The sequence below is a fragment of the Nycticebus coucang genome, chromosome 5 (assembly GCF_027406575.1).
Source record: "Nycticebus coucang isolate mNycCou1 chromosome 5, mNycCou1.pri, whole genome shotgun sequence".
NCBI lineage: Eukaryota > Metazoa > Chordata > Mammalia > Primates > Lorisidae > Nycticebus > Nycticebus coucang.
The window spans coordinates 92,126,750-92,198,838 of NC_069784.1; positions in this window are offsets into that span (position 1 = coordinate 92,126,750).

The window sequence follows — 72,089 nt, forward strand, 5'->3', positions numbered from 1 at the left end:
GGGTACAATGTGCGGGTTTCATATACAATCTGAAATATTCTCATCAAGCTGTTCAACATAGCCTTCATGGCATTTTCTTAGTTATTGTATGTAGGCATTTGTATTCTGCACTTAGGAAGTTTTTTTTTCTTTTTTGACCAATATTTAGATGCAGTATACATATTATATTTTGAGCTAGCTTTCTATTTTAGGCATCTTATTAAAATATAATTATATAATATTTGAAACATTTATATACATAAATAACCTCTTAAATGATACAATATAATTTAAAATAACATATTTTTTATCTTGTGATTATATTTCTTTTGCAGAAAATTTAAGACTAGTGTTATTTTAGACATTCTTTCAAATTGTTTTTTTTACTTTTTGTTTTTCTTTTCTTTTTTGAGACAAAGTTTTCTCTATTGCCCAGGCTAGAATGCTATGTCTTTAGTCTAGTTCATAGAAATCTAAAACTCCTGGGCTCAAGCAATCCTCCTGCCTTAGCCTCCTGTGTAGCTGGGACTATAGGCGCTATCACGCCCACCTAATTTTTCTATTTTTAATACTGATGGGGTTTTGTTTTTCTCAGGCTGCTCTGGAACTTCTGATCTTGAACAATCCTGATCCTCCCTCCTTGGCTTTCCAGAATGCTAGGATTTTAGGTGTGAGCCACTGCACCTGGCCTGAATTGTTTATATAGAACACAAATTAAATTTATTTTATTTGGAGTTATAAGTAAATAAAATAGTAAGCAAAATGGTTTTTACTAGTTAGCAAGAAAGAAGACCCCAGCACATGTCTTTTGAATGATATTTAGTAAAAGACTATTTCTTCGAAATTGCCTATTGCTTTTAGCAGTTTTCAGATGCTTTAGTTTTTTTTTTTTTTAATGCACCAGAATCATTCTATTTTTTTATTTTTTATTTTATTTTATTTTTATTTTTGCAGTTTTTTTGGCCCAGATGCTTCAGTTTTAAGATTCTATTACTATCTAAAATTTTAAGAGAAGAAAAATATCCAAAGATTATTTTTCATATGACATTTGAAGGAACAATACTAAGAACTTCAAACTTGGTACTGTGTCTTTACCACCTAAGGTTGGAATATGTCGTGATAAAATGGAGAAACTTAAATTTAAACAATACAAATAATTTAAAGAAATGTGGCAATGAATCCAAATGCAATGTTTAGTTTTATTGCATATTCATTCTTTTATTAAACAACTATTACAAATATCCTTACACCATACCAAATGCTGAAACTAAACTAATTAACAAGGAGTGGATGTTGTGGCTCATGCGTATGATCCCAACTTTTGGGGAGGCTGAGGAAGGAGGATCAGCCTGGAATTTTAGACCAGCATGGGTAAGATAGTGAGACCCTATCTCTACAAAAAATAAAAATGTTAGCCAGGAGTGGTGGTGTGTACCTGTAGTTCCAGCTACTCTGAAGGCCGAAGCAGGAAGATTGCTTGAGCCCAGAGTTTCAAGGCTGCAGTGAGCTATGATGATGCCTCTACACTCTAACCCACACCATAGAGCAAGATCATATCTCAAGAAAATAAATAAGTACATAAATAAATAAATAAAGTCAACAAGATAGATGTACTTTCTGTTCACACATCCCAAAAGAAGGCATAGGGACATGTGATTTGAAATTTCTAACAGTGAGAGGAAAAGAGGGGGTCATTTACACCAGATCCAAGTACTACTGAGAGAAGTCTGACAGGAATGGACTCTATGGATGCGTTGAAGGAGTATACCGGACAAAAAGTAGAATGAAAACACGTTAGGTTGGCGTGGTGCAGTAGCACACGCCCATAATCCTAGCACTCTGGACAGCCGAGGCAAGTCAATTGCTTAAGCTCACAAGTTTGAGATCAGCTTGAACAAAAGCAAGACCCTGTCTCTACTAAAAGTAGAAAAACTGAGGCCAGAGATCACTTGAGCCCAAGAGTTGGAGGTTGCTGTGAGCTATGCCACAGCCCTCTACCCACCCACTCTACAACGCTGTATCAAAAAAAAAAAAAATAGACTTTAGGAAGAGAACTTCAGTGTGAAAAACCACCTACAAAGTACTTCAAGTGTGAAAAGCCACCTACAAACCACCTCCAGAGGAATGCTAGGATATACAGAACAACTGGGAAACTGAGTACAAGGTGATGAGTGCTTATTGTTGTTGAAGTGGAGTTCAGACAGAGGCCAGATCATAGGATGCCTGGATACTGCACAAAGGGTGTCGAGTTCATCAAAAGAGCAATAAAGGACTAATACAGGGTTTGAAAAGAAGTGACATGATAAGATTTAAGTGTTACAACAATGACACAGGATTCGTTATGGAGGATAGATTGGAATGGGGCTAGGTTAGATAAAGAAGGATTATATTGATTCAATAATACAGTATAGAATAAGATAGTAACTTGGAATTATGGCATTAAAAATAGAGATAAGAGGGTCAGTTGAATGATGGGGAAGGTAAATAAGAAGAATTCAAGATGGTAGTTGGGTTTTTTGCCTGATGTCCTCCATTGATACTGGTCTATTTTACATAAAATTGTCAAAGGAAAAGTGATCAGAATTTTACATAAATTTTCATCAGTATATTTACAGCATCATATCTGATTGAAATATCTATTTAATTTCACCAAAACATTTGTCTCACCAAATGTTACTAATTTTCATTTTAATTGATGGATAGTTTTAATTGCGTTCAATTTGTAACTCATTTTATTTTTGCCTTTTAAGTTTCTCATGGATTATTACTCTCTTAATATATTTACATGACAGTGGGAATAGATAGGAATTCTCTTCTTTAAAAATATTTTGTGAAGTTAGTTAGACAAACATGACCATATGCCACATTCAAATATATTAGGGATTTAAAGAATGTGTTAACTAGAAATAGCTGATTTATTCAAAAGAGATTAATTGAAAGAGTTGATTGACTAAGCATTAAACATGGAAAAGGAACAGGAAAGCCACTACTCACTGTAAGCCATAGAGACGGAACTAAAACTGGAAAAGGGACAGCTCAACAGTGACTGTGGCTGTAAGGGTACAGACACTACCAGATCCTCAGCCAAGCAGGTGCCATGGGGACTCTGGGAGGTGGAGTTGGGTGAAAATAAATACCCTGACTTCTCTTTTTCTCTTCCCTCTGCTTTTTGCTGCCTCCCATTGGCTAAACCCAATGGATAACCATATGGCAAGAGGGCTCAGGTGATGCAGTTTATATAAATAAGTTTACTAGACCTCAGAGGTCACAGGAAATATAAATGAATGAGGCATCATAGGATGAAAATCAGCCTGCTGCAAAGAAGTATCTACAGAACACCAACCGCATACCCATTTTGTTTTTCAGTGTATTGAAATGGTTTGGGGCAGTACTACAACTAGACTTTAAAGAATTCATCGTTAAGTTGGAGAATAACCACACATACATTTAATTAAAATAAAGCTTACAGAATGTGGTTATCAGCATGCAACCTGATTTTCCTTGGGCACTGCACATCTATACACTTAGACAGAAATTATTTTATGCATAGCATAAAATACATTATATACTCTGCACCAGTCATCCCAGAAGAGCAGAAGTATGCTCAATACAATTTTATTACAACTGGTTACTATCTTTTCTCCTCACACTTAAAGTTGTCATCATTAGGATGGAGCTTATTTGCAATGCAATGTGCAAAAAGAATATCACCTCTGTCTGTCTGAGTCCTGCCCTCTATTCAAAGTACTTAATTTCTCTGGCTCATCCATCTAGATGCTTTGTCAAGTGCAAATTCTTAAGTTCCACCAGGGAAGAAGGGGGGTGAAGAATAAATGTTTTATTCTCTGCCAAGTTTTAAATCAATGCTCACAAATGGATATTTTTCAATTAATAATGTCCCATTTCTCACAAAATCATTGAGTAAAAACTACCTAGCCCTACACATGTTCCCGGTTGATAGAAGGTATACATTCTAAGTTAATGTGTATGATCTTCAGTGAACTGCTCATGATGGCAAGACAGCTTTATTAAATAAACACATGATCATCATACAGAGGAAATATTTAGAAAAAAATTATTTAAGATACCCTGTTAGAGATGTCTCCTATTTTCACTCCTTTTAAGAAGTTAAGGGCAGTGCCTGTGGCTCAAAGGAGTAGGGCACCGGCCCCATATGCCAGAGGTGGCGGGTTCAAACCCAGCAGCCCCAGCCAAAAACTGCCCCCCCAAAAAAAAGTTAAGATTTCACATACAGATTTGTAGTTAAGAAATTTGACATGTGAAATATAACAATATAAAATACAGGCTGATTTGTGTGAAAACTGAATTCCCTAGCTGAGAATTTGCAGTGAATTTTCAATCCAGCCTTATGACAACAATGAATATATTACATGTAAACATCTTTTTATAGTAAGTAGAATACTATACCAGGTACTTTGTCACTTAATCTTCAGACCAGGTACTTTGTCACTTAATCTTCAGAACTCTAAGGAACATATTGCTTATATTTTAAAGATGGATATAATTGATAATGACGTAAAGTGAAATCACATGGACTTGAAATTCCAAGGTTATTTTTTTTCACCTACCCCAACCCCTCTAATACTGTCCTAATATCAAGAATAAATTGATTGGCTCGGCTCCTGTGCTCCGTGGTTAGGGCGCTGGCCACATACACTGGGGCTGGCATGTTTGAACCTGGCCCAGGCCTGCTAAACAACAATGACGACTACAACAAAAAAATAGCCAGGTGTTCTGGTGGGCGCCTGTAGTCCCAGCTACTTGGGAGGCAGAGGCAAGAGAATCACTTAAGCCCAAGAGTTTGAGGTTTCTGTGAGCTATGACGCTACAGCAATCTACCCATGGTGACATAAGGAGACTCTGTCTAAAAAAAAAAAAAAAAAAAAAAAGAAAAGAATAAAGTGAGTATAAAATTGATACAGTTGAAAACAAGGAACTGAGATAAAAGTAATTTCAAAATGTGCTTCACCTATGGTTAGACTTGATAGGTCTCTACCGTATGTGAAAGCATGGTATTGATATTAGCAAATAATCTCTTTTCAAATCAAAGATCTGCCACTTAGTAAGCTGTACACACTGAATGAACCCCTTAACCTCTAGTACCCAGGTATTCTCGTCTCAGTTACAGAGATGATACTTCCCGCCTGTTAGAGTCATTTTGACGATAAAATAATATATAAAAAATGTCTAAAACAAAATCTGCTCAATATATATTAAATTTCCTTGGCATCCTTTTTGTTCGTAACTATCTATAACATAGTTTCCTATTATAATTATCAAATTAAGCTAATAAGGGACAAGGTAGCTAAAAACACTGATTCTGGTACTATGTGTTTTTTAATACATTTAGACCGATTTTCACATTGCCAGGACATGGGACAAGCACTTTCAAGACTGGTGAGGTTCAAACTACACTTCCAGTTGTCAGAAACATTGATAAATGGTAACACCTGAACTGTAGGATTTTTGAAAGTCTGCAGGACAGAAATTGATCCCCAAAATAGCTGATTTAACACTTACCACTCCCTCAAACTCCTTGAAGGAAGAGTGTAAAGTGGTACTGTGATATTAATGCTTCAGTGCTAATAACGCATAAATTGATTTTATTACCATGGACTAAAATCTCAATCAGTCTTTTTATAATATAACAAGAGGAGACAGAGATTCTGATCACTATCTAAAAGCATTACACTGCATGCAAGGGGATCATGAGGAAGAAAATTTACATTACCTTTTTCTTTTGCTTCTATTCGTTAATTTTCCCAATATTTGCATTGAGATCAATATCCACAGAGCTAGTAATGTAATTAGAAGAATCATTAACTATTAGGAGAATTAGCTTGGGTTGCAAGAAAAGAACACCAGACTAATGAATGATCTGACTTGTCACCAGATATCCATAATGCCTCTGAATTCTTTTTTTTTTTTTTTTTTTTTTGTAGAGACAGAGTCTCACTTTATCACCCTCGGTAGAGTGCCATGGCATCACACAGCTCACAGCAACCTCCAACTCCTGGGCTTAAGCAATTCTCTTGCCTCAGCCTCCCGAGTAGCTGGGACTACAGGCGCTCGCCACAATGCCCAGCTATTTTTTGGTTTGCAGTTCAGCCGGGGCCGGGTTTGAACCCGCCACCCTCGGTATATGGGGCCAGTGCCCTACTGACTGAGCCACAGGCGCCTCCCTCTGAATTTAACACAAAATTTAAAATATAAATATGAAAGAATTAAGGCACATATACATATACAATAGAACCTCCATGGTTGACCACCTTCCTCCATTGAGCACTTCCTTAAGTTGACCTAATTTTCAGACATGCACCAGATGAACAGTACAGTAGGACTTGGTTTCTTGCGTTGACCACCTGTGCATGTTGACCAGGGTGGTCAATGTACAGTGATTCTATTGTATTCTATTTTTCACTTGACCTTTTTTCAGCCCCTTACTATGTGTATAGTAACTGAGCATTAGTTACCACTTTTTTACATCTGAATTATCCCTGCTTGGAAACAAAATATAGAAGAAGATTTTGAGTTTGGTTTAATTGGGTATGTGTTTTATTTTCAGGTTAAAGTCTAGCAGTTTGTATGTGATTGACTCTTAAGTAATCAAATTCAAACACCATCTATTGGGTCCAATGAGTAATGCACTAGTCTAGTCACCATGGAGGACACCTTTTTTTTTTTTGATAAGAGGCAGAGAAAAAGCAAGAGTCAGAGGGAAAGCAAGAAGGGGAGGCGGGGAGAGAGAGAAAGAGAGAGAGAGAAACAACACACTAAAAAGGAAGGAGAAATGCTTTGGGCTACGCATGGCCAGCTCCCCTTTCACCAGCTTGTCTGTGAAAAGATCAATGAGGAAGTCTTCTTGGAGGAGGTTAACATACAGTTGTAGGAGGCAAGGACCACTAATCCCACTTTTCTCAGATGGGTCCAGCATAATTACTATCAGCACTCACTTCACTTATTAAACTGTCTTTGCTTATACCCCAAATAGGAAAGTTTTAAAATTTGTTCCTGCTTGAGAGGTAAAAACTGAAAGAAATGAGTGGATCAGAACACTCAAGACCAAAGTGGAACGAAGGTGGCATGTTTATTTTTACACTTGGGTGCAAGTGGGCTAAGACCTAAAGGATGTTGGGGGTGGGGTGGGTAAAGGGAGAAGGCCGGTCTGACATATCTGGTGGAGGGGGAGCTGGTTTCTATCAAGGACTGTTCTATTATTAGTCTGGTGTTCTATCAAGGTTTCTATCAAATTGCTCTCATCCAGATGTCAAAGATACTACCTCATTATAGGAACTCTCCTGGCAGGTTCTTAGACTCTGAGTGTCAGCATATTTCTCTTAGGTGGGTCTGTAATTGGGCTGGTCTGCAATTAGGCCTGGGGAAGGATGTGCCAGGATGAGCCTGCAGCATGTCTCCCTTGTCTGAGCTATGTCCACCTGTAACAGAGTCTCACAGAATGGCTCTTCAAGGTGGAGTTAGTTTGGGCAATCTGACACTGCGGTAGGTTGTGTTTAAACTGTGTTTTTTGAACAAAGAAGTTTTCCTTTCTTAGTTTGGAGCCAATGTTGTTGAGATTTTTATGTTAGCTAAAAGACTGTAAAGGAAATCATGGGAAGTATTAGTACTTACATTGCATTTTGCTGCATATATGAATTTTTAAATATTTTCATCCTTCTCAATCAAGATAAACAGAAAAAAATCAGTTTCCAATTTGTGGAGTTTAGAATGTTAAATAAGGACTCTTTGTAAAGCAATGATCACATTTTTGGAGTCAAATTATAGTTCAAAGGAACACTCCAAAAATGTAATGTATTCTAGCTCAAACACTTTCTATAAAATTAGAAAGGCACCCTAGTGTAAAAATTAAATATCTGGCTAAGATTCAAAAGACGTAGGTGGCTGTGTATGACCTTGGGCCATAATTTTTCTTCTTCAAGTTTAAGTTTCCTCATCTTTGAAATGACAGGGTTAAAATAGATAATCACTAAGGTCTCTCCCAGCTTTAATAGATGATTATTTGAAATTCAAATAGGTTAATATAAATTATACTCTTGGTAGTGAAACTTTCCTAAAGTGATTGCTTAAAGTAATGAGAAAAAAAGGGTAAAAGTCTTCAAAGGAAAGTACAGAAGAAATTGTCTGAAGAATGTAACAATAGAGATTCTAACCAGTAGATGACAATGGAGGCTTTCCTTTACAGCACACAGTTAATATCAATTAATATATACTTTTTACTTTACCCTTAAACATATAATGAGCTTGTTGAAACACAGCTTCTAAATCCCACTCTCAGGTATTCTAAAGCAAAAATCATGCTGTAGAGCAGGGTTTCAATTTTCTTTTTTTAAATTAAGTCATGGGTCCAAAATATTCTACTTCCTTATGTTGTATTCCCCAAGAAAAAGTATCTTAGTCAAGGATGTACAAAATGTTGATTTATTAAGAGGAAACTGATGAGAGGTGTAGCAGAGGGAAAGTAGAGCGGGGAAGGGGAACTCCATGTACAGAAGTAACTTGGAATGGTGTCCTAGATTCAGCGCGACGCACAGGGCAGTTCTGGAGAACCCCTGAGGGTTCCAGCAAAGGAGCTGAGCTTGCGCCCCTGACACCAGCCGGTCCCTAGTGGTTGGGGGTGAGTAAGAATGGAAGGGGATCGAAATTTCCATGCATGTCTAGCTCGTCCAACTGGCAAAGCAATTCTAGTGCCCGAGAGTGATTCTAGTCTAGAAGGTTTTTTTTTTTTTGTTTTTTTTTTCAGGTGAGAGAATTTAACAAGAAAAGAAGCAAAGCCAGAGGAAGAGGACAGGATAGTGTCAGTGGACGGAATGTGAAGCTTTCTGGGTGGGATGCCAAGAGTGTTCACGGCATAGGCCCACCTCTCAAACTCTTTTTGTGATCAAATTTTAAATGCTGTAACTTCTTTTGAGTTTGATAATACACAGTAGTATACCACAGGTCTTAAGTAGTAATAAGGTAAAAAACAACAATAAAAAAATTCTGTTCACCTTTGGCTCCAATCCACTATTTCTTAAATCAATTCAACTAGTTTATCTCATTCCTGCTGTCTGGAAAAAACCCACTGGATATTTGCCTCAAGGACTTTGAAGTAAATAAAAACATTTTATTAAAACATAGATTTTTATTTAAAATGGTGTCTAGTAGAGCCCGGTGATGTAGATCCCGCCCCTGAACTGCTTATCCAAGCAAGTGAGTAAGCGCACAAGCCACAAGCATGTGCCGGTCAACGCAGCGATGAACAGCAGAGATTTTTTTTCTAACTAAAAAGCCCGAGGGAATGGAATTGAAAAATAAAATTGAGGGCAGCACCTGTGGCTCAAAGGAGTAGGGCGCTGGTCCCATATGCTGGAGGTGGCTGGTTCAAACCCAGCCCCGGCCAAAAAGTGCAAAAAAAAAAAAGAAAATTGATAGGTTACACGGCCTAATGCCTGCAATTAGGTAGGAGATACACTGTGCCTCTGTTTCCTAAATTCAAGATCTATATCAATAGAAAAAGCAATGGACTGTGTGTCTCCTGGGAGTGTGCCACTTACTGAGGCCAAGCGTTGACCTTAACTCCTTCCCATTCCATCCTTCAGTGTAAACTTGTTTTTTATACTTAATAAAAATCTGCAACATCAAGGAAAAGAACCATGGACAGAGAGGAGGAAACGATGGTAACTAGTTACCCGCCCGGAGGGTAATAACAACTGACCCTACCACTTAGCTGCCTCTGGGGGTGTGTGTCCAGCCATAGGAGCTGCACCTGCGCCTTTTCATAGACTTCACGCAACCATCCTGAGAAGTCAGTGATTAGAAAACTGATTCAATGAAGTTAAGAAACTCGTTAAAACCTAAAAAACGAGGAGACTCAAAACTAGATCTTTCTGAATTCTCATCAGACCATGCTAATTTTAGTTAGGGCAGTCACGAGGAGCTTTTCCTCCCTTCTGGAAACAATGAAACGAGTTGAAAGAACTGACTTAAATAAAAATATTTTTAATAAAGAAAGTTTCTTTTACAATCTAGAGTGGCCCACAGGCCACATGAGGCGGTGTGATTGTATTTGTTCCCGTTTTGTTTTTTTACTTCAAAATAAGATATGTGCAGTGTGCATAGGAATTTGTTCATAGTTTTTTTTAAACTATAGTCCGGCCCTCCAACGGTCTGAGGGACAGTGAACTGACCTCCTGTTTAAAAAGTTTGAGGACCCCTGATCTACAGCCTCAATTCTTTTTTTAGTTAGCCGTCTCAATTGACTAGCCACTGGAATGAACAGATAACAAGATGAAGGATGTTCTTATCCATCCTCTTGGCAAACACAGATTCTAGATAGAGCCCTTACCTTCCTAGAGAGGTCACACAAACGCCCAAGGTCTAAGATTTAACGCCATGGAGCAGTGGTGAGAGAACACCTTCTGGAAGATTCAGAAATTCTTAAAAATGATTGCCTCTAAGAATTAGAAGGAAATTGTGGAACCCTGTTTGACATCTTTAATAGGAAATGAGAAAGAATAATTTCTACGAAACATAAACAAAAATCATGTAGAAAGTATACTTAAAGATATAAAGCCCACAGAATGTTGTCAAAAGAGAGATAACATAGAAATGTTTGCAGAGAAACTGTAAGTGTTACAGCAGAATTGACACTGACAAATTGTATCAATGTTGTAGAAGAAAATATCTGAGTTACTCTGCCCAACAGTCACTCTTCCAGAATATACAAGAAAAAAAAAGAGATTAAAACAATGACAGGGAATAAGACATGTGAGGAGCAGACAGCAAAGATTTAATCTACAGGGGGTCAATGTCCCTGAAGATAATACCAAAATAACCATAGAAAGAGTAATATAAAATTGATTTATTCATGATCCTTTATAGAACTAAGGGTACAGGTGAAAGTAATATGCAAGAAAAAAAATGAAAACAGACCTACATCTAAAAAATACTTGAAACATTTTCAATTTTAATGATCAAGTCAAGCAGTCCATATACATCCATGTAGAAAATTCTGCTTATCCCAAGAACACAAATCATTTACAACAAATACCAAAATTAGATAGAGAAAGATTTATAATCTTGACACAGAAAACTTTCATAATTCAATGCATTCCATATAAGGAAAAGATGGGTTTTAAATATGAAGTCAATAATAAACATTTCACTTATACTAAGGTTAAGACAAAATGCCTTTGCATACTTTTTCAAAAAAATTATTTGGAATCATATTCCAGTTGGCTATGAAAATTCCCTTGCATTATAACAATTCAAGACTTTGGAAGATTAAACAGCTGAGTAGACTTTTCACACAAAAAACACATGAACTCAAATCATGGGATTTGAGGAAATCTCCGTCTTACAAAGCGTCATTTATTTGAATTGGACATTTGATTAGAGATTGAGTCATTGCTTCTTCCATTCACAAATGCACCTTAAAAAAAGAAACACAATGAATTATTATCACTTATGATTTTCCACCATTCATACATACAAATAAATGTGGTTAAAATTATTTTTAATTATAAAATATTATTGAGCATGCACATACAACTATTTCTAAGGTGTTGAAAAGAAGTACAGTATAGGTTAAGGTGGTTGTCTCTGAATGTTGGGATCAGGTGACATTTTCACATTTTCATTCTTTCTAATTATTTTTAAATCTCTGTACTAATCAACTTTAATTTAAATTGCTAAATAAAATCTCACATTGAAAAGAAAAAATGAGCTACAAAAATCTCAAATTCCAAAAATTAAAGGTAAAAATAAAATCGTTGTAGATTATAAATACTCCCATAAATAATTCTGGTGAAGCTGGTTTCCTTTCCCCAGTTTTTGTCCAGTGTAATAGACGTGCTTTTGCAGCTCTGTGGCAGACAAGAATCTGAAGATGCCTCCACAAGATTCCTAGGAAAAGGACTTATCTACAACTCAGTCCTTACCCAGCAAATACAAACAATGAGCATTTATATTTATCTGAAATAAAAAAAAAATAAAGATCACATAGGTGTAGGTATTGCAAGAAAGAACTTGAAGATGTAAACAAGTTTATTAATCACGTGACTTTAAGATGGGGGATTTGTATGGATTATCTGGGTGGGCCCAGCACATTCACTTGAGTTATTTATTTATATTTTATTGTTTGGGTACAATAATTATGGTACAAAGAATTAGATTACATTGATTGCATTTGTTAGATAAAGTCTCTCTTATACTTGTGTCCTGCCCCCAAGAAGTGTGCCATACACTGTGAGTTCTTTGAGGACAAAAGAGAATGGCAGAAGAAGAAAGCAAATGGATTGATCCAAAGCAGGGAAAAGCAGAAGTAGGATTAGGGATTTCTCCACATCTCTGTAGCCTTTAAGATGGAGGGAATCACAGACAAGGAATATGGGTAAGCTCTACAAGATGAGAACAACCCCTGGCCCACATCCAGAAGGAAAATAGGGACCTTAGTCCTCCAGCTGCACAAAGTTAATATGCACAGAACAACTCACTTGCTTCTGGGAGCAGAGTATCTCCAGAGCATCCAGATAAATGTACTCAGACTTTTGGCTTAAACAAGGCTGCTGGAAGACTCTGTAGGAGCTCATAGTCACAGGCTTTATTCAGTCCTTCTCCTAAATCTAACATCTATACTACCTTTTATGAACCTTGTTAAAGAATTTAAAGATAACACAAGGCAAAAGACTCATTTAAATAGGGTGTTTGCACCTTGATCTAAAATTGTGACTTTTACTGGAAAAATCAGATATATCATAGGCTTTAACATTTTGGATGAACAAATCTCATATTGTCTCTTTAGAACTAGTACATATGCATTCTGATGGGCCTATTTCAGGGGCCAACGTTGATTATTATAGCTATTCTACTAGGAACTGGGAACCCGGATTGCATGGCCTTTAGTTTTTGGAAATCTCTAATTCTCTCGAAAGTGACATTTTACTTGTGTGATAATCAGTGTTATAGTAAAAATGAAGATTTTTATTGAAAACAAAAGTTATTAATATATTAATATTTATTTCTAGTGACAAATGTCTTTGTTTTCCAAAATTCATATCTAAGTTGCTTAAAAAATTGTATTGCCAGTATACGTAGAATGTTATTTAACCATACAGAAATTCATGTATTGTGAAATAGATGATTGACTAGAAAAAGTTGAAGATGCAATAAATAAATTGGTCCCATAAGGAAATGCTTATTTTCTTGGATTCAGTCATTACATCCCTTTAATATGTTAAAATCAACTGATCATAAAAATAGAGGAACTAAATTCAGACTACTGTAATTCAGACACCATTTGGTGTCTGTTGAGCTTATCTTACAATATTGGAGTTAAATAAAATTATCATTTGTTTCACAAGTTTTCACAAGTTACCACAAAATTATCACTTGTTTCAAAAGATTTTCACAAGTTCACAAGTTCTCATCTGTGTATGTAAATTTTCAGTGTTTTAAGATTAACCAGACGGAACCTATTCCAAGCTCCTACTTTAAAGTGTATATTTCCAGGTAATAATTTGATTCTGAATGCAACCATCAGGTTTCTCATCTGGAGGACAACACCACAGACATATTTTTAATCAGTTCTATAACTTACTTGAAAACTCTAAGCAAGAGTGATTACAACAACTCCTCAGTTGTCTCTTCTGTTGTCACTGGCTGGGGAAGGGGATTGAGACTCTAAAGAGAATCCAGATACCAAGAAACAACCTCACATTGAGAAAGGCCCATGTTATTCTTTTATTATTATTATTTTTCCTAACACTAAAAGAATATTTGTTTATTTATTTTATTTCAGGTTAATGTAGGAGTACAAAGAATTAGGATACTTGGGTTTGTTAGGTATAGTCCCTGTTGTGTCGTTGTGTCCCATCTCCAAGAGGTGTGCCACACACCATCACATTGTGACCATTAAGTGGGAGCACACCAATCCCTTCCTTTCTTCCCTCTCTCCTCCCTCCTTTCCTTTCCCTCCATCTTGAATTGTATTGAGTTTTGCTCTGGTGTGGGTATGTATTAGACCACTACTAGCTTCATATTAGTATTGAGTACATCAGATACTTTACTAAGAAGAATGCATTTCAACTCCATCCAGCTTAATACAGAAGGTATAAAGTCTCCATGTTTTTTTTTTTTATGGCAGATGGTATTCCATGGTGTACACACACCACAGTTCGTTAATCCACTCCTAGGTTGATGGGCATTAAGTTGTTTCCTCATCTTGACAATTGTAAATTGAACTGCAATAAACAATTCAGTGCAAATGTCCTTATGATCAAATGACTTTTTTTCTTCTGGGTAGATGCCTAGTAATGAGATTGTGGAATGAAATGGGAGGTCTAATTTGAGTTCTTTGAGAATTCTCCATATTTTTTTCCAAAGAGGCTGTATTAGTTTGCAGTCCCAAGAGCAGTATAAATGTGTTCCCCTCTCTCCACATCTACACCAGCATCTGAGACTTTGTGATGTAGGCCATTCTTACTGGGTTTAGGTGATATCTCAGGGTGGTTTTGATTTGCATTTCTCTGATGATCAGGTACAATGACCATTTTTCAAATGTTTGTTAGCCATTTGTCTATCTTCCTCAGAGAAGGTTGTATTCATATCTCTTGCCCAGTGACAGATGAGATTGTTTACTCTTTTTTCATTGATTAATTTAATTTCTCTGTAGATTCTAGTTATCAACCCTTTGTCAAATTAATCAGATGCAAATATTTTTTCCCATTCTGAAGGTTGTCCATTCTCTTTGATTATTGAATACTTAGATGTGCAGAAGCTTTTCAGTTTATTACACGTTATCCTTTTACTCATCTTAGCTTTCCCCTGTGCCTCACAAGACATGATTCTGGTATTGAGTCAGATTTGAGGTCTGAGTGGCAGAAGTTGATTTTAACATTACTACATATCAAAAACAGTACATGTGTGACACTGCCTTGAGTCAAGCAGCAATAGGCGTGAGGCATATTTGATTCAAATTTCAACCAGGTTTGAGAGGGAATGAATAAATACTTGTCAAGAATGGGCAGTGCAGCATCTCTCCCATGGAAGAAAGAACTGGAGACTAACATTTTCAAACTCACACAGGGAAAGTGAGCAGATTTGCAGTTGTAAGGTGTGGTCCTGGGTGGAAGATAATTGAAACCATGAGACTTGTGTTCATCAGACCCTTTTGCTTCCATGTCTCATTTCCTGTTTGACCATGAATGATTTGGGGTGACCCAAATGCTATGCTATGGTTGTCAGAACCCTGCTCACTAAAAAATAAAAATAAATACTTTTTTACCCCCAAAATGAGCAATGACATTTTTTAAAGGATTTTATTCTAAGGATAAAATTTGAAAGAAAACACCATACAGAGGATGAGAAACCTTCCAATATTAAAAATTTATGTGGATCCTGCATATGGCAGTATTTGGTGAAAATAGAGAAGATAAGGAAAAGATGATGTTAGACATTTTTATTTGGTACTGAGACAATGATTTACTTAACAAAACTTCTTAGTCTTCTGATTTACATCCTTTATAAGAAAGTCAACACTTTCAGAAACTATTAAAATGGGTAATAGTTTTCTCATCATTCATTGGATCTGTTTTGAAAATCTTGTGACAGCTATTTTGTTGTTGTTCTTTCCTGACAATCATGCTTCTCGGAGCTACCTAAATTCTAAAATTTGAAACTCAGTGATAAATTTGCCATTCTGTTATGGAGCTAACATTAAATGAGGAGCAAACTTAAGTATTTGTTGCACTTTGGATCACCAGAAACAATTAGGGAATGTTTTCATGGTTACCAATGTTCTATTCAGAAATAGAACATTCTTTTCATTGTTACCAATGTTATATTCAGAAATAGAACATTCTTTTTCTAAAGTACATGCAACCTAGTTCTTTGTAATTATGCAGAGAGCTTCTCCACTTAAGGTTATTTGGTTTATCCCAATATTAATCTTTTCTTCCACAGAGGACTGAAATACACCTAATTATGGGCGGCGCCTGTGGCTCAGTGAGTAGGTTGCCGGCCCCATATGCCGAGGGTGGCAGGTTCAAACCCAGCCCCGGCCAAACTGCAACAAAAAAAAATAGCCGGGCGTTGTGGCGGGCGCCTGTAGTCCCAGCTGCTCGGGAGGCTGAGGCAAGAGAATCGCGTAAGCCCAAGAGTTAGAGGTTGCTGTGAGCCATGTGACTCCACGGCACTCTACCAAGGGTGGTACAGTGAGACTCTGTCTCTACAAAAAAAAAAAAAAAAAAAAAGAAATACACCTAATTATACTCTTCCCATTTAGGTCTTGCTCAGGATATATAAATTCAGGGTGGAATTCATTAATGAGTTTCTGTCCAGTTATTTAGTTTTCTTCTTTCCTTGTAGGAAGCTAGCATTACTGTTCCATTCAAATTAAGGTGAATGAGTACGTAACTCTCATTACTGTATCATATCTAGCAATATATTAATCAACAATAGAACAGACAAAAATGGCTCTCTCCAAAATTAGTATCTCTGAAGTATAGAAAGTGCATTACAACTATTTCCAGGTAATGACAGGTAAGAAATTTAACTGGTTTCATAAACTGTTTTTTATTCCTTGTCCAATGATCACCTAATATAACTTATTTATTCTTTTATTTCAGATTAATGAAAGGATACACACAATTAGGTTATAATGTTTGCCTTTGTAAGGTAAAATCCAAGTTGTAGTTGTGAACTTCACCCAGGCAATGTGCTATTTTATTTTATTTTACCTGTACATTGTACCCTTTTGGTGGGAGCATAACAAACCCCGCTCCCCTACTTCCTTCTTGAATTTAATCGAACTTTTCCTCTCATGTGTGCGTGTGTTTAAGTCTATAAATTTCAATTTAGTAATATTGAGTACATGGAATCCTCAATTTCCATTCTCATGATACTTTTCTTAGGAAAGTGTTCTCTTAATCCATCCAAGTTGTAACAAAAGGTACAAAATCTCCATCTTTTCATGGCTGAGTAGCATTCCATGGCATACATAGACCACAGTTTATTAATCCATTCATGTGTTGAAGGGCACTTGTGTTGTTTCTACATCTTTGCAATCATAAATTAGGTTGCCACAAACATTCAAGTGCAAATGACCTTATAATAATAAGGTGTGTTCTTATTAATAATTAATAATGACTTGTGTTCTTTTGGGTAGATCCTAGTAATGGGATTGATTGCAGGATCAAATGGAAGATCTATATTTTACTCGTTTTAAACTAATATGTATGGAGGCCTATAATTATAGGTTACATTTTTTAGTTTAATTTTTTAATTTGGTGATCATAGTAGATGCTCATGCAATTGTAAAAAATAATACAGGGAGATCTATGGTCTATGTATCCTTTACCCAGTTTCCCCCTCTGGTAAGATCTTTCATAACTATTGTGCAACACCAGAATTGTTGATACAGTCAGACACGGAACATCTTCATCACCACCAGGATTCCTCATGTTCCCTTTCTATGCTCACACTTGCTTCCCAACCATTTCTAATTCCTTCTTTACTCCTAGCAAGCACTAATCTGTACTCCATTCTGTAATTTTGTCATATCAAGAACATTGTCCATATAAAATCATATAAAAATATAACCTTTTGGAAATGACTTTTTTTCATTCAGTATAACTTTTTAGCATTTCATCAAAGTCATGTGTATTAATACTTCATTCTTTTTTTTTTTTTTTTGCTGAGTAGTAGTCTATGGCATGAGTGTACCATAATTTGCTTAAATATTCACCCATTAATGGACATCAGAGTTGTTATAAATAATTTGAAGTTATTACAAATAAAGTTTTAAAGACATGTAGGTACAGTCTTTTTTGTGAACATAAGCCTTTTTTTTTTTTTTTTGAGACAAATCCTTACTTTGTTGCCCTTGGTAGAGTTCTGTGGCATCATAGCTCACAGCAACCTCAAACTCTTGGGCTTTAGCAATTCTCTTGCCATAGAGGGACTACAGGTGCCCACTACAATGCCTGGCTATTTTTCAGTTGCAGTTGTCATTGTTGTTTTAGCAGGCCTAAGCTGGGCTTCAACCTGCCAGCCTCAGTGTATGTGGCTGGTGCCCTACTCACTGAGCTATGGGCACTGAGTCAGCCTTCATTTCTTTAGTGTAAATGTCCAATGTCCAGAAGTGTAGTTGCTGGGCTTCATAATTTATATTTAGATTTTAAGAAAAATTTTAACATGTTTATTAAAGTGTCTGTATCATTTTATAGACTCACCAGAATTGTATAAATAATTTGATTTATCTGAACCCTTATCAACATTTCTATTGCCACTATTTTGTTTTTATTTTGGCCATTCTGATAGGTAATGGTGTGTTATTGAAGTTTTAATTTGTGTTTCCCTAAAGACTAATGATCTTAAATATTTTTTCATGTGCCTATTTTCAACCTGTATATCTTTTTGGTTAAATATATCTTCATGTATTATGCTCATGATCCAATTAGATCATTTTCCTTTTTATTGTTGAGTTTTGGGAGGACAGTCTTGAGTTTTAAAAATTAAGTCTATGAATTATTGAGCCACTCTTAGTTTCTGTCTGGAATAAAATCACGTATGTGAGGTTAAAAAAAAATCAAAAATGTTAAAACTTACAAAAATTATAAAAAAGAATAACTCCGGTCAGAGTGGCACATATGGTTTTTTTCTTTCTTTGCAGTTATTTATTTATTTATTTTGCAGTTTTTGTCCAGGGCTGGTTTTGAACCTGCCACCTCTGGCATATGGGGCTTGCACCCTACCACTTCGAGCCACAGGCACTGCCCAGAGTGGCAATATAGGAAGAGTACATAGCAATGACCAAATGCTATAAATAACTAAGTGGATGTGCATGAGACAAAAAATGTCAACTCAGTTATGAAGTAGCTGGGGATATTTTGTCAAAAGCTTTCCTACAGGTCATAAAAAGAATATATATAATTTTTAGAAAATTTAAAAACACATAAAGAAGAATGGAAAAAATTTACCAACATCTCTATCACACAAAAATAGCCACCACTAATATTGCTTTGCTTTATTTATTCCAGATTTTACTTTTTTAATATAGTATATTATGTACACATAAATTATTATGTATACTACATACGATGTTGCATGTGGGTACAGGCGAAACTTACTAAAGGCAGAATACAAATGTCTTCATACAATAACTAAGAAAATGCCATGAAGGCTACGTTGAACAGTTTGATGAGAATATTTCAGATTGTGTATGAAACCAGCGCATTGTACCCCTTGATTGCACTAATGTACACAGCTATGATTTAACAATAAAAAAAATAGTTCCATAACTTAAATTGTGACATTTTCATGCCTTTAAATATTTTGTTTAAATTAATGACTTTTTTAGCCACTCAGCTATTTTTAAAACTACTTTGAACATTTGGAATTTTAATGAAAAAAGTATCTCACCTTTCACATTTAGATTTCTAATCTATACAAAGTCTTTTATTTTTGCATGGGGTAAAGCATCAAACTTTACTTTTTTATCATATGATTATCCAATTGACCATCCTTCTCTCGATGCAAGTTCTTAAATCAGGTGAGCATAGAAGTGTTGGTCTATTTCTAGACTGTATAATTCCATTGATCTCTGTCTACCTTTGAGCCAATATTACAATGCCCCATTACCATCGTGGTACCATCAGTCCTCCTATTTGGTGACTTAAATTCTCCAACTTTGTCTTCTTGAAGGTTGGCTTATTTGTAAATTTTAGAATCAACTATTAAATTTCTACCGAAAATAGATTTTGACTTGAACTTTATCTGTAGATCAATTTGGAAAGATTGACATATTTAAAACGTCAAGTTTTCAAATGACTAATATGGTATATCTATTTACTAAGACATTCATTAACTGTTCTCAATAGTATTTTGTGGTTCTCAATATAGAGATGCTGCCCAATTTTTATTGTATTTTTTCCCCTAGATATTTGATACATTTTAATGCTGTTACAAATAATTTATTTTGGAAATTTTATTTTCTATTGGTTTTTTAAAGGCATCTAGAGATTTAATTTTCCTATTATTTTTAGTGACTTTGCTAACATTTTTAAATTAGCACTATTATTTAAAGACTTTTTCTTCAGGCATTCAACTTACACAATTATGTAATCTATACATAGTTTTTTTCTTTCCTGTTCTTATGTCTTTTTTTTTTTTAAGGACTACCAATAATATAAAGATGAAATAAAATTGATACCGGGCAATACTGTCTTATTCTCAGTCTTGGGGAAAAGTGTTCGTCTTTCATAATCATGTATAATATTTTCTGGGTTTTTTTTGTTATTGTTAGAGGCTCTTTTTCATACTAAAGAGGTTTTTGTTTTTAACATTACTAGTTTGCTAAAGGTTTGTAATAAAAAATGTTATAAAATTTTACCAAATTAATTTTTTGCATCTATTAAGATGATCATCAGATTTTTCTTCCTTTTGCAATCAATTGATATAATATATACCTTGATTTTCCAATATTGACACAATCTGGAAGTGTAATGAACACTGTTTTTGAAATACAATAATTTCTACATACCAGAGGAACTAATTCTAATAGTTACATTATAATTTATTGTATCCATGTTCATGGGAGAAGTAGTTTTCCTTGCTTGTAATGTTTTTGTCGAGTTTTGGTATCAACGTTATCTTGGCTGCATAAAAAAAAAAAAAAAATGTGAAGCAGCCCTTCCTTTCCTGTTATTTAAAAAATGTGCAGGATGTATAGAATCAGTGGTATTTCCTTTGAATTGATTGCAGCAATTTTTCTTTGTGGATAAAATGTTAATATAGTTAGCTTATAACAGATACAGGAGTATGCAGGTTTGTTTATTCTTGTATCAGTTTTTACGTTGTGTTTCTTAAGACTTTGTCCAATTCACTAAATTGCTAAATGAATGGTTTTGATATCTGAAAAGGTGTTTCACTTTTCAAGCCTGATATTACTGGTATTCCATTCTCTCTTTTTCTGTCTCTTTTCTTCTTATTCAGTCTTGAGCCTGTCTTTGTTTTCTTTACTGCACATTTGTTTCTTATATTATTTTTTGCTGAACTTACATTAATATTTATTATTTTAGTCTATATGCTTTATGGAGCTGGTATAGTTTCTTTTGAAGCAACGTTGGATATTGATTATTTTTAATTTTTCTGATTAAATATATCCTTAAATCAAAACATTTCCTGCCAGGCATTTTGATAGGTTACTTATGTTATCCTTAAGTTTAAAAAAAACATAGTTTCTACGCTGATTTCTTCACTTTCAGTAGATTTCCTAAAAGTATACTATTAGTCTTTCAGCAGTTTGGACTTTTAAATTAATTTTTAATTAATGTTCGGATAAATTCCATTGTAATTAGAGAATAGATTCAAATATTTCAATTTTTCCAATTTGTTGAGTTTGGATCCTGATGTAGCATAGAGTCAATTTTGTTAAGTTTTGTGAATCTCTAAAAAGAATGTGACTTTTCATTATTGGGTTAGTATTTTAATTATATTTTATAAGTTGTTTTCAGATAATGAAATGTTCATTTTGAAACAGGATTCCAAAGGGCAATATTTCATGAAAAAGAAGCTATCTACTCTCTGTAGTTCTGAGAAATTGAATGTTAAAATGATAGTATTTATCCACAACAATGCTATTGTAAAATATGACATGTCATTGACTTCATTTCTTAGAGTAAATTCCTCTCTCTACATCCTAAAGTTTTCTGTGTAGAAATTTAATCCAAACCTTTACATCACTTGCTACGCCACTATTAGATTTGAGAAGATGGGGTTATAATTTGGGCTCCTTTTTGAAAATGTTAATTTAATTTTGAAAAAAGAGAGAGGAAAGAAAGTTAAGAAATTAAAAGGAGAAATTTATCTTCCCTTTCATTGTCACTACTGATAGTGTACAAATCTAGATGATGGAGTACATAATTAAAAACAGGTATGTACATATTTACACTTTTTATGCAATTGAACAGGAAAGTGCAAATAACTATGCTAGCACCTCCTAGCCTTGATTACTGGCTATGTCTAAAAAGTGCATTGGTAGTGATTTACGAGCTTGCCATTGTGTTCTGCTAAATGTTGTGCAGACAGGCAGCTCAGGAGCCTGGGGTGAGCACTTTAACATGACAATTCTGAATGTGTCAAGACTGCTTATGCCATTGTTTTCTGGCCTTCCTCCTCTCTCCCCTAACTTATTTTTCTTCCTGCCCTCCCTGTCCTCTCATATCTGACACTTTCCCTTCTTTGTGTTACTCAGTGAAACGGAGCATGTTTATGTTTCCCTGTGGAAGCTCCCCCCACCTCTCCAGAATCAACTATATTCTATTCCTACATTATATGAATTCCATTATTTTTCCACTGTGTTAACTTCAAATGCCTTAAGCTGAGTTTTTGTACCAGGGGACCTAAAGAGTTGCGTTTGTGAAAGTGAACTTATCATCAAAGCTATGTATCTATAATTTAACAGATTGCTTATTCATTCAGGTATCTATAAGATTTCCCAGGGAATTTCACAAGTTATGCCATTTTAATGAAACCCATCACATCTAATGTTCAATGAAGAATAAACCAGATTTTATTTGGAGTAATCAGTGATGACAAACACTGGCAGGATGAGACGATGAAATGGATACAAATTCAATGAAATTTTTAAACACATTGCCTTCCAACTTCCTTCATTGTCATCTCTTTGGATTCTTTCTCTTTATTATATGCACCCGAGTTTTAACAATGCTTCTTGTTCCTGTAACTAATGACATTTTAAATTTATTTTGATATAGGGTCCATATTAGACCTTATTATTGAATTTAGATATGACAAATAATGGTTAACTAAAACCTTGATGTAAGTCATAAAGTTAAGCTCTAAATATTTTTCTTTAAAAAAAGTCAAAGGAGAACTAGGAGAGATCAGAATATTGTGGAAATGGCTGATACTTTTTTCTAGGGAGCATCTTCTTTCCACATTATTTGGGAACTAGATTCCAAATACTGTACCGTAGGGAGCTTCACAGATCACCGTGATTCATAGTCCAAAGATGTACTTTTGTGGATATCTTTATTCAGTATAATGACTTTTTTCAAACGCCAATGATTAAATCAAGACTTAGCCATGCTATCTGCTGTTTTCTTCAGTGTTAAAGATTGAGTGCTATCTTACTCAGGTAAGGAATATTATCCAGTTTTCCCCCTTAAACGTGAGTATGTTTATTACTTTAAAAGTATATAAAAAATTCAAACCATGATCAGACTAGAATTTGAAGGCAGTTTGGCTCCATTTGTGTAGTGCTTTATTAACTCCAGGTCTAGTACTACCTTTAAAACTTGTTGTAGTAATGCTGATCACTGCTTTTCTACCCATTATCAATATGGTAGTAGCCAAAGTATTTACAATTCTTTACAGGCAAGGCTTCTAGTTCCTTCCCTTTTTCTTGTCCCACTCTTTTCTTTGTCTACTTCCCTTTCTTATTTTTACTTCTTTCATTTCGGTTAGATCAATTAGATTGTTTATCAGAGTTGACACTAAGTCACTTCTTGTGATTAGGTGGCAGAGATTAAAATTCTAGGCATAATAAATCACTTCCCTTAATAGATGAGTTTTTTTTTAGGCAATCTATTTGTTCATGGTGTCAGAACAAAATGTGAAGAATCACAAGACTCAGTGAACTGGCTTTGACCCAAGCTCTGATATTTAGCTGAGTAAAAATATCTAAGTCTGAAAAACACCTTTTCCTGATTTCCAAAGCAGAGATAATCCTTACTTCATTGGCGTGTTGGAAATACCAAAGGGATTATTACATGCACATTTTAAAAACTCTGTTATTATTATTGTGTTAGTCCATTTGTGCTTCTAGAACACAAACCTGTGCTTTTATAAGATAAGGTCTATCAGAAATTTGATAATTTATAAGAGAGGACATTTATTCTTTTCAAACCTTGGAGGCTGGGAAGTCCATGATTGTGGTGCTAGCAGATTCAGTTGTCTTATGAGGGCTGCATCACCGAGAAGGTGGGGGGGATATTGTATAATCACATCGTGGAAGAGTCAGCTGGCTGAGAGCTGTGTTGACCCTCTTCCACAATGGCCTTAGGCTCCACGTTTTAATATTATCACATTAGCAACACTTGTAATCTGAAGGGGACATGTTCGAGCCATTGTTATTATCATTACTTGTAAATGATTTAAACAAAGGTTAGTGTATCAGTAAGGAGGAAGGGAAATAATAGGATGTTTACTAATTTGTGATAGAGATGATGTAATAAAATTTCTCACAGATCAGTGGTTATAATTTTAATGCTACTAAAAATTGTATATATGTGTGTTTATACATAGATTTATGTACATATTAAAACAGGATTGATGTACGATAGTTTTGGATGGCAAAAAGATAATTCTAAAATAAAGATTTTGTAAGGTGGCATTCTGCCTTGAGCTTTGTTTATTCTGGTACTGTAGTCTATTTTGGTAAATGTACAAATATGACTAAATGGATTTACAACAAATCTTAAGTTGAAAAAAGAAGGCATCTGAAAATTAGGTTGGCTGAACAGCCTTGTACATAAATAAACATAGGGTGAGAAATCTCCATACTGCTTTCCATAGAAGTTGTATAAGCTTACAGTCCCACCTGGTCTGAGGATTCCTCTGTCTCTGCATCAACACCAGCTTCAGTTGCTTTGGAAACTTATGATATGGACCATTCTCACTGGGGCCAAGTATTATCTCAATGTGGTTTTGATTTGCATATCTCTGATGATTAGGGAAGATAAATTTTTTAAATGAGTTTGTTGGTCATTAGTCTATCATTATAAGCAAAGTGTCTGTTGACATTGTTCGCCCAGTTTTTAATGGGGTGTTTGATCTTTCCTTGTTAATTTGCTTGAACCCTTTGTAGATTCTGGTTATTAGCCCCTGTCAGATATGTTGTATGAATTATATCATTCTGCAGACTGTCTCTCTTTTTGTTGATTATCTCCTTAGTTGTGCAAAAACTTTTTAATTGATCAAGTCCTGTTTATTTATTTTTACTATTGCTGCAATTACCTCTAGGTTCTTCATAAATCCTTTTCCTAGGCTTATATTATTTAATGTTTTTCCCAAATTTTCTTTTAGAATTTTTGTATTTTTTTTGTAGTAGGTTTAAGTCTTTTATCCATCTTGAGTTGATTTTTGTGAGTGGTGATAAGTATGGCTCCTGTTTCAGTATTTCACATGTGGCTAACAGTTCTCCCAGCACCATTTCTTGAACAGGGATTCTTTTCCCCAGTGCATGCTTTTGTTTGCTTTTTCAAAGATCAGATGGCAATAGGAGGCTGGTTTCATCTTTCAATTCTCTGTTCTGACCCATAGACCCAAGTAGGTCTATGACTATTTTTTATGCCAATACCATGCTGTTTTGATCACTATAGACTTGTAGTATATCCTGAAGTCTGGCAAAGTGATGCCTCTAGATTTGTTCTTACTTCATAGAATTGCATTGGCTATTCGGGTTTTTTTTTTCTGATTTCATACAAAGCTTAGAACTATTTTTTCAAAAACATTACGTTAGTATTTTAGAGACGATTGCATTAAATCTATACATCATTTTGGGTAGTATAGCTATTTTAACAATGTTGATTTTTCTGAGCCATGAGAATTCAAACTAAACTTACCATTTGATCCTATAAGCCCATCACTAGATATTTACCATAAACAATAAAAGACATTTTACCATAAAGACATTTGTGATTGAATGTTTACAACAGCGCAATTCATAATTTCAATCCAAGTGCCCTTCAACACGTGAATGGATTAATAAATTGTGGCTTATGGATACCATGGAATATTATTCATCCATAAAAGATGGAGATTTTGTATCTTTTGTAACAACCTGGATGGACTTAAGGACCATTCTAAGTGAAGAATAAAACAAACAAACAAACATCATATGTACTCATTACTAAATTGGAACTAGTAGATTAAGATGTACATGTTCACATGAGGGAAAAACTCAAGGAAACTCAAGTAAGGTTAGGCAGGAAGGAATGGGGAAATTTCCACCAACGGATACATTGCCTGGGTATATTGCAGACTTCTCAGGTGAAGGACACAGCTACAACTGGAACTTTAACTGTACAGCAGTTAACTATGTAATATCGTCATATGCACTCCCACATTAGTCTGAAATTTTAAAAATAGGACATAGGGTGAGACTTTAGTTTGCCACAGCCCCACTACTTATTGCACTTGTGAATTTGACAAGTTATTTACACTCTGAGCTCCAATTTTTGTATCTGTAGAACAGAGATAAAAATAGTGTCTCTTTCTTAGACTTGTTATATAGATTAAATGTAACACCTAGAACAATCTTTGTCAGTCAGGAAATGCTTATTAAAAAATTAGTACTTAAACAATTCTTACTATTATTACTTAAACAATTATTACTATTACTATTTTCACAATTTTCAGGCTTAGTATTCAAAATGTTTCAGAATATACTATTTTTTATTATATTTTTTATCATCATTCCTCTTTCCACTCCAAAGCTCTTCTTTTCTTTCATATTCCTCTTTCCATTTCTTCTACCACAGAAAACAGATGAATTCTAGACTGTACACGTAATAATTGAAAAGCATGACTCCCTTACCTCACCAGGTCACCAGTAGGAGCTGAACTGTTTAGATTTGAATAATGGAATTGAATGGTTATAGACAAATTTTAGAGTATCTCAAAATATTCCATACCTGTTGGCTATTTGTTTGTAAATTTTTGTAATGAATATTTTATAAATAAAAGTACATTTAGCTACAATTTTCCATTTCCCTAAATGGTAACTTTAGGGATGACTTTTGGGACACCCTATTCAGGAGTATCTAACCTTTTGGCTTCTCTGCGTCACATTCTACGAAGAATTATCTTGGACACAAATTTGTTTTTTTTTTGGCCTGGCACAGTGACTCACATCTGTAATCCTACAACTCTGGAAGGCCAAGGTGGGTGAATTGCCTAACCTCAGGAGTTTGAGACCAGCCTGAGCAGGAGTAAGACCACATCTCAAGAAAAAAAAAAAAAATAGCTGGGCGTTGTGGTAGGTGCCTATAGTCCCAGATATTTGGGAGTCTGAGACAAGAGGATCAATGGAGCCCAAGAGTTGGAAGTTGCTGTGAGGTATGCTGCTACGGCACTCTACCCAAGGCCACAAAGTGAGACTGTATCTAAAAAGATAAATAAATTAACCCACAAATGCTAATGAAAGCTGATGAGAAAAAAGTTAAAAAAGGGACTGTGCATAATTTTCATGATATCTACCCACCATAGGTGAGAAAAAAAAATCCTTATATAATCCGCATGCAGCCTATGGGCCACAGGTTGGGCATTCTGTAGTCCTTTGTTGGACTGGACTGGAATATAAATATATTCCCAGCTACCACTCTTTCTGAGTATTACCAAGCCTGGTCTCATTACAGGCTTGTATCCTTATCTTTACATTGGCATGGAAAGTTTTTTCTTCAGATTTTTGCAAGGCACTTCTGCTGATTTAACGAGTAGATTTTACATACAACTTGACTCATAGCTTTTAGGCAATATATCGTCTTTATTTTCAAAATGAAATAGAAACTCCTTTTATTTATCTGTTTTATAGTCTTGCAACAATGATACACTTGAATGTCGGTTATGTTAGATGATGTGAAAAAAGGTTCAAATGACTAGATAGGTTGGATATGCCTTTTATAAGATAAACCAAATGTAAGGGAAATCTGTATTGACTTGGCATTGCTCACTGGAACTGCCTTCCTCATATTCAAAACAATCTTTGCTTGCTAGCTTTTAAATGGACACACTAGCTCCTCTGGATTGGTTTTCTATTTTTTAAATCAATTATTTGACAATTAGCTTCCAAAAAGTGGACCTTAATAACAGTTGTATGCAATTATCCCAATGAAAAAAATCAGTATTTATCAATATAGTGTTTCTACTGTTGGTGTTGATGTGGACAGACTTATGATCTCTATATCTATGAGAGTTTTATGAATAACAGCACAGCATATTGTTGAGTATACGCTCTAGGACCAGAATTTGACATCCTCTGTGCTACTTATGCCCATTGCCTTAGCCTCTCTCAGATTCTTCATCTGTTGAATGGAGATAATAATATTATCTTCCTTATAGGATCCTTAGAAAGATTAGAAGTAAGTTTTTAAAAACAGTGTTCTTATAGGAGGGCTGGTTATACATTTCTATGCTCTATAAATGACATTTGTTATTCTATCACTGCCCTTTTATTTTTTTTCTAAAGGCAGCATGTCATAGATGCCTGTGGAGTTCCTCTCCAAAAATAACTGCATTCAAAAATATACACACAAAATTTTACACCCAATCCCATAGATTTTAAGAAAACTGTGAAGCTCACTCCTGGATCACCAAGTGTCCATACAGCCCTGATTAAAACATCTTTAAGATGGTAAATTTTAATACAAATATATCAATAACCATATTAAATATGACTGGTCTAAACACATAAGTTAAAAGACAGAGATTACCATACTAGATTTACAAATATGATTCAATTAAATGTCATCTAAACGAAACCATGTTAAAACTGAAAACACAAATTAGTTAACGTGAAAAAGATGAAAAAGTCATACCATGTGTAGAGGAAAGGCTTTATCTCAGCAGGCCTAGGTTGTTGTTCAAACACTTCAAACCCTTCCAACAAAGTGTTATATTCATGATTGGCCCTGGGGCTATCTGGCAACTCAGCTTTGGGAATTTTCTGTCTGATAACAATATTTTTGCAGGATTGAGGTTTTGGCCATGCTATATCAATTTTTCCAGATAGTTTATGCTAATATTGCTAATATTGTGACTTACATTGAACACTTTTTCTTTGGGAGTCTGGATCTGGAGAAATTGAGGCTAGTCATATAGACAGTCCCCACAAAGATCCCCTATTAACTCAGCACTACTCACTGGAACTGTTAATCATAGTCAGATGTATCATCCAGCCACTGTGTTTGGATGAGCATTCCTAGTTGACAGTTCTTTTTATTATTATTATTATTCACTATAAATTTAATACATGTGTATTATTTTAAAATTTGGACAATATAGACATAGAAGAAAATAAAAATCATGCATAATCTCACAACCCAGAGAAAGGGCAAATTTACAATGTTTCCTGACAGTCTGTTTCCATGGAAATATTTTCACATAGTTATAATCATACTGTGTGGTTTTATAAATTTTATTTTTCAATTAAATTTCTTAAACATTTTCCTACATGTTTGCTACTCTTCAAAAATATTTTAATGGCTTCAGGAAATTTCATCATATGCATATACCATAATTTATATAATCATTTCCTTCATATTAAACTGTGTAGAACATCTCTACATGGGCGGAGGGAGGGTGATTGGTGGGATTACACCTACGGTGCATCTTACAAGCGGACATGTGAGACGGTTCTTTGCATATGATGTCAGACATTATTGCTGGAGGAATTAAGTGTGTCTTACAGGAATCCACAGGTAAGGGACACTTAGAAGCTTGCACCTGTTTTCTTATGAACTTCACCTTATATGCTTTTCCCTTCACTGATTTTACTTATACATATTTTCACTGTAATAAACTATAACAATGATTATAAAAACTTCTGAGTCCTATGGGTCTTTCTAATGAATCATTGAGTTTGAGGACATTGTTATAAACTCTTAACATCCACACAAACACTGACCAAAAGAATTTTGGATTTGCCATGTAATATCAGTCAATAGATTGCAGAAAAATTGATATTATCAGGGGTTAAAACATTACATAATGGCCAAGGGTAATTATCTAAGAAGATATAATAATCTTATACATGTGCATCTGAATTTCAAGATAAATTAAGTAAACACCAACAGACCTAAAAAGAGAAATACACAAATTTTTATTTTAGTTGGAGACTTTGAAAATCTTCTTCTTGAAGGATACAAAGATAATAAACAAAAATCCATTCTATTTTTGTATAATATGAGCAATACATAAATTAAAAACATACTGAAATGAAGTATTTTTATCCTAAATATTACAAAATACTTAAGAAACAAATTAACTGAGATTTATACTTGTCCCTGGATTAAAAGATTCAATATTGTCAAGGTGTCAATTAGCCTCACTATATTCTAAAGAATCAATACAGTCCCAATGGAAATCATAGCATTGGTTTTTTTGAGAAATCAATTAACTGATCCTAAATTTATGTGGACAAACAAGGGATTAAAATAGCCATAACAATTTAGACAAAAAAGAATATTGGAGGACTCACATCATGCAATATTGATGTCTTACTACAAATTTATTCTGTTTAAGGCTCTGTAGTATTAGTGAGGTTATGGACACATACATTACTGAAATAGAATAGAGGCCTGACAAATAGATTCACACAAATATATTTTTAATATGTTTTTTTAATTTTATGTTTTTTAAAAAAGTGCATGAGTAATACAATAAAAAACAATAATGTATTCAATAAATGGTACATTTATTGGATAATTATTTTCCAAAAATTGGATTTCAACATCACACCTATACAAAAATTAAAACTCAAATGTATTATAAGTCTAAATGTAAAACACAAAAATATAAAGCTTTTAGAAGAAAATGTAAGCAAAAATCTGTATAACCTTATATAAGGGAAAGATTTTAAAATACAATATCCAAAGCAGGATCCAATGTTTTTCTTAATGGTAAATGAGACTTCATCTTAATACAAAAATTTTGCCATGTGAAAGACACTATTCAGAGATTAAAAGGTTTGCAAGGAATGGGGAAAACATTTTCTTATAATATATCTGAAAAAAATTATATGCAGAGTATTTAAAAAACTCTTAAAAATCAATCATTAGAAAACAAATAAATAGGAAAATATTTTAGGAAATAAAAATAAATTAGGAAAAGTTCTGAACAGACATTTAATCAAAGAAGATGTATGGATATAGGCTATAAACACTTGAAAAGATGCTCAATGTTATTTGCTTTGGGGAAGTGGAAATCAAAACTACAGTGAGCTACCACTACATGTCTATTCAAATGGCAAAGAAAAAAGCCAAAACAATATCAACAAACAAAACTCTGACATATTAAATGCTGGTAAGAATGCCAAGGAACTGGAAATCTTACTAATAGCAGTTGAAATAAAAAATGATATAGCTAATTCATGAAACAGTATGAAAAGTTTATTATGAAGTTAAAGAAAACTTTCCATAAAACCCAGCAAGACAACTTAAATAAAATAAAAACCTATGTTCAAAAAAAAGTATACATCCATTTTTTTAGCAGTATTATGCATAGTCATCAAAAACTAGGACAACCACTATGTCCTTCAACAGGTGAATGGACACTGAACTATGAAACACCCACACACTGAAAAGATGCATCAGCAGTAAAAAGAAATGTACTATCACTTCACTCAACAGCGTGGATACAAGTTAAGTGGATTTTTCTAAGTGAAAGTAATCATATATAATAGGCTAAATATATGACTTCATTTTATAAGATTTTGGAAAAGGCAAAATTGTGAGGATGAGTGTTTGTTAGTGCTAGGACGGGTAGGAGGCTTTACCAAAAAGGGCAGTGCAAAGAAATGTGGGGGGTGATGGACTAGTTTTATGTGGTACTGTGATGATGATTATAGAATTCTGTGTGTTTGTAAGACTCCATTGGATTAGACATCAAAAGAGTAAATTTTAATGTATGCAGATTTAAAACAAAAATCTACCAGGATACTGGGAAAACCAAAGATAGAATGCCGATTGTGACAATGAATCCAGTCGCATTACAAATAGATGACATTAACACCTTGGAAAGGGTGAAAAAGAAACGAATAGATGTAAGAATTTTGGAAGGCAATGTTTTCACTGAATACCAAAGCTAATGATAAAAATAATAGTCTTCAAAAACTGAATTCTAGTTGGTAAATTTGGGTCTGTAAGAGGTATGTCTTATAAATTTTCTGAACTTTACCTATATAACAAAAATATTTGTAGATAATGAGAGACAAGTGCCTGACTGTTGAGGAAATAGAGACTGTTTTTTACTTACACATGTATATGTTTGTATGTATGCATATGTTTTTATGTAATTATAGAAACAGAAACATGTATATGCTTATGTAGGCATGATTACCAAAAATACCTATGTATATACACACAGGCAGAGATAGCTAGGCGTCTCTACACACAAACACAAAGACAGCCAGTCACAGAAATATAGAGATTTGAGAGATGTAGGTATATGATGTATGTATATTATATATACTAGTTATAGTCACTTAAAGGATCTAGAAGCACTGATATTCTAGTACTAAGGACTAACTAATGTTCACATCTTGGTTTTTAAAAACCACTCTCCTATTAAAGAAAGGGATTCATTAAAGAAAAGTTGAGTCTGGGGCTAGGAGAAGAAATTACTGAATTCCTAGAGCATTTTATAATACTAGATAGTGAGGAAGTGCTCAAACCCCAAAAATATGAAGGAAGGTCAACGGTCTTCAGTAGCAGAGCTGAAAGAGCTCTCATTGGCTGTAGTTGAAACATTTTTTAACTAATGACCATAGTACTGCATAATTACCCAGTAAAATAAACATCAGTGAGACCCTACTGATAACCATGAATGCTAAATAAATAAATGAACTGGGGGAAAGTGCAACTTCTTTTAATATAATTCTACTAAATTAATGTATCAGGAATAATGGAAATAGCAAATCAGTATTACAGCAGCTTAGTAATAATTAATTTAGACAAGACTCATAGGTGTATGATAAAATTAATGGACAATAGCTGAAAGCAACATGGGATATCTGCACAAAGTATTTACCCCATCCCCAATATTTGTTAAATATACAAGAAAAAAATTTAACTTGTGACACGTTGAGGAGACAAAGGAGACATGGCAGTTGCAATGGCATGCCAGGTCAGATCCTGGAACAGAACACAGGCATTGGTGAAAAGACTCATAAAATACAAAGAAAGTCTGTTATAGTTGATAAGATGGTACCGATGTTAATTCTTGGCATGATGGTCATAAAAGACATTAACATTGTGGGAACGCTGGGTAAAGTTATATGGGGACACTTTACACCATCTTTGCAACTCGTCTGTAAATCTAAAATTATTTAAAAATGGAAAGTACTTTGAAAATCTTCTCAGACCCTGCCACTTTTGTATCTTTACAATATATTCTTTTCTAACATGTTGATGAACGAGATGTTTATCCATATGACAAAAATTCTCACTGATGAGTAAGTTACTCTCAAATTGGCTATACTTTTCCTATCCTTTTCTTTCCTTTCCAATATTTCTCTCTCTCTATCTTCTTTTTTTCATCATATAACCCCTGGGAAATTCCCACTGGAAGTGAAATTAATAAAGTGATTTTTATCATTTTACCTTTTATATATTCTATCTTAAAAAATTTGTATTTATATATATTTTTCTATTGCTATACTTAGAATCTAGGGTGCTTAAAGGATACATTTCTCTAACCAATGTTACCCGGGTATTTAAAAAAAAGTTATAGCTATAGTTACTCATTTCCTAATTTGCAATGTAATTAAATAGATTAGATTGGTAATGATGTGCTAAACTTACGCTATGCTTTGAATCAGTTTGCTCATCTGTAAAATGAGAAGGTGGGATTGAATAAACTCTGAGGCCTTCAATCTTTAACTTTCTGTAAAACATTACCTATGAATGCTACTGGAAAAGGGTATGCTGATTCGTGTTGATTAACTTATTTGTATTTAGGACCTCTTGAACTTGTTATGTAATTTTGAAGATTTGCAATTATTCTGAGTCAAGAGCTTTGGGGACATCCACATCAGATGGTTGAACCTATTACTCCTAGCTTTCTTATTTAGGTTATTGGCCCCATGGGACCAAATATACTTTGTTTATCATCAATGATGACACTATCATTTTCCTGTGAAAGCTACTTCAAGGACATATTCTGGAGACAGCCTGTCTTTGGATTACTGTTTTATACACCATCTGGAAACTTCAGCTGGTATATAATTTTAACCCTCTCTATTTAAAAACAACTGCCCATACTATCAAGTGATATTAGTGGCTCTTGAACTGCCACTAATATCAGAAAATTCCCTTATTATCCAATCTTTTCCTAGAAGACAAAGGTATAGAATGGATACCTCTAAAAAGTCTATGTATTCCTTTATTCAGAACATTTTTTTCTGGGGGCAAACAAATACACATTCTGACAATAACTAAGAATTGTTTTTTTAATTTTTCCTGTAATAACCCAGCTGAAAAGTTCTGTGTTTGTTTGTTTGCTTTGTTGTCCAGGCTAAAGTGCCATAGCCCCAGCCTAGCTCACAGCCACGTCAAACTCCTGGGTCTCCTTCCTAAGCCTCCCAAGTTACTGAGACTACAGGTGCCCACCACTATGCATGGCTAATTTTTCTATTTTTGGTAGAGACAGGATCTTGCTCTTGCTTAGGCTACTCTGGAACTGCTGAGCTCAAAAGATCCTCCCACCTTGGCCTCCCAGAATGTGAGGATTATAGGTGTGAACCACCACACCTGACAGAAAAGTTCATTTTGAATGTAAAACAGTAAATAGAGTATACAACACACCTCCTGGGTGCAGGACACAACTACAAGAAAGACTCTACCTAACACATGGAAACACTGTAACTTAGTTGTCTGTACCCTCGCATTAACCTGAAATTTAAAAAATAGCAAAAAAAGGAAAATAATGTAAATGAGTTTCTTCTTCATTTTGGATAGCAAACGAACATAAAGAAAAGATTTAAAAAATATTAAAATTGCATTTGCTTGGCACAGTGATTAAAGGTTCTCTAGGCAGTGCCTGGATTTGCACTCAGATTCTTTCTTTTCCCAGCTGTGTGATGTTAGACAATTTGGCTCAAAGACGTCCTCATCTGTAAAGCAAGACAAGTTAAATACTTGGCTCAAGTTGTTCTTACAAGAATTTAAACCTTTAAGGCAATTCTAGCTCAGGGGAAACTAAATGTTAATTTCATTCCTGTAGTTGGGATGCTTGTTCTTAAGGTCAGTAAGGAAGATGCTACCCAGCCATTGACTGTATTAATTAATATATTGCCTTTGAGATAGTTTCTGTCCTGTTTTTGGAGAGGTGGTATCTTGTTACTTTGTCACTTACTCACAATCTGAATAGGAACTATTTCAAGTAATTTAATCTATCTGCTTAAGGAAATGTACTGAAACAATTCAAATTATGCCTCTAAAAGGCAACAATAAATGGACATGAAAGAGATCTGAGTCTCTCTCTTCCCTCTTTCCTTCCTTCCCCTACTTCCCTCCTCCTCCTCTCCTCTCTTCTCCTCTGCTCCCTCCCCTCCCCACCCTTCCCCTCCTCTCCCCTCCTCTCCCCTCCTCTCCCCTCCTTTCTCTCTCTCTCCCTCCCTCTCTTTTGTTTGTGTGTGAGATTCTGAGTGTCTATAATGGAGAAATGAGATGTATTAACTTTGGCAGTTAGTAAGATAAGAATGTATCTATATTGTTAGTATTTTTTACTCAGAATATATTTCCTTAAGCCCCAGGCACCTAATTATTTGGCTGATACATTGTTTCTCCAAACTGGTGATCCAATAAAAGGAGTGTGCCCGTCTCACTTTCTTGGTATGCCAGGGCACCTATTCATCTCACTTAGGACAGTCCTCCGGTATACATATGGCACTTAATAGACACTGGTTACCTCTATGCCAGACACACAACTTCTCAATCATGCCCTTTGTTGTTTAGATTGCTGGGATGGTGCCTCACTCTTTATTTTCAGCCATATTGACAGGCCGGCTTTTGCATTTGAGATTTCATTCTGTCTCCATGGGCTTATTGTTTGCAGTAAAAAGAAGGCAGCTCCCACGCTTAGCAACTTCAGGGATCAATCTTGAGTGTTTGAAATGTTTGCTTAAACCTTACTTGCTTAATCAGGCTTTTAGCTGATTGCTCCACAGTTCAGTGTTTGCTTTCTGCAGTTATAGTGGGTACTGTTATAAAGCACTCTGTGAATTGCTGCTGAAATGTACATTACTATCCAGGAGACTTATTTTATTTGGTAATATGCTCATATCTGCATGGAGCACAGTTGGAAGCATTTAAGGCATTTATCTTTGAATCACCAAGAAGTTAAAAAAAAAACAGTTTCAAAAGAATTTTCTGAAGAAATTCATCAGAGGTGTTTGAGACTATAGTTTAAGTTGTCATTCATAGCTTCGCTTAGCTCATAACTTTAAAATCTATTAACAATCATTTTGAGGTACTTGCTGACGTATCTGTGGGGAAAAAAACAGATGTAGCAAATAACCAACAAACCAACGACAGTCTCGATATTGCAATATTCACTTATGAGAGAATTACTCTAAAATTTAATTTAAAAATCTGAGCACTGTCAGTTCAAATGTGTAACAATGTGCAAAATAATAGACCCAGAAATAAATTATGCAATTGCTGCAAGTCACCAATTTAAAAAAAAGTACCACGTCTAATTATATTTAATTTACATATGTTCAAATTATATGCAAGAGTATGATTATATCATTTAATTATTTTATTTTATTTTATATTATTTTTTTGCAGTTTTTGGCCAGGGCTGGGTTTGAACCCACCACCTCCAGCATATGGGGCTGGCGCCCTACCCCTTTGAGCCACAGGTGCCGCCCAATATATTATTTAATTTTTTGAATGATTTTTCTTTCCCTGGATTGTATCTTCCATGAAAGCAGGGGTTTTTATTTAAGGTATTAATTACTGTATTTACAGTATCCAATAAGTATCTGTGTTATGAATGAATGAGCTAGTATTTAAGGTCTACAAAGATTTGTTTCTTGCTGTATACTTAGGTATGGGAGGATATTTGGGTAAGAAATACCCAGGTAAAAATGCTTCTCTGCTGAGGAGTCTTGGTTTATAAAAGGCAAATGAGAGCAACTAGGAACAGGCAGAAGCAGTTCTATGGTTATCACATTTTTGGCACCAGATTCTCTCCCAGTATTCATCCCCCTCCCCTAACAATTCATTTCTCTTTTGAGATTTGCCCCACACATTTTTAACCAAAACTACAAATGCAGTAAGAATTTCACCTCTCCCCTCTCTCTAGTGTGTAGGAGGAAAACAGCCCAGAAATCTCTAGTCTCCCATGTTCAGGAAGCAGCTTTAAAAGCACTTTCGGTATAGCAGGTGACCTCTGTGTGACACTGTGACCAATCTATTCCAGAGCAGATTAGAACACCAAAACCCTTTCCCTTGCCTCTTGAAGAATATCTTTATGTTTGGCAGGAAGCCCAGATCTTCCCTATATGAGTATTAAAGGCATCCTACTATATTTAAATCATAAATGTTTACAAAGATATTATATGTAATCATACCAGTTTAATGATTAACACTTTCACTTGTCCTAGTTGAGTTTTATATATACTTCAATAGCATACTCAGTTAGTTTAAGGAGACTGATAACACTTTCTTTATGGTACCCAGTTTTCTACTAAATATAAATGAGTCAGAAGTTCTGCAGGTCAGTCTGAGTCCTCCAAGATTATACCACTTAGAGTGGTCCTCTGAGCAGTATCAGCATCTGCTGGATTTCGTTGAAATGCAGAATCTCATCCTTACCCTGGCCCGGGAGATGTGTGTGGGCATGACAGTGAAAGCACGCTTTCCTATGAAGCACTTCCACAATTACTTGTGGTGAATGAATAGTTTATTTCCTCCTCACCACCCCGATTCATCTACTGGGGCCTTATATTTTGCAACATATCATAACAGTAAATTTCTAGAGAAATTAAGTGACAGAGTCTTTAAAAGTAAATTCAATCCACATGCCCATTTTATAGATAAGCAGTCTAAGATTTGAGTTAAACAATTTGTCCATGATAACACAACTATAAATTCTAGGTGACTTGAGAGCTTAAAAATTTTGCCTTACCTAATTGCCTTGATATGAGCTCTGAAAAGAAGAGAGAGACTCAGAGAAAGCATTTATGTTGCATTATTTCTAAAAATACCAGTGTTCATGAGAAAGTCAGCAGTATTTTGCTACACCAATTGTTTCAGTACATCCCAGTCTAGACTTACTTCTGTTGTCTGTAATGCAGATGATTGAGAGGGATTTTTTTCAACAGATTTTGTGAGAGAGAGAGAAATGGAGAGTGAGTGTTGGAATGAGGACTGTTTATTAATTGTGAGGATTAACTCTCAAGGCAGTAAAAATTATATCTCAAGGTTTTCTGATTATTTCCAAAAAAGAGTTTTCTAGAAGGAAAAATACATAAAGAAGGAAATTTGTGAAGACAATATATCATTTGAGAGAGGGGATATTGGACTAAATAAGTTTGCTTTCAGCCCAAAATGGCACAGAAATTATTGCCACATCCAACATTTAACATATTTTCCCCTTAACATTAGGCTAAAATTGGCTGCTGATGTCTCTAAAGCAAGGATCAGATTGACTTACATTATTCTGTGCAGGGCCAAGATGGCAGAAGAGAAGCAGCCCACATGTGCTACTCCCAAGGACAGGATTGCAAGTTGTGGGTAGACGTTTCCCCATGGACAGACCATCGTGGGAGGACATTGGGAATCATTGGAGAGGTGACTGGAGACACCCAAAGCAAAGGGAAGAGAGGCAGGGTAATCCACTCAGCAAGACTGGCTGGTTCTTGGGGGACGTGTTCACATGTGGGCAAGGGTAGGGGAGAGAGCTCCGGGCACCACACTGCCCCAGAGGACGCTGCAACCCAAGCTGCGAGGGGGATTCCACAGAGCCGTCGGCATGGAGCCTGTTTTTCCGATACCATATCATACACAGGCTGTTTGTTTCTCTATACAGATGCATCACTATTTTGAGGTCTTATTTTTTTAATGTCTTTTATGCATTTGTCCACTACAGCCAGTACTGAAGGCATTCTTAGTGGAAGCACCATAATATAAATCAACCCAAATCAGAAAAGTCATGAGACACTACAAAAATCACAAAAATTTTAGGTTGCATTGAAAAAAAAAAAATAGCCTGAAGGTGTCACAGAAAGCTATGGGTCAAAGCTAGGACATATAACTTCAAAATAGAAGAAATTAGCAACCAAAAGCATTAAGGAACTCAGATAGAAATACACAGAGCTGCAGGAATTAGCCCTGACCCAGGGCTGATCCTCCTTACTACTCAATAGAGATGTGACTTCACACACTTTACTTCAGATATGTGGTCCATGGGTTGCTCACCTCCACAAAGAAGAGATTGCATTAGAAAGTCTCTAAGATTCTTTGCTGTGAAATTCTGATTTCAGTTCCTATGTTTTCTCTTCTGTGACTATGTATAGTGGATAGGACTTGAAAGCAAATTAATTAATTTTGGGTCCCTAGTATCTATCATCTATCTTCATGTAGTAAAAGGAAAACTGGTACTAGAAAAGAAAGCACACAAAATATAACCCAACATACTCATTAGTAAACATGTATGTTAAACTATAATTGGAAAGAAAAGTAATCACATTGCCATATCGTGTTTAATTTTTTACAGAGATGTCTCAGAGGAATGGGTAGATTGTTATTTTCAATCTAGAATTTAAGAGCAAGGGAATATTGGAGTAAAGTAACTAGCTTGGTCACTGTCCTCAAACCTTAAAAACGATAGCTTAAAAATAGATCTTGATTTATTCAGTACAAAGCAGTACAAAATGATGAAAGGAATTAATATTTCCTTCTCTTCCAATTATGGTTGCCTTAACGGCACATCTGGGAGAGCATGCCATCTGGCCTCCTTGTGCGGAATCCATAATTTAACTGGAGACAATAATTACCTGCATATTAGTGTTTTACAGTCTATAGTCCTTCCATCAGCATAACAACATTGAGTGAATGTTAGTATTAACCTCATTTAATAGATGTAAAAAAATATTGGGGAATTTCATAAATTTTTCTAGTTTCAAGAAGAATATGACACTGGTATAAAACCTTAAATCTTCATCTCCTAACTCCAGCTCCCAGGGGTAATTGGCCTATATTTCTTTGGCATTACCATTCACTTACAACTAGAAAAGACCTAAAGCCAACTGCCTGAGCTATATAGGGTGTTCTTACCCTCAGAGCTCCAGAGTTGCCTAATTTTATTTCCAGTATTTGAACTAGAAAGGGAATATGTGGTATAATGGCAGGAGATAAAATGACTTGTGCCACTGTGTTTCTGGAGAAAAATGGAATTAGAGAGCTGAACCCCTAGCCATGAAGCATTTTATTATACAGTCACAAGTGTCACTCTGTACAGGATATCAAAAGATCATTCCTTAGTGGCATAGGAATTTGTGTCAAAATATCTTTTAAAAATACAAATATGTTTCACATATACCCTTGTAAAATGCACCGATGTGAAACTTAGTAAATGTGGAATGTAAATATCTTAGCACAATAACTGAGAAAATGCCAGGAAGGCTATGTCAACGATTGTGATGAAAGTGTGTCAAACGCTCTTTGAAACTAGTGTATGATGCCCCATGATCATATCAATGTACACAGCTATGATTTAATAAAAAAAAATACAAATATGTTTCCACCAATCACATTCATATTTTTCTTTATTCAAGCTTATTCATATGTAAGGCTATTTTTGATGCAAGAATCTTAATGGTAATTTAAGGGATGCATTAATTAAAATTCAAGATGGAACTTTCTTTATGTGAAAGAGTCTATTCCAAATTTATTAAGTCTATAAATTCACATTTATAGAATCTATTAAAATTCATTTTAGTTATATAATAATTCTGTATCTTGGAATGAGAAACATGAGCTTTAACTAGTTAACCTGCTAATTTAAAACTTTGTAAGCAAACCCCTTTCTTCCTCTGTGACCTAATTGACATAGAAACACATTCATTCTAATCTTTATTAGAAATCGGATTTGGCTTCCAATATCAACATTCTGACAGCACATCTTGTTTTTTAAAATAACTTTCTAGAAGTGTAAGAGTGCCTTTATATAAAATAGCAATTAGCGTACTTTTCATAGTTTCATGGCTTTTTGTAACTTATAAAATGTCACAAACTTTACCATCTCACTGAGACTTTATAAGAAGTCTAGAGGTATTTGTTTTTACTAACATTTGGAATTTCAAAACAAAACTAATAACAAACACCAATCATCAATTCCATCACAAATGACAACCCCAGACACTTAGCTTCTGAGTTTCAGAGAATCTCTAGCCTTTATACAGCCTCGGAAACCTCAGAGGGAACATTTGAAACTATGTCTTTTAGGCCCAAACCTAGTACTCTCTGCATTCTTCTCAAAAAGCAGCTTCTTGGAGATGTTATCTTGGTATCTATGTTACCATCTTTATGGTATCTTTGCATCCAGAAAGATTTAATTATGTTTATGCCTATTAATTTTATCTAAACTGTGGTTTCCTTACTTATAAAATGAAGTTGAGATGATTGTGCAGATGAAATAAGTCAATGTACCTACACAACTTGCCACAAAACATGAACTATAATTTATTTTCAATAATCTAAGTTATACCATTGTTTATAATTGTATTATGAATGTTAAGGTGCAGTACTTTCTAAGGGGGAGAATATTGCCTAAGAAAGTGGAGATTCTGGAATGCTTTCTAGGAGGCATTTTATAAGCTAAATTAGATGAATGGATTTTGTTTAGAGTATAGGTTTCAAGATAAATAAGCAAAGATTACTATATTTACCTTGTCTTATCTCTGAAGAGAATAAAATAAATTAAGGCAAATGCAAAAAATCTAATGCTATTCAAAAATATAAGCTATAATAATAGCAAGATTAATAAATAATAATGTAAGTAGCCTAAAACTAATTTAAAAGTCTGAACATTGTTTTGTTTTTTTTTTTTGGGAGTCCACAAATACAGTAAGGATGAATATTTAAATGGTAATATTGGTAAAGTTTTCAAAACTAGGAAGCAAAAGAAATTGCTTGCCCATGAGCCATCTCTCCAGACATAACTGTTTAAATCATTGTAGGAAACATCTCATCAAATTAACTTATTTACATAATTTTACTTGCAAGATTTTACAGTACATTTAGGAGAAATAAAATCTAGAGCCAGAAAATGTCACTTACCTAAAACTATCAGACCTGTAATATGGCCAATAATTTGCTGTTTATAACATTAGTTTAGCTATGCTTATTCTAGTCTATTTTAACATAAACATTTTCTTTTTTCTCTTGTTTTAACTCTCATTATTTTAAACCATGAGTATGAAGACACATGTTGGAAGAATAAGATTACATGTGTACCGATGAAGTGAATATAAATCACAGTTATTTTTTTCTTCATTAACCTCCAAAAGACTATGTTAATCTCCTATCCTCACAGTCTCATTTAGACAATATTTTCCCTTTAAATATATACAAGGCTAGATCCATTACTTAAATAAGTTTATAATCATGTAGATAAATGTTTAAAATTTATTCTGTAAAATTTATCAGAAAGTTTAAGCATTATTTATTTTAAATATGTGAAATATCATTTTTACATTAATACCTAATTTAAGAATTGTATAATTGCTACCATGAATGGCATGGAACTCAGATTCTTCCCTTTTACCAAAGGGAATGATCGTGGTCTCTGCTTTGCCAATTTAGGTCACGGACTGCTGGAAACAAGGGGCCGTGTGTAGACCAGAAAGAGGACCCTGTATTAGCCAACAGTCCTTGTCTTAAAGTTGGAGGTTTTAGCTGAACCTCTGAATTGTTGGAAAGAGTCTTCTTCATTAGGAACAGTGGTTCTCAACCTGTGGGTGGCGCCCTCTGATGGGGTCCAATGACCCTTTCACAGGGGTCACCTAAGACCATTCTACATATCAGATATTTATATTATGATTCATAACAGTAGCAAAATTACAGTTATGAAGTAGCAATGAGATTAATTTTATGATTGGGGGTCACCACTAGATGAGGAACTGTATTAAAGGGTCACGGCATTAGAAAGGTTGAGAACCACTGATTTAGAAGAATAAGGACAAGCATTTGTTGATTAGAAGAGCGAACCATGGCAACGACTGTGTCATCTGTTCAGAAAATTGATCTGATTTTCCTCCTGGGTACACAACCCAACCACATTTTTTTCCAGCATTTAGATTTGGAACACGTGACTAAGCCGGTCCAGTGGAACCTGAATGGAAGTTGCATTTCCAGTGCCTCAAGGCCTCACCCATTTGTGTCTACCATATGTAATCTCTCCCTTCCAACTCTACTGAGCTCAATGAACTGTGACATAAGCAAACAAAAACTTTTAGTGTATCAAGTCACTAAGATTTGTGAGTAATTTATCATATTACATAGTTACTGTACTATTAAATGAGGTACTCTAATAAAATTACCTGGCCCAAAACCTATCTCTTCCTGAATCCTCAGAATTGTAATTTATTTAATATCAAGTCCTTTAAAGATTCTGAGATGAAGGTATCAAGAATGACATTTAAAATGAATGCACATAAAAAGGATGGAAATTAGTTAATGGGTGTGGACATGAAAATAATGCCAGAGACAGAATAATTTTTCTAATAATTTAAGGAAGGATATAGAACAAATGCAGAATATTTTTATTTTCCCAGAAGTCAATAATAAAACCAATGGGTAGAAATCCCAAGGACCTGTGATTTTGTTTAACTAAGAAGAGTTGTGTTAAGATTTCAAGCAAAGGCTTTTTCTGATGTAGCAGCCAGCTAATTGGAAACAGCTGTATTCCAGTAGCGACAGTTCACAAACATTTTCCAGCCATGTTTCAAAATTCCAGTTTCAAATAATTTATGAAATTTTTAAGGAAAAAATAGATAAATACTGCATATAATTTACACATTTTTCTACAGAAGACATATGTTAAAGAAGGAAATACTATAAATTTTCAGAAGTTACTATGAGGAAATATGTTCTAATGACTGTCAAGAGAGAAAGAAAAACAACTACCAGACATGAAGTAGTATTTGAAAAGTCTTTCAAAGGATAGAATTCAAAAAAAGGACCCTTCTAATGAAATCATAAATAATAAAGAAATGTATTAAATTGTGTTATTCTGTGAGAGATATTTTTAAAAGAAAATTCTTTGCTCATTCTTTAAAATATCAAAATGCAAAATATAACCTCATAAACTAAAATTCAAATCTAGAAATATTTTATTATTAATGAAATTAGAGTGCTTTGTCTTAAGGTATTATTCTAATTAATAAAGGAAGTTATATAATCTGCTATCGCCCTTGCAAATATAGTTTTTATTAAAACAGAAAGTTCTTATTTAACTTTTACTTTTTAAAATTGGCTTTGTCTATGATTATTCATATAACGAATGACTGAAGTACTTTGTAATTCCAACTAATAAAGATGCACATGTCTAGAAGTGTCCTGATTTTTATGAACATCATAAAAATCCTCAGAACCATGATCTTCTGACCACTGTCTGGCAATGATCACTAGTTGTTCAATGTTTCACATCATCAGCACCATTAAGAGATAAAGCAAAATGCGTATTTCTGCATTTTACAGTGTAAGTAAATACTGGTGATGTACAATTTAAGAGAATTGTTTATTGACAACTTAATTTACAGAATTCTGAGTTATTTTTAAAACTGTCTGGAATCACTGTGCTTTCTAATTATTTTCACTTAACTGTATGGTAAGGTATTGTCCTCTGAATTAAAGTTACCCACACACAAAGAAAGGAATTAGAAAGTTCCAGACTGTCTAATATAAGAGCACTTTAAAACTATGCTTTCAGGTCTTAGAATAGGTCACCCAAAGAAGTCAGGCCAGCAAGTAGATGCAATTAATACATGGAGATGTGACTTATCTCCCAAGTAAAGTTTTCCTAGTACAGATCTAAGAAATATGAGAATGAGATCATTTTTATTTTAATAGTTATGTCAAAGATATCACATAATCTTTAAAATGTAGGATACATACCTGTAAGTGTTGATGTGTAAAAATCTGAACCTGATACTTTTCGCCTTTTCAGTTCTGGAAAATTGAAAAGGTCGTAAAAAAGATGTAACATATTCTTAAGAGAAATATTGAGACAGAACACAATGATAATTACTTAAGTTCAAAAGCAACTGAGCTCTGATGACTAATGACTTTTCTAAGAAACGAGTAACTGAAGAAAATAAATTAATTTCAAATAAACTACTGAAAGTGGTAAATTGAGCAACTTGTCTTATAGACTTTTTCAGAACATTTGTGAAATGGTCTTAAGTATTACCTAACATTATTGCATTGTACAGAATATTGATCATTTAGAGCAAAAATACTATCTGCGAATTATGGATGTAATATTCTTAGATGAAAATAAGGCTATATGTTACTAAGCAATCTGTTTATATTACTGATTTAATGACCTCTATCACTATTTATATTCTTTTTTCTAGATACAATGAATTCTCTGCTAAACCTTGAGCCTTTTTTGCCAACATTGAAAATTACCTTTGAAGCTGATTGAGAAAAATAATTCCAATTCTTACCTATACGAAATAGACTTGAGAGAAACCAGAAAAAAAATTATGTAGTGCTTAAACTCTTATTTGTCTTTTTCTATTTTTACTATTTCTAGGTGCTGAGGAACAAAACAAATTATTATACCAAGGACCCAGAGACAACACTGGCAACTTTAATTTATCTCTATTGTGTGTGGTTTACCAAGAATTGATATCATTTAGACAAGTTCAAACTAATTAAAGTATATATTATTACTCTAAATTTATGCAACGAATTTATTAGCTTTTTGACCAGATATTTCATACTTGTAAATACCAGAAGTGAACTACAAAGTGATTCAAAAAATAAGAAAAATCAGTAAATTGCTAATTAAATGACAAATAAATAAAATTTGATGAAATTTCTAATAACAGAACTTAGGAAAATATGATGTGAAAGAATACAATGGGGAATAATGTCCTCTGTATAATGGTAATAAGGTAGATCAAATGGTCATAAATACATTTATAAGGAAAAATAATGAAGTATGTTTTATTAAGAGGATTGAGTGTGTGAAGAAAGCATTATTAAATCAGTGGAGGAAAAGTAAATCACTCAATAAGTATTATAACACTTGGCTAAAACTATTTAAGGTGGAACAAATTGCCACCTTTTTTTTAATCATAATGATTGCACTTTATTATTCTATGAAGATAAAACACTATGGCTAACCTTACATCATTTAAAGCAAATATTTTTTATTAAGTCACAAACACATAGATCATGTATACATTAATGCATTTATGGGATATAATGTGCTGATTTTATATACAATTTGGAATGCTTATATTGAACTAGTTAATATATCCTTCACCTCATTTACTTAATTATTGTGTTAAGACATTTATACTCTATACTTAGTAGATTAGACATGTACCCTTGCAATATGCACCATAGGTGTAGTCCCGCCATATATTCTCCCTTCCATCAAATTCTCCCCGCATCCCTCTCTTCTTTTCTCCTTTTTCTTGAGCTATAGTTGTGATTTATCTTTCATATGAAAGTGCGAGTAATTGTAAATTGGTTTCATAATAATGTACTCATAATACTCAGTACATTGGATTCTTTTTCTTCCATTATTGAGATACTTTATTAAGTAGGATATGTTCCAGCTCCATCCATGTAAACATAAAAGAGGTAAAGTCTCCATCCTTTTTAAGGCTGCATAATATTCCATGGCAGACATATACAACCATTTATTAATGCATTCATGGGTTGATGGGCACTTGGGCTTATTCCATGACTTGGCTATTATGAATTGAGCTGCAGTGAACAATCTCGTGCAAATATCTTTGTTGTAAAGTGGTTTTTGGTCTTTTGGATATACACCTAGTAGAGGAATTGCAGGATCATGTCTAGGCTACAGTACCACGGCATCAGCTTAGCTCACAGAAACTCAAACTCCTGGACTCAAACCATCCTCCTGCCTCAGCCTCCCAAGTAGCAGTGACTATTGGCAGCTGCCTCAGTCCAGAATGCCAGGATTACAGGCTTCAGTTATAGCAACAGGCTGCCACCCTTTTTTTTAAACACTAGAAAAACTGATGGAACAAAAACTAATGTTAAATATAAGGAAACCATAGAAAAACTAAACAAAAATTATGGGTAAATTTTTCTGTAATAAGAGTGTAGCAACAAGTACCATTTTAAATAACATACAAAACACAAAATCCTTATAAGAAAAATAAGTTTGGGGCGGCACCTGTGGCTCAGTGAGTAGGGTGCTGGCCCCATATGCCGAGGGTGGCAGGTTCAAACCCAGCCCTGGCCAAACTGCAACAAAAAAATAGCCGGGCATTGTGGCAGGTGCCTGTAGTCCCAGCTGCTCGGGAGGCTGAGGCAAGAGAATCGCGTAAGCCCAAGAGTTAGAGGTTGCTGTGAGCCGTGTGATGCCACGGCACTCTACCCGAGGGAGGTACAGTGAGACTCTGTCTCTACAAAAAAAAAAAAAAAGAAAAATAAGTTTGATTACTAACAAATTTAAGCATTTATCCCGTAAGGAACATATCACAATAAGACCCAAAGAGAAATATCAAATGCAAAAAATGAATTTATAATATATATCACAAAAGATCAATCTCTGTATGTTGCTAAGAATTCTCATATTCTATGAAAAAGAACCCTACAGCTCAAATAAAAATGGACAAAGGGCATAGAAAAGCAGTTTGAAGATTTTAACTTATTATTTATTTCAGATATTTTTTTTCCCAATAAGTAATGTAGTCGCAGGGATAAAAATCAAAATTATACAAGAGAAACAGTGAAATGTCATTTCTATCCTTGTATCCAAATCCTCACCAGACACCTACTCCCTAGAGATAACAACTTTTATTGATTTTTAAATGTATATGTTCCGTGTTTATTCATGTAGGGGTAAGAAAATGAAAATAATTTTTTCCCTTTAATTTTACACAGATATTGTATATAGCATCCACTCCCTTGCAGCACACTTTTTTATGTTAAAATATAATATGGAGATTTTTCTTTTTATACATAGAGAGCAGTCTCATTGTTTAAAAGCTGCCCATGTTCCATTCGATGGATATGCTCTAGTTTATTTCAACAACTCCCACGTAAACGGACCTTTGGCTTGTGTTGAATATTTTGCTGTTACGTGGCATAAGCAAGCAGGCTATGAGAAATGATGTACATAGGTCATTTGCTATGTTTATTCGTGTATCTGTAAGATATATTTCCCAGTGTGAGATTGCTGAGTCAAAGAGTAAAGCAATTGCAATTTTGAACGAAGCTGTCAAATTTTCCTTAATTAGAGGTTGAACTATTTCACACTTCTGTCAGTAATGGGGGAGAGTACCTTTTTACTCAAAGCCCTGTTGTGAAATGGTTTGCTTTTTGACAGTCTGGTTAGATAATAGATATATGTTAGTGTAATTCCTGTTAATATGAATGAGACTGACCTTCCTTTCATATATTTTAGTGTCATTTTAGTTTTTTTGTCTGTATGAACACACTAATGTGTTTATGTGTTTGATACTTGTTTTGTTTTTGTTTTTGACTATTTCTTGGATATGCCAATGATTTTAATTTCTATATAAAGACAAACTTTATTCTATAGCTTTGGGTATTTATTTTCATAGCTCCTGAGGCATGGTTCCAGCTAAAAACAATTTCCCATTTTTGTCATTTACTTTCAGATTTCATTTTTCCAAACATTTCAAGTATTGACAATTCTGTGGTTTACTTGTGGTTTGGTATAGATATGGATTTAATTTTATCTCTTTAATAGCTAGCAACACAGCTAGTTTAACAATGTTGATGAATAGCTTCATATTTACTATGACTGATTTGAGGTTCAAAAGACTTTTAAATAGTAAATTGATGTGACAACTTGATCATATTTTACAAAATATGTTGAAATAACAATACAACATACTCTTGAGTAAAAATGTTGGTAATATGTTATAGTACTTATTTTGAGGGACAATAGGAACTTTTACACATAGCTGATGAAGACTAAAGGGGGACAACACTGTTGGAGAGTAATTGGCAGGGTGTGTGAAACAATTCATATGCATATACACTTTGATACCTCAGTTCCACTTGCAGAATATTTACAGTCACATGTATATTAAAAAACAACATATATTACCATTAACAAAAATTCACAATTATTAATTATGAATTAATTAATTCACTTAATTCATTAATAAATTAATTCAGTGCTATGCTGCTAGCTGTTAGAACATAAATAAACTGAATCAATATGCACTAACACTGAATTATTTCTAAGACATATTAAATGATAAATTAATATTTAATTTAAACATATAATTTGTAGTTTGTAGTATTAAAAATATAAGTAACCATGCATCTATGTATACATACTACTGATATAATTTGCGTATATATTATACTATACAAATTGCCATATATGCACACCCTATATACATTGCAATAAATACAAAGCATCTAGATAATTCATGAATGGTGAGATAAAAATTAGGTCTGATATTTACCTCTAAGAAGATTACAGAATTATGATCTGCAAAGGACATATATATATATATATATATATACATACACACATATATATATTTTCAATACATACACTTTTTACTTGAAAAGTTTTAAATTTACAAAATATTACAAATACAATGCAGATAATTCCCATATATCTAATAGTAAGTTTTCTCTATTATTAGCTTATTTCATTAATAGGGTACATTTTTCACAATGAATGAACCAATATCAATACATTATGGTAGCTAAAGCCTTTATTTTATTCAGATTGTTCTGTTTTTCCCTAATAATCATTTTCTGTTTCAAGATCCTGCCAAGAATAACACAATACATTTAGCTGTGATGTTTCTTTAGACTGCTCTTGACTCTGGCTGTTTCTCAGAATTTCTTTACCTTAAGAGTTTTGAGGGGTACTAGTCAGGTAGATCCTAGGATGTCCCTCTATTTCAGCTTGTTTGATGATTTTCTCTGAATTAGGCTAGGGTACTGGGTTTGGAGGAAGGAGACTGCACACACATATTTCCAGGGCCAACACATCACTTCACTGGAACATGCTATTAACATGACTGTCATTGTTGACATGAACCCAATCATCTGGCTGAGATGGTGTTTGTCAAGTTTCTCTGCTATAACTTCAGTCGCCGCATCACCACCCAGGCCCCTTTTCATGCTGAGGTCTTTGGAAGTAAGTTACTGTGTTCAAACTACACTTAAGGAAGGGGTAGCTATGCTCCACCTCCTTGCGGGTGGAGTACATACCTACGTAAATTTTTGGAATTCTTATACCTAAGAGATTATTTATCCAGTTATTTATTCAGTAATTCATTTATGTTTGCATAAACTCATGGATATTCACTTCATACTTTGGGTTAAAATGTAATACTACTTTATTTCTTTTGCTGCTCCAATTGTTTTAGCTCTGGCCATTGGGAACTTTGAATTGATGCCTGTCTCCGTTTGATATATTCTATATTTTGGTCTACTCAGGCCACTATAAATATGGTACGAAGTACCATAGATTTGATGGTTTATAACTACAGAAATATAGTTGTCACAGTTCTGGAGTCTGGCAGTCCAGATCGGGGTGCCCCATGGTCAGGATTTAGTGAGGGTTTCCTCTCCCTTTGGTTATAGACTGTTGCCTATTCAAAGAGGGCAAGAGAGCTCTCTGATGCCCCTTTTATATGAACAAGATATTAATCCCATTCTAGAGGGCTTCACCTTCATGACCTAATTACCTCCTGAAAATCCACCTACCATCATCACATTGGGGGTTAGGATTTCAACGTATGAATTATAGGGGGAAACAAACTTTTCAGTCCATTTCACTCCAAAATGTTTTTGTTTTGTTTTTTTCTGTTTAGCCCTCCCTTACTCTTGTCTCTACAAGATGCTATATGTTTATCTTTTGTATTTTCTACCTCAGTTTCAATATCTGTTATTTCACAGATTAGAATGTCACTGATTCCTTTGCATAGTGGTGTTAGAAAGAAACAAAACTGATTAAGTGTTCCTTGTTATCTAATACTGGGGTGGTTTTTCTTCTGTGGCCTCCAAAGGTAAGTATGTATTCTTATGAATGTCTTCAAATTTAATCCATTATAACATGAATCATTTACTTGTAATTTCCCACGTCAGCAGTGAGAAATCTTGCTCCCACTACCCACCATCAACTCCAATATACATGCATAGCCATAGCAGTATTGGTAACCTATATCTTCATGGAAAACAACAATATCAACTACAGTTCAGTGCTTATGCACAATTCTTTTTGCCATTGGTCTTATAGACTCCACTCAGTTCCAAAGCTAATTGTGAGCACCTCCCTCTGCTCCTACAATTCCAATACTGTGTTGGCAATACTAAATCATTTTTCTTTCCACATAAGCTCTTAAGTTAGTCAATGTCCACAAAATAACTTTCAGAGATTTTTATTATTCTTCTTATTAAAAGAATACTTTTAATGCTATATACAATAGGTATGTTTCTTTCTTGACTTAAAAGAGACACCTCGGGGCCGCGCCTGTGGCTCAGTGAGTAGGGCGCCAGCCCCATATGCCGAGGGTGGCGGGTTCAAACCCAGCCCTGGCCAAACTGCAACAACAACAACAAAAAATAGCCAGGCGTTGTGGCGGGCGCCTGTAGTCCCAGCTGCTCGGGAGGCTGAGGCAAGAGAATGGCGTAAGCCCAAGAGTTAGAGGTTGCTGTGAGCCGTGTGATGCCACGGCACTGTACCGGAGGGCGGTACGGTGAGACTGTCTCTACAAAAAAAAAAAAGAGACACCTCGGATATTAAAAGAAGAAAAAAAAATGAAATAATTGGGTGAAATAGCTCTAATTTAATTGAAATTCTAAATTCATTTTACTTATTTGGGTATTGTGTCCTTGTTTTAAATTTAGAAATAGAGAAGAATAAAATTAATTATTCCTTACTTATATACTTTGGTAATCTAGATAATGGATATGACAACCCCAAATTCATAAACACAGGGATTTCATCTGTATTTTCAGCCCTTAATACTCAAACCCTACTTATCTACTTATTCTCAGAATGTATGTCTCCTGAACAGAATATAATAACTAATATTCCATAACTTATCTTACAGATGATTTCTTTTTAACAACACACAGTTCTAAAAAATAGTATATTGTTTTCTATTATTTTTAAGATACAATTTTAATATGATTTTTTAAAAATATATAGTCATGTCATAACTTTATGGGCTTAGGTCCCTAACCAAGTAAGTCAAAACAGCTAATTTCCACATTGTGGTATGGCACAAACAAAATTGAAACAGAAAGATCTTATATTTTAAAAGGATCTAAAGAATATTGAAGAGATTATTGACTTTAGATAAAAGTGAATTTCGACATAGTATGTAAATTAGGAAATTCATTCAACATTGGAGGTCTTAGGTATACAAAGAAAGTATAAGGTAAACTAAAAAAAGTCGGTGACACATTTTAAAAGTGACTTTAATGGTGATATATGTAGATAATTGTTACTTTTTCAGCTTCACATCCAAACATCATTTTGATTTGAAGGCCATCCCTAATTGTGTGAGACGTGGTTGGTGGAAGAATTTCCTATTATTGGATACTCAATAACGAATATTTTCTCTTAGATGACTCTTGGGAGCTAGGATACAGGCACATAATTCAAGTTTGTACGCTGCTATTTGGGGCACTGAATCTTGAGGGAATGATCCAAAGACCCATGGCCATCTGATGCATTGTCTGTAGAGGTGACAGCAGTAGGGTGATCCAGTGGTGGCAGCATTGAGGACTTCATGTTAGTTGTTATCAATGCTATGGTGCAGAGAATATTCTTGGGCATGACAGTGGGTGAGTTCTCTGTTGATTAGCCTCTTTGGTTCCTACTCATTATGCAAGCTTGGTTCTCTAACCTTCTGGTTAAGTTTCTGAGCCTTGGAACTTTATTTCCAATCATTAATTTCTACTACAGTTAGCTAGTTGATTACCGGTGCTTGCAACCAAGAAAACTGAAACACAACACAGCTTTCAAACACTAAAAAGGGAGGAAAACTAGATAACTTTAAAACCAACAAACAAAAACAGAAATCCACATCATTTCTGAGACCATATAACATTTAACATAAAATTCTTCTATTGAGATATATATATATTTTTTTTACATATATAAAAATAGGGGGTGTGCATGTATATATCTGTCCCCCAAATCACACCATTCCATTAATTACTCAATCATTTAAAGTATACTATGTTAAATTGCATCTTGATGTGGGATATGAGGTTGGAGAAAAAATTAAGTATGACTCTGAAATTGGTTTTCTGGAGAAGGGAGAACCTGAGACCGCAATGAAGGAAGTTAGATAACAACAGAGAAGATGCCCTCCTCGACACAGAATTCAGTAACCAGATGGGAGACTTCTACTCAGCTTAATCTGCTGTTGGAAAAGTTTCAAATTACAATTCAAAGGGGAGTTTGAAAAAAATTAATAATCGTTATTTGTGATATTAAAATTCTAAGAAAATAGGGATACTCATGCTGAAACTAGATACAGCTTCATATGCTATAATGGAAAATACATTAAAACTTTTTTTTTTTACATTAAAACATTTTTGTCTTTCTCAATTGCATGGCTGTGGCAAACTGTGCCTATTTTGTTTATCTCCTTCTCTGTCCTCCATTTTACCCTGTCTTCACACGATTGTCCTTTTTCTGCATACCTCTTTTTCTTGTATGGTCTACAGGTTCCTGTACCTATTGTTTCTTAGTTCTTGTCTCCATCGTCTGTTTTCCAGTAGGCATGTCCTGGTCTACTGAAAAACCCTAGCATGCAGCTCTAAAGCAGCTCTGCTGGACTCATGACCTCCTGCAGTGAAGAAAATCAGTGCTTCACAGTCTACAGGACACTACTTAGTTCTCCCATAGACCACAGACTTTAATACTTTTACAACACAGCTTGCTGCCCAAAACAGTAGTTTTCTTTGCTGTTTGTTCCGACTAAATAAATGTTCATAAACAAAAGTAATGTGTATGCATAAAATGTTCTTTTTTCCATTCTACATCATGTTGTAAAGCAAGTGACTATTTAGCAATAGTCCTAAACTTGGAGACTCCCATAAAGTTTATGTTTTCACGTGAAGATCTGAGGGCCTTTTAATCTTTGATCCAACATCACTGTTAGGAGCAGCATTCACAAACAAGATGTAATACTTAATACAAATCCATTACTAATGCTATCTACAAGGTATGAAGAATTGATTAGGCAATTTTTCCATGTAGAAAACCAATTGACAAACAACAATTCATCCCATTAAACCCACAGAATGTAAAAATTAAGATGTCTAGTAAAATTAATTGTGAGTGTAGAAGGGCAGGAAAGTGTAAGATGTCATTTAATTATAGTTTCATTTATGTATTTTGTGTTTATTGAATTTTTATTAAATACGAAATGCCTTTTAAGTCCTCTTGCTTTCTTTTTGCTTGGTTTGGTTTTCTTTCTTTTCCTTTTTTTTTTTGGTGGGGAAGTGTTCTCTTTAAAAGTTGATAATAAAAATAAATAAATAATAAATAAATAAAAGTTGATAATAATTCAAATAATTTCTTCCTGTTTATCATTTAAGATTTTTACTCTCTGATGTATTTTGATGAAAATAAAGTTTTCTATTTTACTATATCACATGTATTAATCTAGTCCTTTGTGTTTATAAACTTTGTTTCTTGCTTAAGAAATTTTTTTATATGCTAATATATTGTCATGTATTCCCTTACAAATTGTTTTAACATTTATGAACATAATCAATGTGCAATCAGTTTCTTCATCTAGTATCAAGTAGGTTTCCAAATTCATTTTTCCATCTACAAATAATCTTACCAGTATTAAAAAGTACTTTGTTATTCTATAAATCTGAATACTTGCTAAGCAAAAAAATGTACGACCTATTTCTAGGTTTCATATGGGGTTCCTTTGATAGCTTTTCCTATCCTTGCACTCATAATACCTTGTCTTATTCAATAGTGTGCTATAATTTTTGGTGTCTAGTAAAGCAGATTGCACTATTTTTTTTCTTACCCAAGATAGGCTTGGCTATTATTGTAAAATTATGGGATAAAACATTTGTCATATTTCACAAGATATAAAAACTACCTAGGGCCTGATTGTAAATATTTTAGTCTTAGCAGGGCATGAAGTCTATTACAATGCTCAAATTAGTTATTGTAATATGAAGATAGTCATATACATAATACACAAATTAATGAATGTATATGTTTCAAAAAATTAAACACAAAACATAGGTTGTGGTCTGGATTTGGCCCTAAAGTTGTTGTGTGTAGACCCTGCTATATCTATGGTATTGCCACATAGCTGGAATCCCTAAAAAACATATTACTTAGTACTGTTTCTCCCTCTCTCTCTTTTTTTACATTTTATATATATGTAACCCCAATGTATTTATTCTTCTGAGATGTATATCTTTCAATGGTGTATAATGTTTTATTGAAATGCTGTGCAATTTCTAATGAGTGAATACTCTATTATCTATATGAATTCTTCAAATATTGATGAGTAAGTCGTTTTTCTTTCCCATTTTTATCCACCCAATTGGTCGGTAAAATGCTACAAGTGACACCAAATAGTGCCCCATCACTTACTTATATTACTAAGACATGAAAAATAGTCTAAAGGATTCTTTTCTGGCATATTTGAAAGTGCTTATGTCATGTGACAAAGATGCCAGAATCCGATCAAGTTAGAGTACAAGGCAGAGATCAGGTCTCTCTATTTTGGTCCTCATTTCTTTAAGTAAAAATGTGGACATATTTAAGGGTAACCACAGCATTTCTTCTAAACTTGGAGGCATTTGGGGATTTTTTTCTCAATGTGGTCCAGAATACATTAAACAGAACACGAAATGTGTTTTTGTAAGTGTTGACCTGACCAGAAGTTTTAGAGGCCTCTTGTATACTTAGTGCAGTTTCTTTGGATAAATCAGAGATGGCTTCTGTAGAGGAAAATGTAGGAAGAATTATGCACTGGGAATCTAGGGTACAGAAAGCGATTCTTTCACCTTAATTATGTAGTACTCCTCTGGAAGACTAGTCAGAAGAAAAAATGTGCACTCTTTGCCACAATGAAAAGAGACCACCGAGTTCTTATTATCTCTTGACCACAGACAATTTCCCAGCACAATGGGTTTCTGGAGAAATTGCCAAGTGAAAGGCAATCATTCATAGCAAGTCTTATTCTTCCCCTGGAAACATAGCTTAGATAATTGTTTATCATCTCCCCCTACCTTTAGGTGAAAGTTTAGGATCATTCAACCTGAGTACTTATATTATTCCAAGTTCACATTTTTTCATTGTAAAAAAATAACATCTGCAACTCATAATTGGGTAACGTGTCTACTCCAGGTTTTAGTGAATATATTAGTTTGATGGCCATGGAGAGTTTTCTCATAACAGAACAACTTAAATTAAAAAGATTATAGAACATCCTTTGTGAAATTATTTTCTCAAATCTTGTTCACATTTGTTTACAAAATTTTCCAGAAGCTTACGTTTTCTCAGTATCACTCTACTTTTTGCCTGGTTTATTATTCTAATATAATTTACTATATTTAACTTATTGAATAAAATTTTGAATGGAAATTGCTTATTACTAACTTTTCCATTGCAAGGCTTCACATTTTAATAAACGCCTCTTTCCCCTTTTTCTGGCAATACGTTTTTTTGTTAGGAGCACCAAGAAAGAGAAGATAACTTAAATTCCCATCCGATGAAGTTGAAAAGCATTTTCAGTTTCTAAGTGAAAGCAGAACTCTTATCTACACCAAATTGAATTTTGAAGTTTGTTTCTCTGTTTCTTTACCCTGTATCGTCATCTGTTCAATCAAGGCTTTCAATTTACTCAGAAGGGCTAAGGAAGTTAAAGTCAGTCTCCTTAGATAGCTCTAGATTCATCCACTCCAATGCATGCTTCTTCTGCCTTGTACTCTAACTTGATCAGTGAATAAATTGAATCTTCAAATGATCTGCTGCTACATTTGACACACTTCTATTTCCGATAACAACAAAATATACTATGAGGTCGTGCAGCAGGGTCTGTTCATTTAAAAATCTTATAGAAAAAAAGGGCTCCTTCTACATGAAGGAGTATTTAAAATATGAAGTTTACTTCTTTAGTTTCTTAAATAGATATACTACATTTGAATTTTCAGACTTTTAAAGATTTTGGAATCAACGTTTTCCATTGTTAAATAAAATTGGTTTGGACTGAGGTCCTACCACAAACGGGCCAAACCAATCAAGAATAAGAGTCTAATCACAGTAGCGGAGCATCAATTGTCACTGAGGTTCTGTAACCAATTAGCCAATCAAGTTGTCTCTATACCTCACTTGTGTTTTCTGCAGATGCTGCCAGATTAGGTTGTTGGCCAGAGTCCTCTGAATTTTTTTGATTCTCTGGCCTGCTGGATTCGTGAATTCTTTTTGCTTTGTGTTTTGCTTTGTTTTGTTGTGTTTCTCTTTGCTCAACTAAATGCTACTAAATGTAAAAGTCTAAGGGCTTTTCCTTTTAACACGTGATTTAAAGCTAATGTTTAGATACATGTGTATAAAAGAGAAATCAAGGATGTGCTTCAAATTAGTATTATTGACACCTGCAGTTACAGAAAAAAGATTGTGTGAAAGTCATCATCTGACACCTGGGAATGACTAATTTTGATGGGGACTGGTAATGTATTCAGACTGCGGAGGCAGGATTGAAAATGATTTTGCTCCTCCTTCCCCGACTCCGATCCAGTCTCCACGCTCTCTACCTGGGTCTGTGGCTAGAAGGCTGATAACCATGTGTCGTCTCCCCAGGTTTCTCTTGCTTTCTGGTTTTCTACTACTAACAGCACAAAGGAAGTACTATCAAGTGATCTCAAGGAGGAAGAAGAGATATTGTTTTTCCTGCTCCCCTCGGCTGCTTTTGGTTATGTTTTGTGATGACAGCTGTGTTTTCTCCCAGTACTGGTGTGAGAAGAAGAATGAGGCAAGATTAAATATGAGTGGAGAAAGGAGGGGCTGGGGCAGGGATAGAGAGAGGAGGGAAACCTCTCAATGGTCACTTGGCCAAAGATGAGTTTCAGGATCAACTGATACATCTACTCGAGGCGGCCTCTTAGTGTGAATTACACAAAGGCTACTCTCTTCAAGAGAGTGCTGTCTGAGGGGGTGGCATAAAGAGACCCTTCTGGGTCTGTACTTAGGTGGTCTCTCACCAGGGATTTTGACCCCCATTTGTCACTTGGCAAGGGAGGCCTTATGCCCAGTGCTCCTGCACCCTTAGACCCTGTTGCTCTGTGTCTAGTGGGCTTTACTAAATCCATTGCCACATGGAATCAAATCTGTACCCTCGCTTCCATTTCCTTTATGAAACACTTAATAAATACAATATTATTTAAAAGCATGTATCCGTGAGTCAATTTTGTTTAGAATGGAGCTCAAAGAGAATGAGGCAACAGATGATATCTGGACTTAATGATACATAGTTACATAAGAATAATTATATAAGTATATCTAGGTGAGTATCTAGATAACCAAATATGGAAAACAAATCTCCTATTGATAAATTTTAACTGAAGCCTCTGATCTAAGAATAACCTGTAACATTGTAAGCAGAATTACAAGACTCTACTGCAGATTCACTGAGTTTTTAAGGTGGGGTAATCTGAGGCCACTACTGTTCTTAAAAGCTGAGACCAAGGAAATGGTGCAGTCTGGTATAAATAAGGTCATCTAGACTCACCTTTATGTAGAAGCTGGAAGTGAGGCGAGACTTTTGTTTGACAAGACTACAAGCTGTGAGGCGATCATCATCTCCCCTGCTCCCTGTTCTTCCTTACTCAGCTATCTTAATTCATGCTTTCATTTGTACTTGAAATGACTGTCTCACAGCATCACTGTCTCAGTGCCTTAGAAACACCTCAGATTCCTCTCTTGCAGATTTCGTTTCTTACGAATGTACATGGAAAATTTCGTAGTATGTATTTGACTTTTCTACCCCTTTCTTTCTGAAAATGCATGTTTAAGTTTTCTTTCCTTCCTACATTCCATGCTGTGATATCCTTCCTGAGCCTACTGCTCATATATTTATGCTCCAATCTGAGCTGACTCATATAAATAATACAGGTTCAAGGACCAGTCCTACCTGGTTTGGTATCAGGAGCAAGTGTGCTTCATACAGCTCTCTAGGTGAGCCACATACCACAGTAGATACACGGGGATTATATACTGCTGGTGCCCTGCAGCCCACATACCATTCTCAGATGTCATCCTAAATACGTAATTCTGTTATAAATAGCACTTTAGTGGCTTTCTCCATATAAGCTAATGAAGCCCAAGTTTTAAGACACTCCATAATCTGGTTTCAGTTCATACATAAGGAATAATCAGCTTCTACTGTGCTTCTCTCAAACAGAAAGACTTACTATCACCCAAATAATATCCAGGAAGTTCCTATTTCCTCCTGTTCTTTATTTCTCATCTAGTATAATATACCATCTATTTAAAATATAGTGTTAAGTGATAATTCCTGCAAACCACAACCAAAGGTTAAGTCCTTCTCTAAAATAGCTTAGCATCAACTTTGTAGAATGTGATATAAATTAAAAAATAATAATATGGGAGTAAAAGTTAGGATATCTGCATTGCAATTCTACCTTCCTGCACAATGCTATTTAATCGGTTTAACTTTTTTGTTGCTTTTTCCCATGGTCCACGAAATGGAGAAAGAATATGACCATGCCCTGTTCATAAGGCAATTAAGAACATTGAATTATATGCCCAGAATCCAACTGCCTAGCTTCGGTTTCCAGCTCTACCACCTCTAAAGGATAACTTAGAGAAACTACTTAACCTTTCTAAGCCTCAATTTCTTTATCATTAGAATGTGGATCATAATAACTCCTATGTTATAAAATTATGTTGAAAATTAGATGAGACGATATACGGCAAGCATTGTCTGCCACAGAGCTAGTTCTCACAATGAATACTACTGCAACGGTGACAAGGGGAGGATGATACCTTTTACTTAAACATGTGACTGAACATTATTTTCCTTTGAGGTTTTGAACAACTTGAAAAAAATTTTTTTAACTTTTCAAACTTTTTGGTATCTGGCATAACAATCCTGATTGAACAAATCATTTCTTGAAGAAAAGTTTGGAACATGGTCATGAAAGATTGGCTAATTCATTCAGTCATGAAGTATGACTAAGCGAGTAATGAGTTTGGCCTGAACTGAAGGCAAAGGTGATGACTGGATACAGCAGAAAAGTAAGAGTGAGTAAATAAAGGCCAGATGTGAAACATTATAAAAGCAATACATGCAGAATTTGATGCAGTAGAAAACTGGAAGTCATCATGTCTAATTGAGCAGAGAAGACAAAGTAAGAAATTGTTTAAAAACTAATTCTGCTGAAAGAAATTGATGAATTGAAAAAAGGAAAGCATGCATGTAGGCAACCAATTGTCATAGATAATTTGACTATGTTCATGTACATCTCACAAAGTAACTTCTGGATGTCACTATCAGAATAATTACGTATAATTATAATTAAGCTACCTTTTTTGAATTTTATGTCTTCTTGGTTAAGTTATATATAAAAAGATTTTGCTAAACTGATACATAGCTTTATGAAATAAATGGATTCCATGTGAAAGATTTATATACTTTATATATTTTGTTTGTTTGTTTGCAGTTTTTGGCCAGGGCTGAGTTTTAACCTGCCACCTCCGATAGATGGGGCCGGCGCCCCTCTCCTTGAGCCATAGGCGTCACCCCTACTTTATATGTTTTGATATAGTCTTGTGTTGGTGGAAAGAATCCTCACAAAATGTAGACTGTAACACTTGGTCCTATAGTTAGAATTCTGTAGCACACTTTAATTACGTTGTTTAAAATGATACTAAAACAAATCTTTAAGTATTCTGGTGGCGCACCTAAGATCCTCCCACCACACACCAGTGTGCTGAAGTACCCGGGTTGAAAATCACTGATGTAGAGTATAATATATTAAAAAGTGCTCTTGTTAGGGCATCTCAGTAGTTAGAAAGTGTTAATTAGTAAGTCATCACTTTAAGAACAATAACATAATTTCACTTATAACAAAATTATTAGAATATTGCTAACTGTAATCAGAAAATGTGGAGAAAATTAAAGTATATTGTTTAAATACTTAAAAAATGCAAAACTATAAATATTTTGAAATTCAACTTATGTTGAAATATACTTAACCCAAAATCATTGAAGCTAAAAATAAAATCTATAATTTTCAGAGTTTACAGTTTCTTAATTGAATGGAGCTTATTAATTAACTCGTATCTTAATGGAACTAAGTGGTATATTCAGAGCAATTCAATGGACTTTTAAAATTAAAAAATTTTTAAAGTTATTTAGAAATCACATATGTATATGAGATTGTGTGCCTTACATATGAATAAACTGTTAAACTGTTTGACCACACCTCACTACAAATAATTATTTCATTGATACTTTTAAGTCAAAATTATATGTCTAGAAAGAATTAATTATGATGTCCAAAGCCACTACTAATTACACCAAATTTTAAAGTTTCTGAAATAATTCTTAATACCTAAGATTGCATAAAGTCTTTTTGGATAAAGATGTTTAATAGACATAGATAATAAAATTTTCACAATACAATGTTACACGATCATTTAGTTCTGTATTTAGATTTATGATCCTACAGCTATCTTTTTAAAAATGATGCTATGTTCAGAATTAAGATGAACAAAAAATGGTGAAACTGATAACCATGGACTTTTTCCTTACCTATATTCTTAAGTTTCCTCTGATTTCTGTAACATTTTGCTAATCTCAGATAATTCTGGCTAAGATCTGTAATCTGCTCAAACTTCCTACTCACAGCCAGCCTTCAAATAGAAAAGAGCTGAGAAAACTGCAACAAAATGTTAATTATCATTAATGGGCCAGCCACTTCCCCCTCGTACCCTTAGCCAATACCTTGTACGTGGCTTCTCAGTTTTCCCCTGAGACTCTGTAATCTAGCACACTGGGGACTAATGACTTCTAATGAACACATGGATGGGACCAGACCCCTGAAATTATATGTAAAAATGTGCCTTTGTCACATATTAATATATTTAGGAACAGCTTTCATTAATTTAAGAAATACACATGATCCAAACTAAGGGAAGGAACCTTAGTTGGGTAGGAAAAAGTAAACTTGTACCCTTTGGAAAACTGAGGAAACATTCCTCTATAAACCTAAGTTCACTGAAATTGCGTGTTTATCCTCAGCATTATGCACTTTTTGCCATCTATTCCATAATATCTGTGTGTTTACTTTAACATAATAAACATTTTTTTGTTGTTGTTTTGTTTTTTGCAGTTTTTGGCCAAGGCTGGGCTTGAACCCACCACCTCTGGCATATGGGGCCAGCGCCCTACCCCTTTGAGCCACAGGCACCACCCAACACAATAAATGTTTTTAATTACAACATGAAAGTTCTTGGGTGAACCACTGCTATTTATCTAAATTAAGCCAAACAATTTTTGCTTCCTTCTGAGTCCTGTTAAAGACTGGCCCCCTGTTCGTCCCTTTCTAACCCTTTGGCCTCATGCTGACCTGTGGGGATCATTGCACTTTTCACTGTGCACCAGGAGTCCAGGGTGCATAGGATTAAGTCTGCATCTTACTGATTAAGAGCTCCTGGCTTCCTTAATGTCTTTTTGGGGGGTTTGGGGGGAGCATAACACTTTCTATTATTTCTTTATTCCCACTGTTAACTAATGTGATTAAGAAATATCCAGCTAATTCACTTACAGAAATACATTTTTAAGAAAAGTATTTAGCAATTTGTAGTCATTTTCTCTAACAAAATCACTCTTTGAAAGAATACTTAGCAGGGCGGCACCTGTGGCTCAGTGAGTAGGGCACCGGCCCCATATACCGAGGGTGGCGGGTTCAAACCCAGCCCCGGCCAAATTGCAACCAAAAAATAGCCAGGCGTTGTGGTGAGCGCCTGTAGTCCCAGCTACTCGGGAGGCTGAGGCAAGAGAATCGCTTAAGCCCAGGAGCTGGAGGTTGCTGTGAGCTGTGTGACGCCACGGCACTCTACCGAGGGCCATAAAGTGAGACTCTGTCTCTATAAAAAAAAAAGAAAGAATACTTAGCAAATTATACCCATGTCATGAGGAAAATGATAATTAGTACATTCTTCAATTCACTTCCAAAACATTTAAATGCATCCTCTTGGGTAGATGGTGCCACAAGTGAAAACACAAAATAGAATAAGACATGGTTATGATTTGAAGAAATCTAGAAAGAGAAACTGGCACGGAATTGGATAATGATCATATTATGACATAGCCAATGGTTTGTTCTTTGTTTATCTTGATTCTTACTTTTGACTCAGTAGTAGTTTTTCTTTTATTTATTCAGAGTGATTCTCTTTTGAAATAATTATTTTCTCCTCTTTATCTCTAACAGAATAATCCCAGCAACCAAACTTGAAATATGTAATCTCATCTCTGTTATAGTTTACTCAACGAGGTTGGACGTCTAACCCAAACTGATTGTCTCTTACAAATTGTTAGAATTGCAATTGGCTGCCAGGAGCTTCTCATGACAGACCTATATCATGTAAGCTTAGAGGCAGAGAGAGGGCAGTTGGATTTTTCAGTTTCACTCTTTAATTCCACTCTTCACAAGGCAGTAGGGCTTTCCACCAGACTGCAGGCTTCTCCTCCTGTCCTTATGACCACAAGAAACTTGACTCCTTCTACCTATTTACCCATCTATACAAAGGAGATAATAACAGCATATGACTCTATGGTAATGCTATATACAGTGTAACTATAATAGTGATAGTATATTATCCTTCTAATAATACTATGGAGTTGATGTGAAAATTAAATGAACTAAATATGTCATGTATACAGCCGACTCTAGCACATAATATACACTTGATAAATGTGAGTTGATGTTATTATTGCTTTTGCCATTAGGTTTCATGAAATAACATTCCATCATGAAAACACATCTTTTCTTTTGTTCCCTTGAAATATCTTCTATTACAAAGAGCTCTAAAAATTACTCTCTTTCTGGAGTTTTATCTGAGCATTTGTGTTTTTACTTTAAGAGGCATCGTTGGAGATAGGCTGGTTTAATGGAGAAAAAAATTAACCTAGACTAAATATTTATTTGCACTTCACTTTTGTCTTTGTTAAATGTAGGTGCTTACAACTGTGGTGTGGGATTATTTGGGTGATGTAAAGTGTCTATCATTTGCGATATTGTAACTAAGCTTCTATTATCTGTTATGCTTATATTATGTTTATGTCATGGTAGATTTAGTCTCATTCTTTATGTATTAATTATTGTCTGGATAATTCTAATTGTTACTGCCTTATTTGCCTGAATTTTGTGTTATTTCGTTTAGAAACTGAGGCAGTGTTTTGGGCTCTTTAGCATAATTTTAGATCTCAAAAATAAGAGTTTCAATAAAAGAATTAAGTAATTTTATTCATATGGATATTAAATGTTTGATCTTTTTTTCTGATTTTTCAAGAATGACAGTTAAATTAGGACTTAATATTGATAACTATTTAATCATTTTCTTGTAGAGTCCCTACTCTTAACACATTTCCACTTCAATAAATTAGACATGAGCAATTGTTCTTTAAAACTTAAAATTTTAAACTTCTGGAAGAAATTTAAGCTATTATGGTAATCAATAGACATTTAAGAAATAGTTTCCATTTTCTGTACATTTATTAGATTCTTTTCCTCACTCCATTTCTGTCACACTAGTTTTTCTGGTTGCATATTTACTTTCAGGATTGCATTGTTTAATTGGTGCTAAGTTGTCACCTGAATTATTAACATATATTGAAGTATAATTTCATCATTGATTAATAATTCATACCTTTTTGGTTAAATGCACCATAAATTTAAAAAGCCAAATTTAAGAGCCCCTTGTACTCACTATCAGATGTCAGTGCGGCCAATAACTTCTATATAAAGGCCATAATGTAGATATTTTGTAATTTGTAAGACTAAATTGTTTAATACATAAAATGAAGTTTTTATAAGGCCGGGCGCAGTGGCTCACTCTTATAATCCTAGCACTCTGGAAGGCCAAGATGAGTGGATTACCTGAGCTCTGGAGTTCCAGACCAGCCTGAGCAAGAGCAAGACCGTGTCTCTAAAAAGTAGCCAGGCATTGTGGTGGGCACCTGTAGTCCCAGCTACTTGGGAGGTTGAGGCAAGAGAATTACTTGAACCCATGAGTTTGAGGTTGCTGTGAGCTATCACTCTATGACATTCTACAGAGGATGACAAAATGAGACTCTGTCTCAAAAAAAAAAAAAAAAAGCTTTCATAATATTAAGAAATATACTGAAAAATACCCCCATGTACCTGAGGAATTCAGAAACAGTGACAATTATCACAAATGTAATGAAACAAAGAATAATCCTTAGCAAAACCTACAATTGCAATTAAAATGTTACTTAAAGCAAAATATATAATTTAAATGTGGTTAGCATTTAAAAGAAAGACAGAAGTAAATTTTTTATTAATAAATTAGAAAAATAATTATTATAAAATTAAAATCTAAAGTGAATTAATTAGAAACAAAATACAGTAAGAAAAATTTAAAAATACAGTGCCTACACTTTCCAAAGACTACCACATCATTAAGAGAGTACTTCTCCTTGTCTTCCTAAATTTTTTTAAAAAAAAATGAAAAAAATATTCGAAAAAGAGAGACAATTTAAGAGACAGAGATTTAAAAAATTGGTTACTATTTTTTTTTTTTTGTGGTTTTTGGCTGGGGCTGGGTTTGAACCCACCACCTCCAGCATATGGGACCAGCGCCCTACTCCTTGAGCTACAGGCGCCACCCAAAATTGGTTACTTCTTAATAACTAGAAAGCAAATGTAATCATAGTCATAGAAAAAACTAAAGATGACATATACAACTATCAGATAAAATGCTACTATTTTCCAAAAAACTAAAATCTATATGTATTTAACAGTTCCCTAGAAAAATGTTAACCACCCTAGAAAAATAAAATCATAAAATATCTGAGCAGATAAAATAACATTGAAGATTATAAAGGTAAATATTGCTCTACCTGTAAAAAGAAAGATCCTGAACTATTGGCCAAAAAAAACACATTTAACTGGTAAAACCATAAAAAAGGTGAAAATCTCACTAATTCATTTTAAGGAACTAAACACTTTAATGTCAAGAACTGATACTATGTAAAGGAAACTAAAAAAGTTAGATTTTTCCTATTAAAATCAATATCACTTATTAATGTAGATTAAGTATATATAAATAAACATTAGAAAACAGAGTCCAGGAGACTATAACTTAAGAATGTACCCTGGCAAAGAAAGGTTTATTATAGGAATATAAAAATGGTTTAATAGTGTCAACATATTAACCTAATTCATTACAGGTGACTTTGACCTAGAAAGCACTGTGTGATGTGGCCCTGCTCTATCGCCCTGAACATTCCTCTAGCCATACCTTCCTCACCCACTATAACCTAATTGCATTTACTATCTTTAAGTTTATTAAATATGCACGTGGCCCTCTTCCCACCTTGAGGTCTATGAACTAACAACTTTCTGTACTTGGAATACCTATTAGCCATACAAAATTCAGAAAGTGGTCTTTTAACCCTTTGCATTGCTGAGAAAAGCCAATCTACAATATTGATACAACACTTTCTATCACACCAGTCCATACACACACACACACACACACATATACACAGTCACACACACCAACACATATTTAAAATCATTTATTATCTCTCATATCCTCATTCTTTTATATCTATCTACTTCACTCAATTCTTTCACTACTATAGCCTCAAAATGTCTGTAACTTAATAGTAGCTTAATAAATATTTATTAATTGAAGAATTATATCAAAAAATTAGTGAAGGAAAATGTTCTATATCAACAAACGATCAAAAAGAATTTTATATTAATTCAGTAGCTATTATACATAAAAAGCATTAAAATAGAAGGGAATTGCATAAATAATACAGTATCTACTAACACTCAGGAGCAAATGACATTTTATGATTAAAATTCAAATGTGATAATCAGAAAAACAGAAGCCACGGTCAGCACTATCAGTTAATTTTTTGTTTGAATGATTCAGGTAGTACATTGAGTAAAATACCAAGACAAGTTAAGAAAAATGGCACAAAATTCTCCCTCATGTGAAGATAATATAATTGCATAATTAGAAAATAGAAGACAATTTATCAAATGTCATTAAAATAAGTAAGACTATTTGGAAAAGTGGCCATAAACCAAATTAACAAATAAAAATCAATAGCTTTCTTTGTATTTTCAATAATGAAAAATAGAAATGGGAAAATAATGCTCTATTGACAATCATGGCAAGGATTATAAAATAACAACAAAGCTCAAAAAAGTTTAGTATTATAAAACATTACCAAATCCCCCCCCCCACACCGAATTGTGAATTAAAAGAGATACATTCTGTTACTGGATAGGAAGATTTAATTTCATAAAATAAAGTAATGTTTTCTATAGACACTTTTTCATTGCTTTAGGTATAATTGATATATGGTAAAATCTACATATTTTTATCATATAGTCTATAAAACTAGGCCAGATTGCCAGTGTTTTCAGAATCTCCTATTGAATCTCTACTTTGTTCTCAAACCACAGAAGCAACTCCCTATTCAATCTGCAAATATACCAGGTAGCCTCCAGCCAAGGAATTAGAGAGAAATTAATTAAATTAGCTCTTTTCTCTCCAATGTTCTTTGTACAGATTTAAGGTGCATTGATTACCTTGAATTTAAGTTTCTGTCTCCTTAGATAAGTGTAATTTCCACATTCTGCTTCGATTTCCAGGGGCACAGCCAAAGATGTTTATCACAGAATTATTTATAGTGAATGCTCCCTCTTAAATTGAAAAAAATGTTGGTCTGACAGTTAAAAGAAATTATTATATAATCTTAAGTAGAAAATGCAAGATATAGAATAGGCTAAGCATAATGTTATTAAAAATAAAATTAATACTTCCCTCCCCCCCTTATGAACTATGACCTGGCAGGGCAATATATTTTAGTGAACTAGAGAGCACTATGCTTTGGTAATGAAATAAAATAATTAAGTCAATACAGTATTACCAATGCAAGGGTGATATTTTATTAGTAATTTAACTGAAAAAGATGAACATAGCCTATGCCTTTCCTGGGAAAACCAGACTATGTAATTACCATACTAATGTCCTAGAGGTGAAATTTGGTAAAAACACTTGTCCATACTCAACTCTTTTCTACTATTGATGCCATAGTAGCTGCTTATTTAATTTCCAACAGGAAAATATTCTGTATATTAAAATGATTTTGTCACATTTTGTCATTTTAATATTAAGACAAGGTATAATCTAATAGTCATATTTTGGCCTTCCTGACTTTTACTATTACTTCCTCTTGCTTTTTTAAAGTTTTATTTTATGCTTATTGATAATGTCACCATTTAAATCAAAATGTTCAGATTAACAAGCCCTTGGGTAAATATAGAAAAAGAAAAAAGCTTCTGGGGCAAAGCGTACATGTATCCAACATGTGTCTTTCTAACTGCAATTCTCTTTGCATGAAAGGAATCAAACATGTTTATACTAATGAAGAAAAATGTTAATTACTCTGCATGTTTCAAGACACTCACTATATGCTCACTATAACTCCAGGCTCTGAAAAAGTGTTTATAACATTAGACCTTCTATAATTTGGCCAGTTTAATCTATGGTCACATTACTGTTGGCAAATGATAATCAGGAAATGGGTACTTTCTGAATATATAATTGTTTCTTCATATAATTTAAAGGAATCCATTAGATTTATATTATGTGTGTATGAGTGTAGAGATGGGTATGATTATTTTAGGGACTCGATATATGTGAATAGTAGGATTTCAGGCAGAAGAATTACCACTTTTTCTCAACATGGTTTTTGAAGAATTGTAAGGGTGAGCAAGAGGAGAGAAGTTATATAGACCATTAGAGGTGTTGTATGTGGGGAAAAGAATCAATGATGACATCTATCAAGTGTTGCCTTTTTTATATGGCTCAGGGAACTTGCAAAATGCTTTAGAAACACAGTCTGATTTCATTTTAACAATAATCCTGGCAAGTTAGGAATTATCCCCATTCTACATAGAAACTAAATTATTTGCTTGAGCTCACATAGTTACTATTCTGGTAGCAGCACCAAGACTGATATTCTTGAGTGATGGAGCTCAGGGCTTGGTGTCTGAGAGCACATGGGCAAATGAGACTGTGCAGTTGAGCAATATCATTAGAGAATTTACTTGTTTTGTTTTCTTTACTGATATCCAGATGAGTTCTCATTTCATATATATTTTTTCCTTTAAGTTATTATGGGTACATGATAGTTGTATATCTTTATAGTAGGCATTTTTTTTTAAATTAAATCATAGCCATGTACATTAATGCAATCATAGGGTACAATGTGCTGGTTTTATATACAATTTGAAATGTTTTCATCAAACTGGTTAACATAGCCTTCACGGCATTTTCTTAGTTATTGTGTTAAGACATTTATATTCCACACCTAGTAAATTTCACACCTACCCTTGTAAGATGCACCGTAGGTGTGGTCCCACCAATTACTCTCCCTCCTCCCATCCTCCCTGCTCCCCTCCCCTCCTTCTCCCCTTCCCCCTTCTTAAAAACTCAATTGTCATAATGACTTTTTCCTTCATTCTTCCCGCCTTTTATATTGCTTCAGTATACTATTTTTTAAAATTTCACTTTAAATTATAGAGACAGACACACTTTTAAAATCAGCATATGGTATACATTTTCTACTATCTACTCTGTCAAGTCAGTAAATGGCTCTACATCAAGTTTATTTTGTGTGTATAAAGGGTAGTGTATAGATTAATCTGACAACACTATTTTTAAAATAATTTCCATCTGTAACACAACATTTGAAGCTCCTTGAAAACTTTGAAGGGAAAGTTAAGGGAAATCATTAAGTCCACTTATACCCTAATGAATCACTGAGTAACATGGACATTAACTAAAACTACAGTTATTTCTCCATAGGGTGTGGAGGGAGTACAGATTTAAACTAAATTGTAAGGAGGAAGAAGATGATTTTTAACACTTAGGAACATAATCCAAAAACAAATCACTGCAATAGAAAACTCCATGATATTAAATAATTATTTTAGTCTTCAGCACTCTCTCTTTGTCCTTCCATGTGAGAAACCACTGAGTAAATGATGTCAAAATCCATTAAGTGCTTATAAAAATATTGAGGGTCCATGGTAAATTCATTACTCACTAAAACCAGAGAAATTAAAATAAACATGCCGAGTAAGAGTAAATTTGAGCACAGATTAAATCTCTTGGTCTCATCATAGAGCTATGCAGGGAAGAATGAAAGAATAAACAATGAAAATATCCAGATGATGCATTTAAGAAAAAATGCAACTTTTTTTCACTTTGTAAATGTGGCATCTTTTTTTTTTCCTGAGCCATTTTTTGATCTTACTATTCCTATTAGAAGATCATACAATGAGATAAATTCATTTCTCCTAGAAGTAATGTAGAAAATATCTCAAAATTTTTAAACTGTGCATATAAATGTAGTAGAAACAATGGCAGCTATGATGATTGATAGAAAGTCGTCCGGCAGGAGATGCAATGTGGAATGGCACATAGGAAGTGCTGGGAATATTTTTCAGCTTATTCAAAGTTTGCCAAAGTAGAGAGTTATGTAAAACAAAGAAAACTATTGCAGTGATAACAGAATAGTAAATCTTAAGTCTAACTTTTAAACAGATAAGGTAAAGTGAGCTTCTTTGGTTGATTTTAGAATTCTGGCGTTGTTTACATGACATTTTAGAATGCGTAAATTTTCTTAGATGGATTTAAAAACAACTTGGGTTAATTAGTTTTCATACTTCCCTCTTAGTAAAAGTATGCTAAATGTTACAAAAAAATAAAAATGGGAGAAGAGGAATATATGAGCAGATTATATGCACATATATGTGTGTGTTATAAATGTATATGTGTATCATATTTATATATAAAGATATGTGTGTATCTAACTATAATTTTAATATATGTTATATATTAAGATATAATTTCACTGACACTGATTTTTTTCTTCTTATGTCTCCCACAAATTACAGTTCTACAAGGTTCTTGTTTTTTGATTTCTCCCTTATTATATTTTACATCTTCTCAATAAAAGAATATTCTACCATATTCCACTTATATGTCTTTTTTATCCCCAATACCTGGTATCCTTTGCTCTTGGGGTCTCCTTCCTATGCCAACCAGCCCTTTACCTTTAGGATGAAACACTAATATCCATGGCTATGTCTTTTTGTCCATGATTCAAAAAGAAAATAGCTGAGTTGTTTACTATATTATATTATATTTATTGGCTATTTCCTCTATCCTTTTAAATGATAATGTATTTCATTTCTTTTAACCTTTCATACACTTCCAATATTTGCACATATTCAAGTTTGGAATAAAAATTATATTTTTAATAATAATTTATTGAGGTGAATTCACATAAAATAAAATGAACCATTCTAAAGTAAACAATTCAGTGACACCTAGTACATTTGTACTTTGTGGTAGGGCAACCAAGATCTTCCTCTAGTTCCAAAATACTTCTATTACTTTAAAGTAAAACTTCTTCCTCATTAAGTATTTTCTTCCTGCATGTGCTTGCCCCATCCCCAGCAAACCTTCAGTCTGTGTCCTAGCTCTATGGATTTATCTATTCTGCAGATTTCATATACATGTAAGCATTTATGAGGTAAACTTTATTTTTTCACCTAGCATCACCTTTTCAAAGTTCATCTACATTGTAGGATGCATCTAGCAGCACTTTATCCCTTTTTATAAATTAAAAAAATATCCCTTGTTTATGTACAGCATAATCTGTTTATACATCCATCCTTTGATCTGCATTTTGTGCTGTTAATACATTTTACAAAATGGATTTAGGGTGATGATCCTTGAACAAAGCCTATCTAGAGAGA